The 72,089-nt window shown below is 44.5% G+C and overlaps 3 protein-coding genes across 3 annotated transcripts; 1 reads left to right on the forward strand and 2 right to left on the reverse strand.

Annotated features, from left to right (window-relative positions):
- Positions 1-24,488: 24,488 nt before the first annotated feature.
- Positions 24,489-54,273, reverse strand: LOC306925156 (uncharacterized protein). Its single transcript, XM_079503844.1, has 10 exons — positions 54,195-54,273; positions 52,301-52,357; positions 47,640-47,699; positions 46,501-47,230; positions 45,677-46,416; positions 44,975-45,137; positions 43,923-44,344; positions 42,875-42,966; positions 40,657-41,733; positions 24,489-25,112 (listed from the first exon to the last, which is right to left on the reverse strand). The coding sequence occupies exons 1-10, from the start codon at positions 54,198-54,200 to the stop codon at positions 24,683-24,685; spliced, it is 3,777 nt and encodes a 1,258-aa protein (XP_079359970.1). The 5' UTR covers positions 54,201-54,273; the 3' UTR covers positions 24,489-24,682.
- A 4,714-nt stretch (positions 54,274-58,987) lies between these two features.
- On the reverse strand, positions 58,988-63,179 carry LOC306925420 (uncharacterized protein). The gene is made up of 2 exons (XM_079504228.1): positions 62,906-63,179; positions 58,988-60,027 (listed from the first exon to the last, which is right to left on the reverse strand). The coding sequence occupies exons 1-2, from the start codon at positions 63,066-63,068 to the stop codon at positions 59,129-59,131; spliced, it is 1,062 nt and encodes a 353-aa protein (XP_079360354.1). The 5' UTR covers positions 63,069-63,179; the 3' UTR covers positions 58,988-59,128.
- Positions 63,180-63,985: 806 nt separating this feature from the next.
- On the forward strand, positions 63,986-70,858 carry LOC306924893 (uncharacterized protein). Its single transcript, XM_079503581.1, has 3 exons — positions 63,986-64,227; positions 68,873-68,987; positions 69,786-70,858. The coding sequence occupies exons 1-3, from the start codon at positions 64,129-64,131 to the stop codon at positions 69,974-69,976; spliced, it is 405 nt and encodes a 134-aa protein (XP_079359707.1). The 5' UTR covers positions 63,986-64,128; the 3' UTR covers positions 69,977-70,858.
- Positions 70,859-72,089: the final 1,231 nt, after the last annotated feature.

Genomic DNA, 72,089 nt, shown 5'->3' on the forward strand with positions numbered 1-72,089 from the left:
CGCACGCACGCACGCACGCACACACACACACACACACACACACACACACACACACACACACACACACACACACACACACACACACACACACACACACACACACACACACACACACAAAAAGCATGTTTTTAAAACAAGCTCACAATGTGTTGCAAGCTTGTATTTCGTCTATTTTTTGTGTGACACTAGGACACAAAAAAAAGCATACAAAGTTGAAAAATGAAGATATGAGATTTCTACCCCACAGCAACGATATGTAAACATTTATTTTTAAATATTAATATTCCTGTTGAAGCACATCTCTGTTTGTAGGATATCATGGAACCTGCGACCTGTGGTGGAAAGTAACGAAGTGGCCTACAGTTAATTGAGTGCTGTACAACTTGTCAGTACTTTGACAGCAGGAGTATTTTCTATTTTCACATTAACCCATTTTTGGTGTTAGCATTATGTTATGCTTTAGCTATTGAAAAATAGCAGATCTACAAGCTCATAGCGCGCCACCGAGTGGCGCGCTACGAGCTTGTAGGTCTGCTATTTTTGAAAAATCGAAGAACGACTGACATAGAAACATAGCTTTTTTTTTTACATAGAAACATAGCTACTGTCAGGATGTAGAAGACATTTTTTGCGATAGTGTTGTAGTCGAGTCCACCTGAACCGAGTCCAAGTCAAGACCGAGACCTTATTATTATTTTACAGTACAGAAAGCAGGCGCGTCAGATACAATCCGTTACATAACAAGATAGCTGTCTATAAGCGCCAGACAGCTCTCCCCTCATTATATTATGGGTATAATACATTTATTTCGTTGCATTGTAGCGACTCGTGCCTCAAGTGGACTCGGTGGGTCCTTCATGCCTGAGTGTCCAAGTCGCTCCTTTACACCTGACAGGGGGGAGTTTCCCTGGTTGGACGTATAGCGTGTGGAAGGAACACGTTATTCCAACCAGTTCCTTTCCCCTCCATCAGGCGCCCCGGCTGGCCAGGGGGAGGGCGGGAGGCAGTTTAGAGACCAGGATTACTGCATGTTTTTTGTGAGGGTACCTACCCTAGGGGACACAAATTCTTGAATTTGTACTGTTCAACAAAGTATAGACTGTCAACCACACCACACCACACTACACTGGCTCTGGGGTGTTTTCATATTTCCAGACAGTCTGTAGTGTAGTATAGACTGTCCACCACACCACACCACACTGGCTCTGGGGTGTTTTCATATTTCCAGACAGTCTGTAGTGTAGTATAGACTGTCCACCACACCACACCACACTGGCTCTGGGGTGTTTTCATATTTCCAGACAGTCTGTAGTGTAGTTATTGACTGTCCACCACACCACACCACACCACACTGGCTCTGGGGTGTTTTCATATTTCCAGACAGTCTGTAGTGTAGTATAGACTGTCCACCACACCACACCACACTGGCTCTGAGGTGTTTTCATATTTCCAGACAGTCTGTAGTGTAGTATAGACTGTCCACCACACCACACCACACCACACTGGCTCTGGGGTGTTTTCATATTTCCAGACAGTCTGTAGTGTAGTATAGACTGTCCACCACACCACACTACACTGGCTCTGGGGTGTTTTCATATTTCCAGACAGTCTGTAGTGTAGTATAGACTGTCCACCACACCACACCACACTGGCTCTGGGGTGTTTTCATATTTCCAGACAGTCTATAGTGTAGTATAGTCAAGTTGTTCCAGGGAAGGCTCACATTTCTCACGCATCACGTTACTTCGGTCACAAGACACAAAGACCCACTATGAAAACACACACCTGACTGAATGACTGCAGTGTGTGCCTGCGTGTGTGTGTGTGTGTGTGTGTGCGTGCGTGCGTGCGTGCGCGTGTGTTTTCTGCTTTTCCACTGTTGTACGGACAGCAGTTGAAACGCAGTCACCGATTGGCCCCCGATCATTTTCAGATTTCTCATACTCTCTGCCTATAGGCCGAAGTCCAGACGGATGGACCGTGGAGCAACGTGTGAGTGAATCCACGTTATCAGTCTGGCTAACGCCAGGATAGTGTATATAGTGGGTCAGTGGATTTAACTAACATTCTAGTCTAGTGGTGGAAAAGAAATTACGCACAATTTTTACTTAATAAGTAAAAGTATAAAATTACGCATTATAGAAATACTCCTGTTACTCAGTAAAAGTACGGAAATTCAACATGTACTTGAGGTTGGCGAAAGGGCCTTTCTGTGTGGAGTTTGCATGTTCTGTCCCCTATAGGGTAGGTACCCTCACAAAAAACATGCAGTAATCCTGGTCTCTAAACTGCCTCCCCCTGCCCAGCCGGGGCGCCTGATGGAGGGGAAAGGAACTGGTTGGAATAACGTGCTACGCGCTACGTCCAACCAGGGAAACTCCCCCCTGTCAGGTGTAAAGGAGCAACTGGGACACTCATGCATGAAGGAAGCATGAGTTCAAGTCCGTTGCTCTCCCCAGGTTGGTGGAGGGTGTGTAGAGCCCAGGATCACAATAGATAATTGACACAGGGGTGAACAATGGGTTACAAAATCGTGGGATAAAAATTATAAGGTAGTTGAGTAAAAGTACTGGCATCGAAATGTACTTAGAGTACAACAAGTTAAAAGAACGCAACATGCAGAATGTCCCGCTTCAAGTTTTCAATAATGCTTTGCAAATATACCAGATCTACAAAGTTCTCAATGCAAATATACCAGATCTACAAAGTTCTCAATGCAAATATACCAGATCTACAAAGTTCTCAATGCAAATATACCAGATCTACAAAGTTCTCAATGCAAATATACCAGATCTACAAAGTTCTCAATGCAAATATACCAGATCTACAAAGTTCTCAATGCAAATATACCAGATCTACAAAGTTCTCAGTGCAAATATACCAGATCTACAAAGTTCTCAATGCAAATATACCAGATCTACAAAGTTCTCAATGCAAATATACCAGATCTACAAAGTTCTCAATGCGGCTTGCAGATCGGCTATTTTCAAATTGCCGAAATGAAGTGCTTAATGTAGCCTGTGTTTTGTAATAATAATAATCAAAATCTACAAAGTAATTTGTAACTAAGGTTTTTCAAATAAATGTATAGCTAGTGGAGTAAAAGTACAATATTTGGATCCGAGATGTAGTGGAGTAGAAATAAAAGTATTGGAAATTGGAAATACTCCAGTAAAGTAAAAGTACGTAGAGTAAATGTACTTTCCACAACTGGTGGTATCTCACAGACCCATTTCTTCCACCGGTTGGTTCAGTTCTTTTTGGTTCTTATAGTCCATGAGCCAGCTGAGCTCCAAAATTGGAACGTTAATTATTTATTTGCATATTTAAAATGTAAAAAAATGTAATGCAATAAATCATTGTCTTCGTGTAAGTAATCAACTGGAGAAGTTTCATGGTGTAAACAATCTATTATACGTATGGTTTTTCCCACTTAATTCATAATTGATGTTACAATTTTGGAGCTCTGGCTCATGGACTATAAGAACCAAGTTCTTAGTTCTTCCCATCGGGAACCAACCGGTGCAAAAGGGGACATAGGGGTGTGTAGTGGGTCAGTGGTATAGTCACTATACTCAGTGGGAGTGAGTCAGTCTTATAATAACTCACATAGGGGTGTGTAGTGGGTCAGAGGTATAGTGGGTATAGTGGGAGTGAGTCAGTCTTATAATAACTCACACATAAGGGTGTCAGTGTGTCAGTGGTGTAGACAAGACCGTCGCAGTCCCGCCCCCGACAAGCGGCCCGGAAGAGAATTTCCCATGATTTTTCCCCCATAGACGTTTCACAAAGTATTTATTTAAAGACCTTTAAAGCCTCGGACAAAGCCAACTCTGCTGCTGACACATCATGACAATAAACAAACTAACAAACTAAACAAACTAACTCTAACTAATTAGAAAGAAGACAAAAAAGGGCGCGGGTACAACACCTTTTTCTGTTGTTTTTCTTCTTTGTAATTATTTGTTCGGCCCCAAAAAATTGCGTTTATTGTCGTCAGGAGCCGAGTTGGCATTGTCCGATTTAAAGGTCTTTAAATATATAGGCTACTTTCTGAAACGTCTATGGGAAAAATTAATTGGGAAATTCTCTTCCGGGCCACTCATCGTCATGAAAGGGGGCGGGATGTGACGCTCTATAGTGTAGTTAGTGGGTCAGTAAAGTAACTCACATAACAGTGTCCGGTCGAAGCGGCTGTGCGTGGGGTGTAGTGGTATATTGTAGTGGGTCAGTGGTTTAAAGCGATTGTCCGGTGGGCCCTTCGAAGTGGCTGTGCGTGGTGTGTAGTGGTATAGTGTAGTGGGTCAGTGGCATAGTGTAGTGTGTCAGTGGTATAGTGTAGTGGGTCAGTGGTATAGTGTAGTGGGTCAGTGGCATAGTGTAGTGGGTCAGTGGCATAGTGTAGTGGGTCAGTGGTATAGTGTAGTGGGTCAGTGGTATAGTGTAGTGGGTCAGTGGCATAGTGTAGTGGGTCAGTGGCATAGTGTAGTGGGTCAGTGGCATAGTGTAGTGTGTCAGTGGTATAGTGTAGTGGGTCAGTGGTATAGTGTAGTGGGTCAGTGGCATAGTGTAGTGGGTCAGTGGCATAGTGTAGTGGGTCAGTGGTATAGTGTAGTGGGTCAGTGGTATAGTGTAGTGGGTCAGTGGCATAGTGTAGTGGGTCAGTGGCATAGTGTAGTGGGTCAGTGGTATAGTGTAGTGGGTCAGTGGCATAGTGTAGTGGGTCAGTGGTATAGTGTAGTGGGTCAGTGGCATAGTGTAGTGGGTCAGTGGTATAGTGTAGTGGGTCAGTGGCATAGTGTAGTGGGTCAGTGGTATAGTGTAGTGGGTCAGTGGCATAGTGTAGTGGGTCAGTGGCATAGTGTAGTGGGTCAGTGGTATAGTGTAGTGGGTCAGTGGTATAGTGTAGTGGGTCAGTGGTATAGGGTAGTGGGTCAGTGGTATAGTGTAGTGGGTCAGTGGTATAGTGTAGTGGGTCAGTGGTATAGTGTAGTGGGTCAGTGGTATAGTGTAGTGGGTCAGTGGTATAGTGTAGTGGGTCAGTGGTATAGTGATGTGGGTCAGTGGCATAGTGTAGTGGGTCAGTGGTATAGTGTAGTGGGTCAGTGGTATAGTGTAGTGGGTCAGTGGTATAGTGTAGTGGGTCAGTGGTATAGTGTAGTGGGTCAGTACTCACATAAGGGTGTGCGGTGGGCCCTTTGAAGCGTCTGTGCGTGGTGTACAGTGGTATAGTGTAGTGGGTCAGTGGCATAGTGTAGTGGGTTAGTGGCATAGTGTAGTGGGTCAGTACTCACATAAGGGTGTGCGGTGGGCCCTTGGAAGCGGCTGTGCGTGGTGTACAGTGGTATAGTGTAGTGGGTCAGTACTCACATAAGGGTGTGCGGTGGGCCCTTGGAAGCGGCTGTGCGTGGTGTACAGTGGTATAGTGTAGTGGGTCAGTACTCACATAAGGGTGTGCGGTGGGCCCTTCGAAGCGGCTGTGCGTGGTGTACAGTGGTATAGTGTAGTGGGTCAGTGGTATAGTGTAGTGGGTCAGTACTCACATAAGGGTGTGCGGTGGGCCCTTCGAAGCGGCTGTGCGTGGTGTACAGTGGTATAGTGTAGAGGGTCAGTGGTATAGTGTAGTGGGTCAGTACTCACATAAGGGTGTGCGGTGGGCCCTTGGAAGCGGCTGTGCGTGGTGTACAGTGGTATAGTGTAGTGGGTCAGTACTCACATAAGGGTGTGCGGTGGGCCCTTCGAAGCGGCTGTGCGTGGTGTACAGTGGTATAGTGTAGTGGGTCAGTACTCACATAAGGGTGTGCGGTGGGCCCTTCGAAGCGGCTGTGCGTGGTGTACAGTGGCATAGTGTAGTGGGTCAGTACTCACATAAGGGTGTGCGGTGGGCCCTTCGAAGCGGCTGTGCGTGGTGTACAGTGGCATAGTGTAGTGGGTCAGTACTCACATAAGGGTGTGCGGTGGGCCCTTGGAAGCGGCTGTGCGTGGTGTACAGTGGCATAGTGTAGTGGGTCAGTACTCACATAAGGGTGTGCGGTGGGCCCTTCGAAGCGGCTGTGCGTGGTGTACAGTGGTATAGTGTAGTGGGTCAGTGGTATAGTGTAGTGGGTCAGTACTCACATAAGGGTGTGCGGTGGGCCCTTCGAAGCGGCTGTGTGTGGTGTACAGTGGTATAGTGTAGTGTGTCAGTGGTATAGTGTAGTGGGTCAGTACTCACATAAGGGTGTGCAGTGGGCCCTTGGAAGCGGCTGTGCGTGGTGTACAGTGGTATAGTGTAGTGTGTCAGTGGTATAGTGTAGTGGGTCAGTACTCACATAAGGGTGTGCGGTGGGCCCTTGGAAGCGGCTGTGCGTGGTGTACAGTGGCATAGTGTAGTGGGGGTATAGTGTAGTGGGTCAGTACTCACATAAGGGTGTGCGGTGGGCCCTTGGAAGCGGCTGTGCGTGGTGTCAGTGGTATAGTGTAGTGGGTCAGTACTCACATAAGGGTGTGCGGTGGGCCCTTGGAAGCGGCTGTGCGTGGTGTACAGTGGTATAGTGTAGTGGGTCAGTACTCACATAAGGGTGTGCGGTGGGCCCTTGGAAGCGGCTGTGCGTGGTGTACAGTGGTATAGTGTAGTGGGTCAGTACTCACATAAGGGTGTGCGGTGGGCCCTTCGAAGCGGCTGTGCGTGGTGTACAGTGGTATAGTGTAGTGGGTCAGTACTCACATAAGGGTGTGCGGTGGGCCCTTCGAAGCGGCTGTGCGTGGTGTACAGTGGTATAGTGTAGTGGGTCAGTACTCACATAAGGGTGTGCGGTGGGCCCTTCGAAGCGGCTGTGCGTGGTGTACAGTGGTATAGTGTAGTGGGTCAGTACTCACATAAGGGTGTGCGGTGGGCCCTTCGAAGTGGCTGTGCGTGGTGTACAGTGGTATAGTGTAGTGGGTCAGTACTCACATAAGGGTGTGCGGTGGGCCCTTCGAAGCGGCTGTGCGTGGTGTACAGTGGTATAGTGTAGTGGGTCAGTACTCACATAAGGGTGTGCGGTGGGCCCTTCGAAGCGGCTGTGCGTGGTGTACAGTGGGATGTCGTTCGCTGCCCCGCCGCCCCCAGGGCCCAGCTGGTTGTATGGACTGAAACCCCTACAGCAGCACCACAGCAACTACAAAAAAAATAAACATGTATTAACAAAACATTAATAAATATGCATAGGCACGTGCCAGCGTCGAATGCTGAAAATATAGCTGATCGACAAGCTTCTGTGAGCTTGTCGATCGGCGATGTCAACGATGTAGTCTCTCCACGCATTGAGACACTAAGCCAAAGGGATGTCCCTATGACTCGGGGAAGATATTAGAACACTCTGCAAGTTTGGGAACCATTGCCGTATTGTATTTATGAGTTTGCATACGTGTGTGTGTGTGCGTGCATGCATGCATGCGTGTGCGTGTGTGTGTGTGTGTGTGTGTGTGCATGCATGCATGTATGCATCCATGTGTGTGCGACTGTGCGTGCGTGTGTGCGTGTGTGTGTGTGTGCGTGCGTGCGTGTGTGTGTGTGTGTGTGTGTGCGTGTGTGTGTGTGTGTGTGTGTGTGTGTGCGTGCGTGCGTCCTCCTACCAGTGCTATCAGCAGCAGGAACAGCAGCAGCAGTATGACTGCGGCCAACACCAGCAGGGCTATGCCCCATCCCGGTACGCCCCCACCCCCGGCCACCGGGGGCGCCGCCGTGCTCGACTGGCCACTGACGGCCGTCGCCGCCGCCGTCGTCTTAGCGACGTCCGGGCGGTCGGTGAGTGCGGCTGAAGTGGTAGACGACGCCGATGCCGGGGAGGTCGTCGTTGCGGTGGTGGTGGTGGTCGCGGCGTGCGTTGTGGTCGCGGCATGCGACGGCGTTGCTGCGATAACAACGTTGATGGAACATTTTAGGGTTGTTGTTATTATAGTGAGCAGAATTACTAAAAACTAGAGTTTACTAAAGCAATATAAGCCACACTAGGTGTTGAGGTTACCGTGTATTTTATAATGGCTGAGAGCAGTGTTGATTTCATCGACTAAAACTATGACGAAAAATGTTCCATCGACTACCTTTTTTTCACTGACGATAACTAAACGGAAACTAAATGAAAACTAAGCTATGATGACTAAAACTAAGACTAAATGTTAGGAAGGGACTAGTGGACAAGAGATCCAGCTATGAATGAATGATTTTTTGTATTTAAGTGTCATGCCACCTTGTGGCCCATCATCCCTCATGGGATTATATGACACCTTGTGGCCCACCCCTCATGGGATTATATGACACCTTGTGGCCCATCCCTCATGGGATTATATGACACCTTGTGGCCCACCCCTCATGGGATTATATGACACCTTGTGGCCCATCCCTCATGGGATTATATGACACCTTGTGGCCCACCCCTCATGGGATTATATGACACCTTGTGGCCCACCCCTCATGGGATTATATGACACCTTGTGGCCCATCCCTCATGGGATTATATGACACCTTGTGGCCCACCCCTCATGGGATTATATGACACCTTGTGGCCCACCCCTCATGGGATTATATGACACCTTGTGGCCCATCCCTCATGGGATTATATGACACCTTGTGGCCCACCCCTCATGGGATTATATGACACCTTGTGGCCCACCCCTCATGGGATTATATGACACCTTGTGGCCCACCCCTCATGGGATTATATGACACCTTGTGGCCCATCCCTCATGGGATTATATGACACCTTGTGGCCCACCCCTCATGGGATTATATGACACCTTGTGGCCCACCCCTCATGGGATTATATGACACCTTGTGGCCCATCCCTCATGGGATTATATGACACCTTGTGGCCCACCCCTCATGGGATTATATGACACCTTGTGGCCCACCCCTCATGGGATTATATGACACCTTGTGGCCCACCCCTCATGGGATTATATGACACCTTGTGGCCCACCCCTCATGGGATTATATGACACCTTTTCACACAAATTACAATAAACAGTTATACACTTAGTTCTTTACTTATACTATACTTATACTTTACGTATAAGTCATTTTACAATTAGTTGCACGCTGAAAATAGCCGATCTACAAGCCCACAACGTGTCGCGCTTGTAGATCGGCTATTTTCAGCAAGTGAAAAATTACGATTACGATGACCCGCCAAAACACATTTTGTTCAACTAAATCAACTGTAGATTTAGTCGACTAAAATCTTATGATATTTAGTTGACTAAAACTAGACTAACACTAAAACATTCCAGGTGACTAAAATGTGACTAAAACTAAATTAAAACAATTCAAGAGACTAATGACTAAAACTAAATTAAATCAATTCAAGAGACTAATGACTAAAACTAAAATCTAAATTTGCTGCCAAAAACAACACTGGCTGAGAGGCGTGGTGTATTCACGACGCACAACGTGTTTCCGACAAACTTTGCCAAACTAAATTTGTTTGGCAAAGTTCGTCGTCATTCAACACACAGTTTCTCTATATGTATTTAATACATAGAGAAACAAAACTAATCTCATGGTATTCATAAAAAATATAAACATAATAATACAGATTCATCAGACATGTCTGTGAACATCACGTCAAAACCGCTAGTATAGCTACTTAGCGAACAGCTGTTCTGAGTGACAGGAAACTAGACCCTATAGTATCTCGTCACTCAGAACAGGTATAAATACACAAGTGCCCCCTAGTCACTACGAGGGGTACGCAGCAACAGTGATACAGATCACTGTATCACTGTTAACGCACCTGGGATTGATACAAACTGATTTAATCAGAAACCAGCCAATCAGAATCAAGTATTGAGACTAACCGTTTTAGAAAGCAGATTTTAGTGAACTGAAATGAAATAATGGCTAATAAAAATGTGGCTTTAAAAATGACAATTGGCTGAAAGTGCTGAAATATTTACCATTGAGCTATAAATTGAATCTTGACAAGCAGGTCAAACTTCATGTCAGATCCTGTGTCTAGCTGAGACGTGACCTTTGACACGATCCAAATGTCTCAATAGAAGACATACAACATACAACCACTCAAATTGTATTCGTTATATTGTATTAAAGATGGAGTGCCATGATTTCTTTGCACCCTAAAACATGAGGTCATCAGGTCTTATTGTTATATAAGGAGGAAGACGTTTTTCAGTATTGTGTACAGTATTTGTTAAAATGTTGTTTTTATGTGGGCACCCCCACCAGTTCATTAAATATGCCTGGTTTGCCTGGTGGGTGGTGATGGGTGGTGATCCACCTGAACTGAAGCCACACCCACAGCTGTAGTTGTATGATAAAGGGGGAGGGGTTAGGGCAGGGGTCCTCAACTAGAAATGCTGAAGGTCCACTAATAATTTTTGAAAAAGACTAAGGTCCGGTCCCATGAGCGCGGCGCGGGCCACACAGCGGCCAGCGGAGAGCGGGGCCCTATGCCTGTTTAGTACAGTCACACCAAGGCAAGCTTATACAAATCGGATCCCCTCCCAACCAACCAATACTGGGGTGCAGAGTATGGAAGTAAAATGATTCACAAATATTCCCCTCAAAATTTGCCAGGGTCCAGAGAGGTGGTCCGCGGTCCGGTCGTGGACCGCGGTCCGCCTATTGAGGACCCCTGGTTTAGGGGATGGGATGATAAACTTTTTTTTCATTGGCACGTTTGACTGTCAAGGGTTCAGCCTCCAGGAAGAAACGATAAATACAAAGGGAATACATCATTGCACATACAAACGACTCCAGGGTGTCTAATGAAGTACTGTCACCTCATAGACACATGAAAAACTGGAAAAATACAAAAGTTGTGGCACTCCATCTTTAAGATATTCCTACATAGTTTAACTAACACTAACTAAAGTCTTAAAGATGTGTGGGCTTGTATATCTGCAATCTTCGCTATTTTATTCTGAGCTTTTTGAATCTCCCGACTACAAAATAGAATAAATAAACCTAAAATGTACTAAAGTGAAGTTGAAACCATGAAGTCAAAACGAATAATAATTTCAAATTGAAAATTTGAAAAAATTCAAAACAGCACAAACCTTGGGTGGAACTTGAGGTTACATTCGAAGCAGTCGTCCTATTGGCTGTGGTAGTTGAGGGAGCTGTCGTGCTATTGGCCGTAGGAGTCGAGGGAGCAGCAGTGCTATTGGCTGTAGGAGTCGAGGGAGCAGCAGTGCTATTGGCTGTAGGAGTCGAGGGAGCAGCAGTGCTATTGGCTGTAGGAGTCGAGGGAGCAGCACTGCTATTGGCCGTGGGAGTCGAGGGGGAAGTCGTGCTATTGGCTGTGGGAGTTGAGGGGGAAGTCGTGCTATTGGCTGTGGGAGTTGAGGGAGCAGCAGTGCTATTGGCCGTTGGAGTTGAGGGAGCCGCAGTGCTATTGGCCACGGGAGTTGAGGGAGCAGCAGTGCTATTGGCTGTGGGAGTTGAGGGGTACGTCGTGCTATTGGCCGCGGGAGTTGAGGGAGCAGCAGTGCTATTGGCCGTGGGAGTTGAGGGCGACGTTGTGCTATTGGCTGTGGGAGTTGAGGGAGCAGCAGTGCTATTGGCCATGGGAGTTGAGGGGGACGTCGTGCTATTGGCTGTGGGAGTTGAGGGGGACGTCGTGCTATTGGCCGTGGGAGTTGAGGGCGACGTTGTGCTATTGGCTGTGGGAGTTGAGGGGGACGTCGTGCTATTGGCCATGGGAGTTGAGGGCGACGTCGTTCTATTGGCTGTGGGAGTAGAGGGCGACGTTGTGCTATTGGCTGTGGGAGTTGAGGGGGACGTCGTGCTATTGGCCGTGGGAGTTGAGGGCGACGTCGTGCTATTGGCTGCGAGAGTTGAGGGCGACGTCGTGCTATTGGCCATTGGAGTTGAGGGGGACGTCGTGCTATTGGCCGTGGGAGTTGAAGGAGACGTCGTGCTATTGGCCGTGGGAGTTGAGGGGGACGTCGTGCTATTGGCCGTGGGAGTTGAAGGAGACGTCGTGCTATTGGCCGTGGGAGTTGAAGGAGACGTCGTGCTATTGGCCGTGGGAGTTGAAGGAGACGTCGTGCTATTGGCCGTGGGAGTTGAGGGGGACGTCGTGCTATTGGCCGTGGGAGTTGAGGTGGTTGTCGCCGTGGTTTTATTGGAAGATGTGGCGTTTGCGGAAGGCGTTGCCGTGGTTACCGCGGAGGATGCCGTCGTCAGGGTTACGTTGGACGATGTCGTGAGGCCGTTGGAGCTCGTGGATGTGGTCGTTGCTTTGCTGTGGGGTTCAGAGCAAGGCTTGTGTTTGTTACATAACCAAATATACTATAACAAAACCACAACGTTTTAGGCTTTACAAAAAAAGATAATCAACTTGTAACTGTAAGTGTGATGACAAAAACCTTTTTTTATGTCACAAATTAATCCCTTTAATAATGAAAATAATGGATCTACAAGGTTGCGATGCGACACGCTGTGAGCTTGTAGATCGGCTATTTCATTTAAAACTCAACTAAAACTAAGCCTTTTCACAAAATAAATACTAAACTAAAGTAGCAAACCCGCTTTAAAAAAAAACGGACAAAAAACTAAACTGAAACTATAAGCAAATAAAAGTAAAAACGAAGTAAAGATTGAAAAAACTACGGCATAATAACCTTGAAGCAGTCAGAGAGGAGTTTGCGGTGGTGTTATCATGCAGCCGGAGGAGGCCAGATCTTCCAGAGTTGACACCAGGGAGAGTTGGAGTCAGTGCTGGATGGGCTACAACAAAGGAATACGGCACAAATTAAAGCAAAGCAGTTAAAAAGCTTTTTTTTAAAGTGACTAGTTCATAATAGAAGTTTAAAGCCTTTATTGAAGTGACTATAGTTCATAATAGGAGTTTAAAAAGTTCTTTATTGAAGTGACTAGTTCATAATAGTATAGTTAAAAAGCCTTTATTGATTATTGAAGAGGCATGGTGGCACAGCCGGTAGTGCTGTCGACCAACACAGCTAGAAGGTCCTGGGGTCGATTCCCGCTGGGGACGCTGTGGGCACTGGCGGCGTGTTCTCTCCTCCGTGTCATCAGTGCCCATACCCGAGGTGGGGTTTGGCGAAAGGGCCTTTCTGTGTGGAGTTTGCATGTTCTCCCTGTGTCCCTATAGGGTATCGGTACCCTTACAAAAACCATGTACCCTTACAGTAATCCTGGTCTCTAAACTGCCTCCCCCTGGACAGCCGAGCCGGGGTGCCTGATGGAGGGGAAAGGAACTAGTTGGAATAACGTGTTCCTTCCACGTGCTATGTCCAACCGGGGAAACTCCCCCCCGTCAGGTGAAAAGAAGCGGCTTGAACTCCTCATGCATAGAAGGCAGCATGAGGTCAGTCCGTTGCTCTCCCCGGGTTGGCAGAGGGAGTGTAGAGCCCAGGATTACATTAGATAATTGACACTGGGTGAAAAAATGGGTTACAAAATCGTGGGATAAAAAAAGAAAAGCCTGTATTGAAGTGGCTGCAGTTCATAATCAGTGTTGGGAATATGGGTGTAACGCCGTTATGAATAAAGGAATGGGTGTAACGGCGTTATGAATAGAGGCATTACTGTAACGGAATACTTTTTTGAGTAACCGAGTAACCTATAGACGAGTTAGTTTGCAATTAGAATAATCTGTTATCTAGTTACCTTTTCCCAAAACAATGGCGTTACTAGTTACTTGTATGACCTATATTTCCCTGTATTGTCTGTTGCCACAGAGGAAAAAATAATCCATCTGACGCATCTGCGCCGTTTACTGAATGAATGAGCTCTGTCAACGGAGAAGTGAAAGGCTGCAAGCAACACCGTCGCGCTGCTGTGTTACACGGACATCAGTGGCTACGGGATTCAAATCGGTCACCACTTTTGGTGTGACACACACGGGTTCTTCTTGTTTACATTCCGACTCACACGATCCTTTAGTAAGGCTGTGGAAGTATTCACACTATTTTTGGATTTATTGGGGAAAGGAGGAGATCAGTGTCAGTGTGAAGCAGCAAGCCCAGAACATCTCCACAAGCTCAGTTGATACTGAGTTTACATTATGTTGTGTTACTTATACCATAAGTAATCTAAGCTCAGGTCTGAGTTTACATTATGTTGTGTTACTTATACCATAAGTAATCTAAGCTCAGGTCTGAGTTTACATTATGTTGTGTTACTTATACCGTAAATAATCTAAGCTCAGGTCTGAGTTTACATTCTGTTGTGTTACTTATACCATAAGTAATCTAAGCTCAGGTCTGAGTTTACATTCTGTTGTGTTACTTATACCATAAGTAATCTAATCTCAGGTCTGAGTTTACATTATGTTGTGTTACTTATACCATAAGTAATCTAAGCTCAGGTCTGAGTTTACATTATGTTGTGTTACTTATACCGTAAGTAATCTAAGCTCAGGTCTGAGTTTACATTATGTTGTGTTACTTATACCATAAGTAATCTAAGCTCAGGTCTGAGTTTACATTATGTTGTGTTACTTATACCGTAAGTAATCTAAGCTCAGGTCTGAGTTTACATTATGTTGTGTTACTTATACCATAAGTAATCTAAGCTCAGGTCTGAGTTTACATTATGTTGTGTTACTTATACCATAAGTAATCTAAGCTCAGGTCTGAGTTTACATTCTGTTGTGTTACTTATACCATAAGTAATCTAAGATCAGGTCTGAGTTTACATTATGTTGTGTTACTTATACCGTAAGTAATCTAAGCTCAGGTCTGAGTTTACATTCTGTTGTGTTACTTATACCATAAGTAATCTAAGCTCAGGTCTGAGTTTACATTCTGTTGTGTTAATACTCACCATGTAAATAATCTAAACTCAGCTCTGAGTTGTGTTACTCACCATGTAAATAATCTAAGCTCAGGTCTAGCTTTCCAGACGAGTTGACATTTTGAGTCAACATGTTGTGAACGTCTTCCTCTGTAATGTTGGGGAGACCAAACCGCAACGTTGAATGTGCAATGACCGAGCCGTTACTGTAAAACATAGAATACAATGACTGAGTTGTTACTGTAAAACACAGAATACAGTACAATGACCGAGCAGTTACTGTAAAACACAGAATACAATTGACTGAGTTGTTACTATAAAACAGATAATACAATGTTAAAGTTGTGGTAAGTGACATTGTTTTGTTATAAAAAAAGAAATGTTAAATAGCTCTATATTTTGATAATAACCTTTGCTATAGAGTTCAGTAACAGTGTCAACACATTCCCCGCCAATGACGTCATTTAAAATCCAACACTTAACTGCCAATGACGTCCACAGACGTGTTTTTTTTTATTGAACTAAGTTTGATCTCGCTCTTCACCATGATATGAATAGCACACGGTTGCCTCCGTGTAAACAGATTTTTTTAAATGACAGCTAGCCAGCCAGCCAGCCAGCCAGCCAGACAACCAGCCAGACAGACAGACAGACAGACAGACAGACAGACAGACAGACAGACAGACAGACAGACAGACAGACAGACAGACAGACAGACAGACAGAATTATGTAGTATCTCTCACCTGAATGTCATGTCAGCCACACCTCTATATTGGACGGCACTTCCATAGATGTCATAGAACTGCACATAAAATGATAGTCACTTAACTGACACAGTGCAGGGGACATTATTAATACAACGATAAAACATTGAACCACATGAACCCTATAGAGCGTCGCAGTCCCGCCCCCTACCAGGGCCCAGGAAATGATTCCCCTTTCATTTTCCTCATAGACATTTCAAAAAGTATTTATTTAAAGACCTTTTAAGCCTCGCACAAAGCCAACTCGAGTTGTGACAAACACTACAACACTTTTTTTGTTTATTTGTTCGGTCCAAAATGTTGTGTTTGTTGTCATGATTTGTCACAACTTTGTCATAAACGTCTTTAAATAAATACTTTTTGAAAAGCCTATGGAGAAAATGAACGGGGAATTTACTTCTGGGTCTCACGTCGTCATGAAAGGGGGCGGGACTGCGACGCTCTATAGTGGGACTGTTCTGGGACGAACATTCAGTGATGATAACCCCCTGGTCTAGAAGCTTAAAGCTTCTAAGCTTTAAGCTTCTGTTCAGAAGGCGCCTGTTTGCGCAATTCTCGTCTTTGCATTGACTTTGTATGTAATCGCGCCGCTCTCTAACCAACCAAGTCTGAACGCACCTTAACAAACAAAAACAAATCCATGAATTCAAGGCGTCATGGGGTGTTTAATTGATAGAAAATATATATTTTATTTGATGGTGAACTACTCCTTTCACATTTAACCCATTTTGGACTGATGTCGATTAAAAAAAGGCTTCTAAATTCCTAATAGTTTTCTGAAAAACCCATGTTTCTATGTCAGTTGAGCTCAACCTTTTTCATGTCAAGGACCGCCAGAATTATCTATATTGGGCCACGGACCCCCATCTCAAAATATGTTGTTTCAGGGACCCCCCAGAAGCAAAGATTCAAGTTAAAAATGTTCGCTCTGAAAGAATATATATTCCAAATTTGCGCCACATTTTCACGATTAAAAAAAAATCACACCCGTGTGAACTGAGTGGTGCAGCTCCCCCCCCCCCTCTCTCTCTCTCATTAGCAGGCAACAGTGCAGCACTATCTCTCTCTCTCTGTTTCTGGCACAACAGCGCCCCTACTGGTACTCATAGTAACATAGTCACACACAAACATAGTAACATAGTCACACACAAACATAGGTTAACACGGACATTGCTGTTCCTTGGAGTGGTTGCACTACTCAAAAATAGCAGACCTACAAGCTCGTAGCGTGGCGCTATGAGCTTGTAGGTCTGCTATTTTTCAATAGCTAAAGTATAGCATAATGCTTAAAAGACCAACATAGGGTTCCCGTTCAGAATGGATTAAGCATATTTTTGATTGTTGCGATACTATCATTAATCACAACACCTGTGACGCATGGAATGTTATAGGCGTGTGATGGCTTTATCATCCACGTCCGGATGCTTGGGTGTGATTAGGTCAATAATTGGAGGCTGCGGTGTATTGTGTAATGATGCAAAGTTTGTTTTTGTTAGTCATCATCAGGGTCAGTACGAAAGCACAGTGGTTCATTCTACCAGTCTATAGTCTTTGTGAAACAAACGTGAAAATGATTGTACGAAAGAAATACTATTTGACACGTGTTGAATTAAAGGGGCATTCCACTCATTTTCAACATTTTACTATGTCATTAATGTACCTTAGAGCTGTTGTGTGGAAATAATAAAAAAGTTCCCCCATTATGTGTTTCCTAGAACTAGAGGTCTGAAAAAAATCATTAACATGGTGAAACACATCTTGATGATGTCATCAAGATGTGTTTCACCATGTGAATGATTTTTTTCATAATTACAGTTCTAGGAAACACAAAATGGGGGGACATTTTTATTATTTCCACACAACAGCTCTAAGGTATATTAATGACATAGTAAAATGTTGAAAATGGGTGGTTTTCCCCTTTAAGCACTATTATTGCAACGGGTTTGTGGTATTTAGGCTATTGGGGTCTTTAAGTTAAACAAGCCCCCCGACCGCCGACACCCTAGGTCAGGGGTTGTCAACGTTTTTGGCCGGGGACCCCCGGAAAATGCTTTGGCCATGTCTCGTGTGTGTGAAGGGGTGAATGTAATACAGTGCACTATATACATCTATGTAAAGCGCCTTGGATAAAAGGCGCTATATAAAATGCACCATTTTATACTTTGAGTTGAGTCGATGCTTTGTATACAGTACGTACCATGAGGTCCACTTGCTTCCTCAGCTGGCTGTAGCGGGTGGAGGTGTGGTCTGCCAGGGAGCGGCTGTACAGGACGTTGGTGATCCTGATGCTCAGGACAAACCTCACCTCTGGACCCACGTCACCCGCTGCGTCACCCGCTGTGTCACCCGCTGCGTCACCCCCGCCGCCGTCACCGAGCGATGCTGGTGGTGACCGGGCCACTGGAACGACCGTGGTGACATAAACCAGCACTGTGGCACACACACACACACACACACACACACACACACACACACACACACACACACACACACACACACACACACACACACACACACACACACACACACACACACACACACACACACACACACACACACACACACACACACACACACACACACACACACACACACACACACACACACATTTATTCATGTCCACACTATCAGCAGAGCATCCAACGCTAGGGTAGCAGGGTGGCTCACACAACCTCAGCCTGATGGCCCAAAAAGTCCAATATCTCAGGGGTTCTCAACCCGTGGGTCGCGACCCCTCGGGGGGTCGCCAAATTATTTTGGGGGGTCCCCAAAATATTTTCAAAAAAAAAAAAAAGGGTTTTTTTTTAATTTTATTTTCACGATTTTTCAAAAATAGCAGACCTACAAGTTCATAGCGCGCCACTCGGTGGCGCGCTATGAGCTTGTAGATCTGCTATTTTTCAATAGCTAAATTATAACAATGCTTAAAACACCAAAAGGGGTTCCCGCCCAAAATGGTTTAAGGTTATTGTAGCAGTCAATTTATATTGGGGGTCGGGAGGGGGCGGGGCGGGGGTCCCGAGACATTGCCAAAGCATTTCCGGGGGTCCCCGGCCAAAAACGTTGAGAACCCCTGCAATATCTCACCGAGCTATATGGGGAATTGGTTTGGCTTTATAGTGATTAAGATGTTGGCTTTTTCCACTCGGGCATTAAGACAAACATTAAAAGACATCTCAGCATTGCAGGTGAGTTTTGATTCACATTATGGAATGAATGAATGAATAACTGAATGAATGAATGAATTAATGAATGAACAAACAAACTATTTGTTTTACATTAATTTTATATATCAATGTTTATTTGGGAGGGAGCGCAGATTAGGCTTAATGAACACAGCACAATCTGCTGTGTAAATACACCAGCTTTAGCAAGCATGCTAGTTTCCATCCCTATAGCCTACTACTAGTCCCCAATACAGAAAACAAGCAACAACACCAAAAAGAGCACATATAAACATTACTAAAAGGGTACAAACAGGAGAGGAAAAACAACAGTAAAGAAAAAAGGCAAAGCAATGACCTACTGTAAAATACACCTACTGTAGAATACACCTACTGTAAAATACACCTACTGTAGAATACACCTACTGTAAAATACACCTACTGTAAAATACACCTACTGTAGAATACACCTACTGTAAAATACACCTACTGTAAAATACACCTACTGTAAAATACACCTACTGTAGAATACACCTACTGTAAAATACACCTACTGTAGAATACACCTACTGTAGAATACACCTACTGTAAAATACACCTACTGTAAAATACACTTACTGTAGAATACTACGGACGGATGGAATAAAAGTCACATGATGCCGATTCTACAAATGCTTTCTGAATCAGTTGTCCTCACACCTTTGAGATAAAAAAAGCTATTGAAAAATAGCTATTGAAAAATAGCAGATCTACAAGCTCGTAGCACGGCACTCGGTGCCGTGCTACGAGCTTGTAGATCTGCTATTTTTGAAAAATCGTGAAAATGTGGCACACATTTTGAATATATATTCTTTCAGAGCGAAGATTTTTAATTCAAATCTTTGCTTCTGGGGGGGTCCCTGGAACAACATATTTTCAGATGGGGGTCTGAAAAAATAAATATAATTCTGGGGGTCCTTGACATGAAATATTGAGAACCACTGACATAGAAACATAGGGTTTTCAGAAAACTGTCATGATTTAGAAGACATTTGTAGATTTGGATGTCAGTCCTAAATGGGTTAACACTATTTTAAAAATGTGTTAAAAATAATTCAAACTGAAACGGTTTGGGGGCACATAAGGTTTCCACCCGACAGAAATGATATAAATGATAACAATCACGTTTAAAGCTCTGGGTTTTGAATGTCGTGAGCAGACGAGATCAGGTTTATGTTCAAGGACACAGAGGCTGTCACAGCAGCAAGACATACATGTACTACACAGTTCAGACTAGACGCCTCGTCCACAATTCAGTGTTCATTTTGTTGACTATAAGACTAAGGTTTTGATATTTAGTCGACTAAAAGACTAACATTTCAGATGACTAAATAGGACTAAAACTAAAGGGTGTGCTATTCAAAAGACTAAATCAGGATTTGCTGTCAAAATCAGCACTGGTCCACATCATACCAAGTGACAAATCAACGATAGAAAGAATAGACAGACACACAGAGAGAGAGATCAACAGGAGAAAAACATAGAAAACTAATGATAGGAAGCATACATTAACCAGCATATTGACAGACAGAGGCAGACAGACAGACAGACAGACAGACAGACAGACAGACAGACAGACAGACAGACCGAGGCAGACAGACAGACAGACAGAAACACAGACCAGAAGTTTAGTATTCAATAGGATATATTATTTTACCTGCGGTGAAAGCAAGCACAATCCCAGCTCGGACGAACCTCCGCACCATGGTGTGTGTGTGTGTGCCCGTGTGCGTGCGTGCGTGCACGCGCGTGTGTGTCTCAGAAGAATAGAAATCCCAACAATGGCGCGTCTGTGTCTAACGGGAACTGACAACTGACTCCATTTGAGAGAAAGACTCCTTTATCCCCCCCCCCCTCAGACAGGTGAAGGGATGGAGGGGAGGAGTCCAGGTTCTTGGGCAGGGCCGGCCAGAGGTAGTGGACGGCAGCACACGTTACTATGTCCAAGAAAGTAACTCAAAGTACACATACTGTATTGCTTCTTAAGTACAATTTCACGGTACTTACATGTAGCTTTACTTGAGTTTGTCTCTTTTTTTCAGCACATTGTACTTCTACTCCACTACATCTCAGAGACAAATACTGCACTTTTTTGACTCAAAGTCAAAGTCGTACGATTTGTCACACGTTACCGCAGTGAAATTTGTTCTCCACATTTGACCCATCTCTTGGAGCGGTGAGCCGCTGCCAAGGAGCGGTGAGCTGCAGCCGTGCCGCGCTCGGGAATCATTTGATTAGTTTGTCTATTCAAAGGGAACAAAATGAATACAGTTATTGTAATTGTCACAGATCATTTATTTTCTACATTGTGCTATTGCTTAGCCAATTTAGGCCTGACGTCGAAATCTAAAAAATGACAAGTATAACATAATGCTTAAAACACCAGAAGGGGTTCCAGCCCAGAATGGTTTTAAGCTCTGGTCCAAACATCAGTGTTGTCCAGTGAACAGGGATAAGAGTCATATTGTAGGCTGGTTGCCAGATCCTGCCCTGTTTGTTATCAACATTACGTCATGTTTAGACTATAATATCTTGGCAACTGCATACAAGTACAGGATTAATGCGAATTCAAAATTCAAAGATTTAGAAAGTTGCGTGTGTCTCTCTCTCTCTCACGCAAACATGCGCACGCATGCACGCACGCACGCACGCACCCACGCACACACGCACACACACACACACACACACACACACACATGCGCACACATGCGCACACACACGCACGCATGCAGGCAGGCACACACACACACTTCTTCAGTTGGACTTTCCATTTAGTGTTTTCAGTTGTCCCCACCAAGTGGGGGACACTTGCATTTACAAGAAAAAGCATTAATTGAGTGCCAAATCGAGTGGCAAAGTGAGTTTAACGTTGCAATCAGATATTACTTTTCTGTTTGGTTGTACAGTATAGGGCTGTCAAGGCCAGAAAGTAGGTTTTTTTTGGTTACTAGGCGTTCCTGTGTAACTTCCGGGTATGATGATGATGCCACGCGTTTACCCTCTATTTTCCTATTTTGATATTGAGTTGAAGCATTGATTGGTAAGTTTAGTCATGGCAAGGAAGTACAGGGTAGTGGGTACTGATTTAGTTTTAGATTTTTTGGTTGTAGCAAAGGTTTGGTGTGTGTGTGTGTCTTGTGTATGTATGTGTGTGTGTGTGTGTGTGTGTCTTGTGTTTGTCATTGGGATTGGGATTGTAATCACTGCACTAGCAGGGGTGCTTACAGGCGTCAGCATGGATGGGTGTGACCTCGACTGTTTGCGGAGGGAGATAACCGCTGTGAGTGTGTGTGTGTGAGAGAGAGAGAGAGTAGGTGTGTGTGACTGTGTGTGTGTGTGTGTGTGTGTGTGTGGCCAATTATTATTTGGCATCTCATTGTGTTCTCCCTCCTAATTCCGGTTGGCTCTTTTATAAGCTGCAAACGCAACGCCTGCATTATGCAGCAGGTGGGGGCGTGGCCACGGCCCGCTCACCAGTGGGCCGATCACCTGCCGGATTTAACCCATTAAAGGAGCATTCAGTGATTTGGAAAAAAAAAATAACGGTCCGCCACGGTAACAAGATATGCACATGCTCTAAAGTGTGTGTGGGGGGGGGGGGGGGGGGGGGGGGGGACACGCAACAGGCCAACAGCACTCGCAGTCGCGCACCAAGGCCTGCCCCGCTCGATCCTGATTGGAGGAAGGCCCCCTCTATCCTGATTGGATGAAGGCTTTCTCACCCACCACCAAAGCCACCCACCCCTGTGGGTCACTGGGGATAGGGAGGAACTCCTTATATGGTCAGCACACTCTATAGCAGGGAGGATTATCACAAAAAAGAAGGGAAAAATGGATATTTGAATTAAGTGAAATCACTGAATATACCTTTAAGCCCTGAGGCAGATTCTACAAAAACATGTCTTCTAAATCAGTTTTCTGAAATAACTGCTCAAATTTTGTCACACCAAGGACCACCCAAAATGGTATGTATTTGAACGCGGACCCCCGTCTCAAAATATTTTGTTCCAGGGACCTGATCAGTAAGCAAAGATTTGAGTTAAAAATGCTCCCTTTAAAATGCAGATATATTCAGATTTGCACACATTTTCAAGATAAAAAAAATAGATAAAATGGCATATTTAAAAACTATAGTAAATTGTTAGGGATAAGAAATTCAGTAGAACTAAAAGACGCTTGCTTGAGCTCCGGCCATGGGCTCTGAACATATATACACAGATATACAAGCTCACAGCTGCGACGCGTCATGAGCTTGTAGATCAGCTATTTTCAGCATGCAACCAAGTGTCAAATTATGTCACTATGACGCCGTCAAGGCTTGCCAAAATATACTTTTGTCAACAAAATCAACTATACTATTTCGACTAAAATCGTATATTATTTAGTCGACTAAAACTAGACTAAAACAACATCTTTTCAGATGAGGGTCGGCGGCCAATTACATATATTTTTGGGGGTCCTTGAGATAATAAATGTTTGAGAACGAAACATAGGTTTTTCAGAAAACCGTCATGATTTAGAAGACATTTGTCAAATCGACCTCAGGCCTAAATGAGTATATAAAGTCTTACTACTGTCCATATCTGTGATCTGTAATGAATGGTTACGTGAAAACAAATATACTGTATATGAAGCGACACAGAGGCCCTTTTTCTGTTACTTATTTATTGGCGTCAAACAACTCTCGTAGGAATACCGTTATGTTAACAGCACACCAAGCGAACCCTGGAACAGGGGAGAGGGTGGGATCTGTATCCCATATAACACACCAAGCGAACCCTGGAACAGGGGAGAGGGTGGGATCTGTATCCCATATAACACACCAAGCGAACCCTGGAACAGGGGAGAGGGTGGGATCTGTATCCCATATAACACACCAAGCGAACCCTGGAACAGGGGAGAGGGTGGGATCTGTATCCCAACACAATACACATCAATGAAATGAACAAACGGTCAACATCAATCACAAATGACATTTAATTCCCCCCATAATAAAACAATAACACCACGACAGAACAATAGAATGTGTGTGTGTGTGTGTGTGTGTGTGTGTGTGTGTGTGTGTGTGTGTGTGCGTGCGTGCGTGCGTGCGTGTGTATGTTTGTGTGTGTGTGTATGTTTGTGTGTGTGCGTGTGTTTGTGTCGCGAACATATTCGATGCAGATTGAAATCAAAATGAACGTACCAAGTACAGAACCAAGAAGGTTTAGAAGTGGCTATGGCTGTTTACCCAATAACATGGCTTAGCACCTCTACCCCGCCACCCATAGACAAAGCTTCTTATCCAAACAATCGTTTGGATAAGAAGCTACCTTCTTACCCCAACAAAATAAATAAAATGGTTCTTATCTGAACTCTATAGCCTGCCCCCTGCCCCCCCCCCCATTAGCTAAGGATAATAAAATAATAAAAATATAATACAAATAATATAGAATTATATTATATGCGACCTTTCCCCGGTACGTCACGCCGTCTGTGAAGGCAGTCTCTGACACATGAGCTTAACGGCAGTAAATTGATTATTATAATGTTTTGGTTAAAGCTCTATATATGGTAGTCATTGCTACAGTATGTACTGTAGACTGTTTGTTCAGTAACACAGGGGTCTCCCCAGGGGTCTCCCCAGGGGTCTCCCCAGGGGTCACCCCAGGGGTCTCCCCATCTCTTTACTAGACAACAGAAAATTAATCAGCTTCAATTTGATATTTCTTTCTTTTTTGTTTAACTCTAACCCTAATACAATTTAACTTTTCCTGTATCCTGTGTGACTTCTCCCTCCTGATTTTTTCTGTTCGTTAAAGAGCTGGAGAGACATAGATACCCCCGTTACTGAACAAACACTCTATCAATGATTACCATCACCAAATAGAGCTTTTAACAACAATAACAACAAAAACATGTATACAGTATATATAAAATATATATATATATTATTAACACAATCTCTTGCATCCCAGACTTAAAATGGTGCTTACTCCAGCATATAGTAGTCCTGGAAGTGTGCAGGGGGACACCGCGATCTCTTCCTGGCCCTCTGGGGTTCCAGGGTCCCGGTGGGAGTGGAGGGTCCCCTCTTCCTGGCCCTCTGGGGTTCCAGGGTCCCGGTGGGAGTGGAGGGTCTCCCCATGATCTCCACCAGGTCTTCCTCCTCTTCTCGGCTGCTCAGGGGGGTCCCGGTGGGAGTGGAGGGTCTCCCCATGATCTCCACCAGGTCTTCCTCCTCTTCTCGGCTGCTCAGGGGGGTCCCGGTGGGAGTGGAGGGTCCCCTCTTCCTGGCCCTCTGGGGTTCCAGGGTCCCGGTGGGAGTGGAGGGTCTCCCCATGATCTCCACCAGGTCCTCCTCCTCTTCTCGGCTGCTCAGGGGGGTCCCGTACGGTACCCGCCGCTCCGCGTGTCCCTTACTGGGATCACAATTGGAAAAGGAAAACATACAACAGAACATATATAATGGTACATCAGTGAGGATGAACATACAACAGAACGTATATTATGGTACATCAGTGAGGATGTATAACGTAACGTATATTATGGTACATCAGTGAGGATGTATAACGTAACGTATATTATGGTACATCAGTGAGGATGTATAACGTAACGTATATTATGGTACATCAGTGAGGATGTATAACGTAACGTATATTATGGTACATCAGTGAGGATGCTCACAGAACGTATATTATGGTACATCAGTGAGTTGTATATTATGGTACATCAGTGAGGATGCTCAACAGAACGTATATTATGGTACATCAGTGAGTTGTATATTATGGTACATCAGTGAGGATGCTCAACAGAACGTATATTATGGTACATCAGTGAGGATGTATAACGTAACGTATATTATGGTACATCAGTGAGGATGCTCAACAGAACGTATATTATGGTACATCAGTGAGTTGTATATTATGGTACATCAGTGAGTTGTATATTATGGTACATCAGTGAGGATGCTCAACAGAACGTATATTATGGTACATCAGTGAGGATGGGGTTAGGGTTAGGGTATATTATGGTACATCAGTGAGGATGCTCAACAGAACGTATATTATGGTACATCAGTGAGGATGCTCAACAGAACGTATATTATGGTACATCAGTGAGGATGCTCAACAGAACGTATATTATGGTACATCAGTGAGGATGCTCAACAGAACGTATATTATGGTACATCAGTGAGGATGCTCAACAGAACGTATATTATGGTACATCAGTGAGTTGTATATTATGGTACATCAGTGAGGATGCTCAAATAATTATCCTTATAGTCATATCAGTGGTTCTCAACCAAGAGGTCCGGGGACCACCGGTGGTCCAAGCTTCGGCTTTTTTGTGCATAGTCCACGTTGGCAATTTCTAAATTTGATGACACTTCGGAAATTGTTTTAATCTGCCAATAAAGTAGTCTGTCTGTCTGTCTGTCTGTCTGTCTGTCTGTCTGTCTGTCTGTCTGTCTGTCTGCCTGCCTGCCTGCCTGCCTGCCTGCCTGCCTGCCTGCCTGCCTGCCTGCCTGCCTGCCTGCCTGCCTGCCTGCCTGCCTGCCTGCCTGCCTGCCTGCCTGCCTGCCTGCCTGCCTGCCTGCCTGCCTGCCTGCCTGCCTGCCTGCCTGCCTGCCTGCCTGCCTGCCTGCCTGCCTGCCTGCCTGCCTGCCTGCCTGCCTGCCTGCCTGCCTGCCTGCCTGCCTGCCTGCCTGCCTGCCTGCCTGCCTGCCTGCCTGCCTGCCTGCCTGCCTGCCTGCCTGCCTGCCTGCCTGCCTGCCTGCCTGCCTGCCTGCCTGCCTGCCTGCCTGCCTGCCTGCCTGCCTGCCTGCCTGCCTGCCTGCCTGCCTGCCTGCCTGCCTGCCTGCCTGCCTGCCTGCCTGCCTGCCTGCCTGCCTGCCTGCCTGCCTGCCTGCCTGCCTGCCTGCCTGCCTGCCTGCCTGCCTGCCTGCCTGCCTGCCTGCCTGCCTGCCTGCCTGCCTGCCTGCCTGCCTGCCTGCCTGCCTGCCTGCCTGCCTGCCTGCCTGCCTGCCTGCCTGCCTGCCTGCCTGCCTGCCTGCCTGCCTGCCTGCCTGCCTGCCTGCCTGCCTGCCTGCCTGCCTGCCTGCCTGCCTGCCTGCCTGCCTGCCTGCCTGCCTGCCTGCCTGCCTGCCTGCCTGCCTGCCTGCCTGCCTGCCTGCCTGCCTGCCTGCCTGCCTGCCTGCCTGCCTGCCTGCCTGCCTGCCTGCCTGCCTGCCTGCCTGCCTGCCTGCCTGCCTGCCTGCCTGCCTGCCTGCCTGCCTGCCTGCCTGCCTGCCTGCCTGCCTGCCTGCCTGCCTGCCTGCCTGCCTGCCTGCCTGCCTGCCTGCCTGCCTGCCTGCCTGCCTGCCTGCCTGCCTGCCTGCCTGCCTGCCTGCCTGCCTGCCTGCCTGCCTGCCTGCCTGCCTGCCTGCCTGCCTGCCTGCCTGCCTGCCTGCCTGCCTGCCTGCCTGCCTGCCTGCCTGCCTGCCTGCCTGCCTGCCTGCCTGCCTGCCTGCCTGCCTGCCTGCCTGCCTGCCTGCCTGCCTGCCTGCCTGCCTGCCTGCCTGCCTGCCTGCCTGCCTGCCTGCCTGCCTGCCTGCCTGCCTGCCTGCCTGCCTGCCTGCCTGCCTGCCTGCCTGCCTGCCTGCCTGCCTGCCTGCCTGCCTGCCTGCCTGCCTGCCTGCCTGCCTGCCTGCCTGCCTGCCTGCCTGCCTGCCTGCCTGCCTGCCTGCCTGCCTGCCTGCCTGCCTGCCTGCCTGCCTGCCTGCCTGCCTGCCTGCCTGCCTGCCTGCCTGCCTGCCTGCCTGCCTGCCTGCCTGCCTGCCTGCCTGCCTGCCTGCCTGCCTGCCTGCCTGCCTGCCTGCCTGCCTGCCTGCCTGCCTGCCTGCCTGCCTGCCTGCCTGCCTGCCTGCCTGCCTGCCTGCCTGCCTGCCTGCCTGCCTGCCTGCCTGCCTGCCTGCCTGCCTGCCTGCCTGCCTGCCTGCCTGCCTGCCTGCCTGCCTGCCTGCCTGCCTGCCTGCCTGCCTGCCTGCCTGCCTGCCTGCCTGCCTGCCTGCCTGCCTGCCTGCCTGCCTGCCTGCCTGCCTGCCTGCCTGCCTGCCTGCCTGCCTGCCTGCCTGCCTGCCTGCCTGCCTGCCTGCCTGCCTGCCTGCCTGCCTGCCTGCCTGCCTGCCTGCCTGCCTGCCTGCCTCCATTTCAAACTGAAGCCACGTCCCACGCACTGCCAGGCAAAAGGGACATGGCTTTAGGTGAAATGGGACCAAAGAATATTAGTATTATAAGAAAACCTCACGTTTTCCCGTCAAACCAACCACCCCCCACTCACCCCCTCACCCCTCAACCCCCTCAGCAGGTGGACCTGCGAGGCTGTGCATGTTCTTAAAATAGAAAAGATAAGTTGCACACTGTGGGAATCTACTGATAAGTTTGCTGCAGCTTGGCAGCCTTTTTCTCTCCTATGTAGAATTACTGACTGACTATGCATCTGAACTGCTAATAATTGTTACATATATTTTTACATTGTAAACATATATTGTTAGCATTGTAAATAGGGGTGGGCAAATATCGCGATGATTAATGCCACGATTTTAACATTGAATCGTGAAGTTTGAATTTAATGCCACGATTTTAACATTGAATCGTGAAGTTTGAATCTTGATTTTTTATTCTTTCCCATAACAATAAGACTGACTGAAGTGTACGACAGTGGTTCCCAGACTTTTTCATGTCAAGGACCCCCAAATTGACACTAATTAGCCCGCGGACCCCCATTAGAAAATACATGCCAGGGGCCTGCACCGTGGCTCAGTGGTCCAGGCACCTTGGCTGGTAATCCAGTCTGGCAGTGTGCCGCGGGTTCGACTCCCGATCCTGACGGCCTTCACTGCATGTCTTCCCCCCCATCTCTCTCCCCATTTCCTGTCAGCCTACTGTCTGTCCCTCCATAAAATATATAAAATAAAGGCGAAAGCCACAAAAAAAAAACATTGAAAAAAATAAAATAAAAATAAAATAATGCCAGGGACCCCACATATGAGAAGATTTGCACGGCTCTAAGCAATGATTCTCAACCCGTTTAATTTCAAGGACCCCCCAGTTTGACATGCATTAGTCTATACGGCCTCCCGTTTAATGGCATTTCTATCTCTGGGACCCCAATTTATATTGTAAAATCAATGCTAATTTAACTGAGAGTGTACAAATGGAACCATTTGTACACTCTCAGAGTTACAGACCCACAAGGGTTAATTTGGTTCCAAACTATCATTTAGCTGGGTACCCCCTGGAACTCCCTCAAGGACCCCTGGGGGTCCCCGGACCCCACTTTGGGAACCACTGGTGTATGATTCAACTTTTCATGGTCTATATTGTTTTTAATTGCTTTAAAATGTTATAGTATAAAAAAACAAAGTAACTTGGGGACAAAAACGCAATAGCGAATCACAATACAATTAAGAATAGTTAAGAATATTCTTACATTGTAAACACATGAAAGGTGAACTCGTGCTACCCTCTGACTCAAATGACTGGATATAGAATTAAACTTTCCACTTCACCTCCTGCTTCAACCCTCAATCATTGGGATTCTAGGGCCCGATCTTTCATGCAGCCCAATTACTCCTCCTTATATGCAGTGTTGTTTTTGGCAGCAAATTTTGATTTTAGTTTTAGTCATAGTCTCTTGAATAGTTTTCATTTAGTTTTAGTCACATTTTAGTCACCTGGAATGTCTTAGTGTTAGTCTAGTTTTAGTCGACTAAATCTACAGTTGATTTTAGTAGACTAAAATGTGTTTTGGCGGGCCTCAATGCCCGCCAAAACAAAATGTTTTTACACTTGCTGAAAATAGCCGATCTACAAGCTCATAAGTTGTGAGCTTGTAGATCTGCTGTTTTCAGTATGCAACCAAGTGTAAAATGACATATACTGGATCTCTTGTCCACTAGTCCCTTCCTAACATTTAGGAAGGGACTAGTTTTTATTTGTTTTTATAAGTCTAGTTTTTATTTGTTGACGAAATTGTCAGTATATTTAGTCTCAGTTTTAGTCACCATAGCATAGTTTTCATTTAGTTTTCGTCAGTGGAAAAAGGTAGTCGACGAACATTTTTCGTCTTAGTTTTAGTCGACGAAAACAACACTGCTTATACGTCTAGGCTTTTTAGGCATTTTCTTTTACTATTCTTGAAAAAACCTTTATTAGAGGAGACTTGATGGACAGATATAGAAGTTGCACAGGATAGCGACTGACTTTCTGTACATTTGCACGACCCTTTATACCATTCTTGTCGCGCAACCTGTCCAGCGTCACCTTTGATCATCCTTTAGGACGACCTCTGCACGCTTTGCACCTTGCATCATTTCTTAGGCCGCCATTATGTTCTGACAGTTAATGCTTCTTAAGTGTCATACAACTTGTTTCATGTTGGCCCGATTCACCTTGTCTGTCCTCAAATGCACTCTGGTACTACTCGCTAACCTGGAGGGAGCTCCCCTTTCTGACCCAGAGTGCCCTCCTGACACACTCGTCCTCTGTCCTCAAATGCACTCCTAAACTCTGCAATGCACAGGTGTTAGTGGTGGAGGGGAGGAGGGACAGGGCTGGAGGGGAGGCTGCGGGAGGGAGGGAGGGAGTAAGTGAGTGAGTGAGAGGACATATTCAATATTAATTTCTGCCACTACACCTTTTAACATTTTATTTTTTAAATAAACAATCCACATCGACATGTTGTGAGCTTGTAGACCGGCTATTTGAAGTATTTTACAAATAGTAAAAATAGTGAAAAAGCCTATAGGCATAAGGGTTAAAAGGCAATATATGGCCCTGCTTCTCTCATTCTGGACTGCCTGAAGCATTCCAAGTATTAGTGTATTTTACACTAATATAACAGGCTGAAACCATATAATCTATTTTGCTTTTTATTAGACAGACTACAATATCCATACGGCGAATAAATCCTTGACCTGCAGATCTTTTGAAGACATAACTTGTGAAGGGATACAACAAGACTAGAGTTTGAAATGATCTTTGAATGATGCAACACTGCCTGACAGATACTCTGCAGTAGCATGACGTTACAAATAAGAAATAAATAAATGTAACTTTTACATTGTCTGACATTATTTGTCAGTGGAGAAAATAAAAGCAGAACTTTAGACAGAGACAAGAGCATGGACAACAGAAAACATTTGTGGTTATATTATGTGTATTGAATACATATCTATTTTTGATATTTAACTGAACATCTGAAGGCATTCCCATGCAGAAAAAAACAGAAAAAACAACCCTACTACATGTATTTGAATAACGACAGCTGATTACATGAAACATGTTCTCAGCCACTCTTCTCAGAGCCAGTATCATTACAACACGACTGTGTCCAGTTGCACATTCACTTTCCACTGGGTACAGTTTTTGGGGCATAAAAAGGGATGCCACGAGTCACCCAACAGTCACTCTGTTCAGTCAGAATGAAGGGTTACGGTGCTGCTGCTGCTGCGCTGCTGCTTCTACTGCTGGGCCTGTCCGAGGCCGACGGGGCGGCTCGGTTTGAACCAGCGACCCTCGTACAACAACCCGACCACTGCGATGAGCTGAAGGAGGTCAGGGACATGGTCCACAGCCTGGGGGCCACCGTGGTCGAACAGAGAGAGAGGCTGCGGAAGGTGGAGGAAGAGGCTAAAGAGCAGAGAGAAATGGCGCACAGACTAGGAGCCACCGTGGTAGAACTGAGGGAGAAGCTGCGGAACACCGAGGCCGGGGTGGCAGCGGGCGAGGAAGAAGCCAAGGAGCTCAGGGACATGGTGGTGGAGCAACGGGTTCATCTCAGGAACATGGACGCCAGGGTGGCAGCCAGCGAGGGAGAAGTCCAGGTGCAGAGGTCCTTGATGAGAGGTAAAGGAATGGTGATGGTCCAAACGAAGCTGTAAGAAGCTGTCATATTATTGTTGTTTTAATATACGTTTTTTCTGTGATGTTTTCCCAGTAATGGCTGCCAAATTGAGTGCGAGTGAGTCCCACGTCGCAGACCTCCAGAGCAGGTTGAATATCAGCGAGAGCTACGTTGCAGACCACCATGCCAGGCTGAATGCCACAGAGGGCTACGTTGCAGACCACCATGCCAGGCTCGGTGCCACAGAGGGCTACGTTGCAGACCACGAGACCAGGCTCGGTGCCACAGAGGGCTACGTTGCAGACCACCATGCCAGGCTGAATGCCACAGAGGGCTACGTTGCAGACCACGAGACCAGGCTCGGTGCCACAGAGGGCTACGTTGCAGACCACCATGCCAGGCTGAATGCCACAGAGGGCTACGTTGCAGACCACGAGACCAGGCTCGGTGCCACAGAGGGCTACGTTGCAGACCACGAGACCAGGCTCGGTGCCACAGAGGGCTACGTTGCAGACCACGAGACCAGGCTCGGTGCCACAGAGGGCTACGTTGCAGACCACCATGCCAGGCTGAATGCCACAGAGGGCTACGTTGCAGACCACGAGACCAGGCTCGGTGCCACAGAGGGCTACGTTGCAGACCACCATGCCAGGCTGAATGCCACAGAGGGCTACGTTGCAGACCACGAGACCAGGCTCGGTGCCACAGAGGTTCAGCTTGCAGACCACCAGACCAGGCTCGGTGCCACAGAGGTTCAGCTTGCAGACCACCAGACCAGGCTCGGTGCCACAGAGGTTCAGCTTGCAGACCACCAGAGCAGACTGGGTGCCACAGAGGTTCAGGTTGAAGACTTGGAGAAAGCAAGTGAAGGTAATTTGAACTTGATGATGTTCAGTGGATGGCAGGCAGGAAAGAGAAGTGTTGAGAAATAACTTAGTCCATTAAAAATGCATGTGTCTGCACAGTGATGCAATTAGCCTGAATCCTACATCCTGAGACTGGCTAAATTGAGAATGGACACAATCATGTCACCCTCCGGGGGATGCAATACTGTACTCAGTACTGTACTCTAACCTTGTTGAAGTCGGGCTCATAAAATGTCCCAGGAACCCATCTAAAAGACCACCCCTGGGTCCCGGGACCCATGACATTGAAAACCAATTTACAACTGTCATTTTAGTAGTTAAGCACGGAATGTGACGTATGATGATGTTTGATGATGTAAGAGCTCACTTCACACAGGTGTGTTTTTTGAGCTAGCTAGCCCCTCCTATACACAGGTTTAATGTTTGTCTTTAAGATCAGCTATTTTTGAAATAATGTATGTATTTTTAAAGGGAACATTCTTACACGTGTTTGCTTCTGGGGGTGTCCCTGGAACAAGATATTTTGAGATGGGGGTCCACGGCCAATTACATATAATTTTGGGGGTCCTCCACATGCAAATGTTTGAGAACCACTGATATAGAAACATACATTTTTCTGAAAACTGTTGATTTGTAGAATCGGCCTCAGGTCTTAAAGGACCACTTCCCCATTTTCAATTTATCTTCATATAATTGGTCCTCACTAACACAGAAACACGCCTACCAATGACATCATCATTAGTTGTTTTGTTTTTTTTTCAAACAACATTTCAACATTTTATTTGTATTAGTATAAACACGCAAACAATGGCTTCCATACACATTTTCCCAGCAATAAAAAGGCTTAATTTTCTATTGCCTTGGATTCCCCATTGATGATGTCACTGGTAGGGAGGTTTCTGAACTGTCTACAGCCCACCAATGAGACACAGATATATATATTATATATTATAATTAACATTAGTGAGGACCAATTATATGAATACAGGTTGAAAATGGGTGAAGTGGTCCTTTAAGTGTTAAATACTTCAGATGAGCTCAGAGAATAGATTATGGGCTCCATCTTGCGCCACCCATATCCCTTATCCCTAAACTTATATGCCATTTTATACTGTTTTGAAAATCATTTTAATATAGTTCAACTAGCCGATCTACATCTACATGTTGTGAGCTTGTAGATCAGCTATTTGAACTATTTTAAAAGGTTTAAGGGGTGGCGCAAGATGTAGCCCAGTGTGTTAATAATGTAACTTAGGCTACTGTATTGATCATATCATTCACATTAGGGATGTGTATCAATTGATTCATTAATTGATAACTTTATCGATCAATTCAAATTAAACGGTTAGTTGATAAGCAACGTTTATTTTTTCATCAGATAATCTAAATTTAGCTGATTTACAGAAAAAATACAAAAGAATATTATATTCTTAAATCAAATATTTGCTTGACCATTTGAGATACAGGGTCAGGCAATGCCATCTTTGTATTATCTCATACAGAGGGATGGTCTTCCTGTTTTCTTTGTCGCACCTCCTCCGACGGTGCCCATGAGGAATACAATGAAATGAAAAGTGCCCTGTCTTGTCTGTGACATCACATGCAAAAGCTGATACGTTTCTGTGGCTACTGGCTACCAAGGTGGGGGGGACTTTGTTTTAACCGGACCACATGTTCGTTGCTCGGCCACAAGGTGGGGGGACTTTGTTTTAACCGGACCACATGTCCGTTCCTCGGCCACAAGGTGGGGGGACTTTGTTTTAACCGGACCACATGTTTGTTGCTCGGCCACAAGCGCGCGCAGACAGCATTACATTCACAGAAAAACGGCCCAATGATAGAACCGCAGTATTTTCCATTAATTGTTAACTCTTAAAGGACCACTTCACCACTTGTCAACCTATCTTCATATAATGAAGAAAATGGCGCATTTTTTTCTACTCCGTCTGTGTCTTATAGGAGGGCTGTGGGCAGTTCAGAAACCGTCTTCCATTGACATCATCGATGGGGAATACAAGCTAATAGAAACTGCAGGCTTTCTAGTCCTGAAAAGTTGCAATGTGAAAATGGAAGCCATCGTTCTCACGTTAATGAAAATCTAAACATTTTTGTAAAAAAATATTGTTTAAAAAATAAATCTGCCTAATGATGATGTCACTGGAAGACGGTTTCTAAACTGCCCACAGCCCTCCTATGAGACACAGACTGAGTAGAAAGAAATCATGCCATTTTATCATGATTATTAGTGAGGACCTATTATATGAAGATAGGTTGAAAAGTGGTGAAGTGGTCCTTTAAGTTTAATTGAAGAATTTCTTAACAATCAATTAATCACTTAACGATTAACTATTAACATTCCTAATCCACATGGGAGAGCAAATTAAACTACTATTTAATGAATATGATTATTGAATGACTACAACGAATGATTGACTTAATGCTAATATTGTGTTGATTTCAGCCCATGCTGCTCAGCTGTCCACCGTAGAAACAAGGCTGTCTGCTACTGACAACCAACTGCAGGAACTGAGGAGTAAGTATATTTATTATTAATAAACATTAGGTTCTAAAATGACAACTTAATACTGAACTTTTGATACCCAAAAATGCATTAAAATAATAATAATAATAAATATAATAAATTATATAATAATATTCTATAATAATATAGTATAATATTCCCTATATTATATGTAGGCATGGAGCAAGCACTGGAGAAATATTGGTTCACCAATTCATTGCTATTATAAACAATGTGATGATGTTGCTGTGTACACAGACAAACCAAAGGTGGCCTTCTCTGCTGCTTTGGTTACTGGAACAGTTGGACCATTTAGTTCCGAAACCACTCTGGTCTACAATAGAGTCTTCACTAACATCGGCAACGCATACGATCCAACCACAGGTAGGTTATGATTAATTCATGTTAATTGCATTCATAGAATCAATTTGTTTCTTCAAATTACATCTATCAGTCTATCAAACATTAAATCAATATTACATTAATGCACACAGATCTTCCTATTTAAACCAATTGACAGGATGAGATGAGAGAAGTTTAATGTCATTGGTTATAATTAACAATGATAATAATGATGTTTATATACCGGTAAGTAACAATGATATCAATCTGTGGTTCTCATTTTCATGCCACCTCTAAATTGACCATGGACCCCCATCTGAAGACTATTCCAAACGTGTCACAATGTTTAGAAAATACCAGCTCTACAAGCTCACGTGTCCCATCATCACAATGTGTTGAGAGCTTGTAGATCTGCTATTTCTAATAGTTTAATTATAAAACAAGGTAAAGGTAGTTAAACTGATTAACCCTGGGAGAACCACTGTTTTGTAGAGAAAAGTCCTCATGCACACCTACAGGCACAGGTGCGTCGGAGCAGGCAACCAGTGAATAATGAGAGAAAAGAGGTCCTGCACACTGTCTTCACTTATATGTGACTCTTTTTGAAACAGACAGTAATGGCGGCAAGACTAATTGTTCAGGACAGGAGAAAAACATGTCTGAAATAAGTGTCAGAGCTGAAATGTAAATATGAAATACATGCTTAAACATGTAGCTAGGTGTAATGTTAGAGACCACAGAAGTGAACCTTTCAAGCCTGTTTTCTGCAAGACATAATACTCTATAAGCCATATCTCCAAAACCGGTGGGTCAAACTAAACAACCAATATGTCAATTTGAAGCTATGATACCCTGCTTTCATATGACATGAAAAAACGAAAATGAAAAAAATGTAAACATATAGCAGCAGTTTATTAAGCTACTGAGTTCAGTAGATTAATACACTACTGTAATATAAGTGAAGACCGTCTGCGGGACCTCTTTTCTCTCAAAACCACTGTTTGAAAAGTGAAAAGCAGCATCTTGTTTTCCACAATATGGTGGGATGGTTTATTCACACGTGTGTGTGTGTGTGTGTGTGTGTGTGTGTGTGTGTGTGTACGTGTGTGTGTGTGTGTGTGTGTGTGTGTGTGTGTGTGTGTGTGTGTGTGTACGTGTGTGTGTGTGTGTGTGTGTGTGCCTGCGACCCCTGCGTGCCTGAATATTTATTCTCCCTCAGGTATTTTTACATCGGCTGTCAAGGGGGTTTATCAGTTCAGATTCACTGCAGGTCACTTTTTTAATTCACCAGCATCGTGGGTGGATATCAAGATGTATAGAAATGATCAGCTACTCATTTATAACCAAGGATACAATAATAAAGCGGGTTATGAATATGTATCTAATGGGTTGATCATAGAGCTGGAGGAGGGAGACACAGTTACCATGCGTCTACCTCCAGGGTCCTACAAGCTCAATGATGCCTCAAGCCAGAACAACAACATTTTCAGTGGGTTTCTGCTCTATCCCATGTAACACTGCTACTGGTACCGTTACATTAGGTTTCTGCTCTATCCCATGTAACACTGCTACTGGTACCGTTACATTAGGTTTCTGCTCTATCCCATGTAACACTGCTACTGGTACCGTTACATTAAAGAGATGAGTGTTTGTTGACCCGCATAATGTATGTATACATTCTGTCAATAAATACATATTCCAAAACGTACTGTTGTTCATATTCTGTTCTAGAAGTCATGAAGTATATGAAAAAGGAACCAAAAAAAACACTGATATAGCAAAATAGTTTTTTCATATACAATGTCTTAATTAAATAATTAGTTACTGTAGTTAGTCAGTTTACTGTTTCAGCCAGTAAATGACATTAGTTCAGTTTCTTTGTCTTCTAGAGACCGGGGACAGACAACAAAAGGGATTTACTTGGCTTTAAAATGCAGTTCTTAAAGTGCCATGAAGTTACACACTTTGTGCAGTAGGTGGCAGCATGCATGCACCATTATTAACGGTGGTACAGCCCGCAGCACAAGCAAAGGAGGAGTACCTCTCATTACAATGGAATGATCTACAGTCCAGACTAAAATTGGCTTTGAAAGTTCCCTTGAGAAGTTTCAAAAAGGATCATCTTTGATGTACAGTCCAACACCTGCACATGTTTGGATATGTACTAGCCTATGTTCATGCCTATTTATTTATTTATTTATTGGTTCAGATCGTGTAGATTGTGTATATGGTGTATTTTGCCCTGCTACTAAATAGTAGGATTGGGGACTTTTTGTATTTATTCATAGGTACTGTAAGATGTATTCTGGATGTTGTATTTGCTGGTCCAAAATGTAACATTGACGATGTGGTATTGAAGTGTAATTTTATTTCTGCCTCTTGGCCAGTTCCCACTTGTAAAAGAGACGCAGTCTCAATGTGTTTTACTGGTTAAATAAAGGTTAAATAAAATAAATAAAAAACAATAGACAGCACAGATGCACACAGTGAAATGATGTGTTCTGAGTCCGATAGGCCAGTGGTTCCCAAACCTTTTCGTGTCAAGGACCCCCAAATCAACATCTATTAGGCCACGGACCCCCCACTTGAAAACATATGCCATGTGACCCCGATAAGGGAGGATTTTTACGGCTCTAGCAGTGATTCCGAAACATATTAATTTCATGGACCCCGAAATTCACACGCATTAGGCGACGAACCCCCGATTTAATGGTATTTCTATCTCTGGTACCCCAATTTATATTGTAAAACCACCACTGTTAATTTAACTCAGAGAGTGTACAAATGGACCCTAACGGGTCCATTTGGTTCCATTTGTACACTCTCTGAGTTACAGACCCATAAGGGTCCATTTGGTTCCTTATATCTCAAATTGACCTAGGTACCCCCTGGAACTCCCTCAAGTACCCCTAGGGGTCCCCGGACCCCACTTTGGGAACCCGTGTGATGGAGAAGGTTGAGTCTTTTACTGAGTCATTGGAGGTCTCTGGTTGTATTAGAATGCCATATTAATGTAATTATATTTGGATAGCATTTGGCTTTACACACAGAGTGCATTTATGGACATTGAATTGAAGCGTTGAAACTAGCCATTAGAAATGACAGTTCCCATACACGATTGATTGTATGCATTTATTTGTAATACAATGGCCAGGTTCAGGTGAGGTGATGAGTGCATCGCCCACGGCAACCCAATATTCAATTAAATAACGTTACGAATTGATATGGATCAATGTATGCCTCATTTGATTATATAAATTATATAAAGAGAGGGAGAGAGAGAGAGAGAGATCAATTAAAATAGCCGATCTACATGCTCACGACCACCATCCATTTTTAATTGCTGATCTGTTTCATTCATTATCCCAAATCTAATAGTCCGACGGATGTGAAAACACACACAAACACAAAATATAGCCAGCAGCCTTATTTTATCTAGTTTTGATTACAAGCTGTATAATAAGTAAGGGATAATATCTGGCTAGGTGGTCATTGTCCTTCAGGGAGTGTAACCACCTCGGCTTCGCCTCGGTGGTTAAACTCCCTGTCTGTGAATTATCTCCCGACAATGACCACCTAGCCAGATATTATCCCGCTTATTACATGGCTAACTAACATAAATTAATACATTGACCCAAAACACAACAAAAAAAGTATTCCATAAGTTCGCGCTGGCTGCGTCTGCAGCAGCTGTCGGAAAACAAGGAAGTGAGTTGATCAAATAGAATCCATTTTCGGGTCCTGCTTCGTCTATTTCTCACTCAAATGTTTTCAAAAACATTTTTAAGAGCAATGTTTAGCTGTAAATGACATTGTGTGTCACTAGTGTGTGTGTGTTTACATGGCTGTCATGTTGGAAACAGCAGTAAATCAAGCGGGGCGCAGCCGTGCAGCTGGTGCTCAGAGGGTTTGATTAGGCAGCGGTCTGTTATACAGCGGAGCGGTCATTATCGACACATAATTCACCGCTGAATTAAGCGATTGACCAATCAGAATCAAGCATTCAACCAAGCCATGTAATAACCTACAATAAATCGTATTCATAGCCTGCTAAGATTGTGCACCTCTTCTTAACTCTATAATGTATTTTAGGACCACGGGGCTATGCCACAGAATCGTGTGTCAAAAGAATGTGCATTATGTAGATCATTTCGATGCGCGTTGAGCGCATAATAGGCGATGGAGACCCATTTACATCGATGGAGCTTTAGGCTCTGTCGAACGAGAACGACCAAGTAAATAAGTCAATTAGCAGCTTATAAAACATATTTATCATATTTATAAAGAAAACTGGTGTAGGAACGTATGGTATAAATCTAAGTTGCGAAACTACTGCCTCATAAAAGGACAGATACAAGGTTCAAGGTTTCTTTATTATGTCTCCCGAGGGAGAAATTTGTCTTGGACCCCAAGGACCCGCCTGCAAAAGTTGCTGCGGAGCCCTTGTGCCCATGTCGCCACAGAGCAGCGCCACATAGAATACACCGTACACCGTAGAACCTTATGTGAAGTTTAACTTAAACAAAAGACAACGATCTCTCTGTGCACAAATACGGTCAGGAACATTACCATTAGCACTGGAGCCCGGCAGGTTCTCCTGAAGAAGAGAGATATTGCTTGTTCTGTGAAACTTGGTGAAATTGAAAACGAGATTCACGTCCTGTTTTATTGTCCTAAATACGATGACATAAGAGAAACTCTGGTGAACAGGATGTCTTCTATCTGTGGGGATTTCCTTGAGTTAAATGATTATGGGGAAAAAAATCACACCTGTGTGAAGTGAGCGGTGCAACTGTACCGTGTGGGGTTCCGCGGGGCGTCCCGGCAACACCGAGACCGGAGGAAACAGTCGAGAAATGACAGAGTTACCGCGTGGTGGTCTCTCGATTTGTATCTCTATAACTCACGCTTCTTGACCAGCGGCAGATTTACACAAGTTGTCTGTCTGTCTGTCTGTCTGTCTGTCTGTCTGTCTGTCTGTCCAGCGATACCCTTTTTTTAAAATGAGTCAACATTGTGCTCCCCCCGTCCCCAAATAGATAAATACTTAAATAGATAGATATAGCAATGTTAATAATAATAATGCAGTTAGAGAGTTGTTGCAATTTGGAGGAGCAGACACAACGTGGTGGAGTGGTCTTAATGGATTGCATTTTTATAGCGCTTTTCCAAGTGCTCAAAGCGCTTTACAATCATTCATACATCGGGAGGTGAACAGTCGAACAGTCGACTGCACGACCCAGTGGTTTGCTGCAAGTTTCAAATGTGTCGTGTTTAAACGTGCAAAACAAACAAATAAATAAAACAAACAAACAAATAAATGTGAATGGCTTTCACGGAGTTTCTTACCCCAGCACAAAGTCGTGGAGGTGTGGCGGTGGACGTCTCTTTCTCTTCGCCGGTCTCGCAGCTTCTGGCGTCTCGGCGAGAGGGACGTCCTGCGTCCCCAATGTCACCTCCTCGTCCTGCTCCTCCTCGTTAGGCTCGTTAGGTGTGGAGGGGCCCTCTGTGCTGCTGGTGAGGGGCCTGAGGGCTGTGTAGGGTCCCTGTAGGGGCCCGTAGGCTGTGGAGGTTCCATCTAGAGGCCTGTAACATGCAGAGGGTCCCTCTAGAGGCCTGTAACATGCGGAGGGTCCCTCTAGGGGCCTGTAAGATGTGGAGGGTCCCTGTAGGGGCCTGTAGGCTGTGGAGGGTCCCTCTAGGGGCCTGTAACATGCGGAGGGTCCCTCTAGGGGCCTGTAGGCTGTGGAGGGTCCCTCTAGGGGCCTGTACGCTGTGGAGGGTCCCTGTAGGGGCCTGTAGGCTGTGGAGGGTCCCTGTAGGGGCCTGTACGCTGTGGAGGGTCCCTCTATGGGCCTGTAGGCTGTGGAGGGTCCCTGTAGGGGCCTGTACGCTGTGGAGGGTCCCTCTATGGGCCTGTAGGCTGTGGAGGGTCCCTCTAGGGGCCTGTAAGCTGTGGAGGGTCCCTGTAGGGGCCTGTATGCTGTGGAGGGTCCCTGTAGGGGCCTGTATGCTGTGGAGGGTCCCTGTAGGGGCCTGTAGGCTGTGGAGGGTCCCTGTAGGGGCCTGTAGGCTGTGTACGGTCCCTCTAGGGACCTGTAAGCTGTGGATGGTCCCTGTAGGGGCTTGTAGGCTGGGGAGGGTCCCTCGAGGGGCCTGTTCGCTGTGGTGGGTCCGTGTAGGAGCCTGTAGACTGTGGGTGGGCCCTGTAGGGGCCTGTAGGCTGTGGAGGGTCCCTCTAGTGGCCTGTACGCTGTGGGGGGTCCCTCTAGGGACCTGTAAACTGTGGAGGGTCCACATAGGGGCCTGTAAGCTGTGGTGGGTCCCTCTAGGGACCTGTAAACTGTGGAGGGTCCACATAGGGGCCTGTAAGCTGTGGAGGGGCCCTCTGTGCTGGTCAGGGGGGCCACACGTCTGTTACCTGCACTGTGATCACAATTAGAAAACAATTGGAACTTGTCTTTTTTTTAAATATATATATATATTGATTTTTTTTCCACATTTCTAAAGAGACTATGGCTGGGTTTCCCAAAAGACATTATGCGTAGGCAGTATGGTTCTTCTCAAAAACACCCCCTTTCACTGTGAATATAGATATTCCGTGCATAGATGTGCAACGCAATGGTAGGCCTGACCAATCAATAAAAGAATGCTGAATTAACTAGCTTGTGGGTTAATATTAGGCCTATACAAGGAGGTTAAATGGGAGGCTATTGTGCAGTCAAAGTTACCAATACAAGCTAGTTAATTCAGCATTATTGTATTGATCGGTCAGGTATGGTAGGCCTGAGGCCTACCATACCAGGCCTCAGGCCAACCATTGCATGGCACATCTCTGCACGGAATATAATAGACAAACTTTTCAGGCCAATCAAAATTAATATATTTTTTCACACTTTTAGACCACATCCGTGGTCATCATATGAGCATATCTAACAATGGATGCCAAAACAATGGGTACATTTTCATTTTTGTGTATTTTTATATCAAAAGTCCATAGAAATCGAATTTTAATTACTTCCTGAAAACTAAAACGTACTGCGTGATGACGTGTCGAGGCCCACATCGATAAAAGCCAATAAAAATGAAGCTCAGCACCCGTTTGATTCCCCATATCTGCGCGTCCGTCCAATACTGTCCAGCACAGCTGCTACTGATTACAGAAATCCTCCATTGTTATTCCCATTCAAGATAACATCCAGACAGTGTATTACTCGAATTCACGCTAAAATATGTATCTGAAAACATTATAGGGTAGAAATAAGCCACATAACAATGTAAAATGGTACAGCTGGCCGACTATCTGACTTGTAAACAAACACACTCCATGCGTCCTCAGTATAGCATAGCTACCGCCCCTAGCTACCGTCCCATCGCCTGAAGGGATGCAACGCTCTGATTGGTTCAGAAACTTCAGAGCCGGTGTTTCAAGCTGAGACCGTCTGAAACTTCAAAATAAAATGTACACCATTTCCGTTTCCCTACACCTTTAAACAAAAGAAGCCTGTTGAATGCCGGACTACATGGTGGTCAGTCTGAATCACACTTTTGCGCCGCCATTTCTTACCCCAACAGCACAAAGTCGTGGAGGTGTGGAGGTGGACGTCTCTTTCTCTTCGCCCGTCTCACATATTCTGCCGCCTCAGTGAGAGGGACGTCCTGTGTGGAGGAGGGGCCTGATGTCAATTCAATTCAATTCAATTCAATTCAATTCAATTCAATTCAATTCAATTCAATTCAATTCAATTCAATTCAATTCAATTCAATTCAATTCAATAAGAACTAGGGATGTCCCGATACACTTTTTTCGTTCCCGATCCGATCCCCGAGACCACAATTTCTGTGTTAGCTGATAATGATACTGAATACCGATTCCAGAGAATAATAATTAATGATGAAAAAATATTGTTTATAGCAGACTCCTCACTCAAATGTGCACTTGCAGTTTTGCCAACTCGAAAGCAAACTCCACATTATTTTTACCTGCCATAGAATCAACCCCTTACCCCTGTGTCGGATCGGTGGTTAGACTGGCATATCCGCCGATCCCCGATATGACCAAAAAGGGCCGATACCGATACAGTATTGGGACATCTCTAAAAAATCACACCCGTGTGAACTGAGTGGTGTAAGGTTTTATATAGCCTGATCAGCTCTGATCTGACGTAATGAAATCACACCCGGATGTGATTTCACAACTGGCTTTTTTTGTGCAGAAAAAATGAGCATGGTTGCTACGGTCATCCAGTTCACCCGGGTGTGATTTAATTACGTCAGAAATTATTTTGAACATAGCAACCATGCTCAATTTTTCTGTTGTAGGAGTGGTTTACACCACTCAACACAAAAAAGCCAGTTGTAGGAGTGGTTTACACCACTCAAAAAAACAGTTGAAAATAAGGAAAGTATGTACAGTTGGAACTTGGAGGGGGTACAGCATAGTGTAAACAGAGATGTGCCACATTGTGTCGTTAAATACATGTTATACAGTACAGGGTATAAAGCTTTTTGAGACAAATAGCAGCAATCCTTTTATAGTTACTTTGGGACAAATGGCAGCATTTGTTTTGCAAAACCATTTTAACTACGGTATTATACAAACAAGAAAATGTCACCTGCTGCTCTTCTTCTGTCCTCGCGAGGGGCTCCTCAGGTGTTGAGGGGTCCTCTGTGTTGGTGAGGGGTCCATTAGGAGGTGTTGAGGGGTCAGCTGTGCTGGTGAGGGGTCCTTCAGGAGATGTTGAGGGATCCTCTGTGCTGGTGAGGGGTCCTTTAGATGTTGAGGGGTCCTCTGTGCTGGTGAGGGGTCCATTAGATGTTGAGGGGTCCTCTGTGCTGGTGAGGGGTCCTTCAGGTGTTGAGTGGTCCTCTGTGCTGGTGAGGGGTCCTTCAGGAGGTGTTGAGGGGTCCTCTGTGCTGGTGAGGGGTCCTTCAGGAGGTGTTGAGGGGTCCTCTGTGCTGGTGAGGGGTCCGTCAGGAGGTGTTGAGTGGTCCTCTGTGCTGGTGAGGGGTCCTTCAGGAGGTGTTGTGTGGTCCTCTGTGCTGGTGAGGGGTCCATTAGATGTTGAGGGGTCCTCTGTGCTGGTGAGGGGTCCATTAGATGTTATGGGGTCCTCTGTGTTAGTGAGGGGTCCATTCGATGTTATGGGGTCCTCTGTGTTGGTGAGGGGTCCATTAGATGTTGAGGGGTCCTCTGTGTTAGTGAGGGGTCCATTCGATGTTATGGGGTCCTCTGTGCTGGTGAGGGGTCCATTATATGTTGAGGGGTCCTCTGTGCTGGTGAGGGGTCCATTAGATGTTGAGGGGTCCTCTGTGCTGGTGAGGGGTCCATTAGATGTTGAGGGGTCCTCTGTGCTGGTGAGGGGTCCATTAGATGTTATGGGGTCCTCTGTGTTGGTGAGGGGTCCATTAGGTGTTGAGGGGTCCTCTGTGCTGGTGAGGGGTCCATTAGATGTTGAGGGGTCCTCTGTGCTGGTGAGGGGTCCATTCGATGTTGAGGGGTCCTCTGTGCTGGTGAGGGGTCCATTAGATGTTATGGGGTCCTCTGTGTTGGTGAGGGGTCCATTAGGTGTTGAGGGGTCCTCTGTGCTGGTGAGGGGTCCATTAGATGTTGAGGGGTCCTCTGTGTTGGTGAGGGGTCCATTCGATGTTGAGGGGTCCTCTGTGCTGGTGAAGGGTCCATTAGATGTTGAGGGGTCCTCTGTGTTGGTGAGGGGTCCATTAGATGTTGAGGGGTCCTCTGTGCTGGTGAGGGGTCCTTCAGGAGGTGTTGAGGGGTCCTCTGTGCTGGTGAGGGGTCCATTGGATGTTGAGGGGTCCTCTGTGTAGGGCTGTCACAATTGCAAATTGAAGTCGACGATTATTGTCACACAAATAATTTGCGATTAACGATTTAATTGCGTTTTTGGCGTTGAATGTTGGAACGTTGAACGTTTAAACGTTGGAACGTTGAACGTTGGAATGCTGAAACATAGAACGTTGGAACGTTTTCTTTTCTAAAAATTGCTAAATACCACGCACAAAAATGTAGTATTGATACAATCGATAAATGACATAGCAAAACGATTCGATACCGATTATTTCCATTGCAAAACGATACGATACGATACATAGTCAATGTTGCTGTTTTCATTTCGATATACTTCGATTCTTGAAATTAAAATAGATTTTTCGATGCAGTTACTATATCGTTACACCCCTAGTAAACAGAGCTGTGCCACATTGTGTCGTTATTTACATGTTATACAGGATATAAAGCTTTTTGAGAAAAATAGCAGCAATCCTTTTATAGTTACTTTGGGACAAATGGCAGCATTTGTTTTGCAAAACCATTTTAACTACGGTATTATACAAAAAAAGAAAATGTCACCTGCTGCTCTTCTTCTGTCCTCACGAGGGGCTCCTCAGATGTTGAGGGGTCCTCTGTGCTGTTGAGGGGTCCATTAGGTGTTGAGGGGTCCTCTGTGCTGTTGAGTGGTCCTTCAGGAGGTGTTGAGGGGTCCTCTGTGCTGTTGAGTGGTCCTTCAGGAGGTGTTGAGGGGTCCTCTGTGCTGTTGAGTGGTCCGTCATGAGGTGTTGAGGAGTCCTCTTTGCTGTTGAGTGGTCCGTCAGGAGGTGTTGAGGGGTCCTCTGTGCTGTTGAGTGGTCCTTCAGGAGGTGTTGAGGGGTCCTCTGTGCTGTTGAGTGGTCCTTCAGGAGGTGTTGAGGGGTCCTCTGTGCTTTTGAGTGGTCCTTCAGGAGGTGTTGAGGGGTCCTCTGTGCTGTTGAGGGGTCCGTCAGGAGGTGTTGAGGGGTCTTCTGTGCTGGTGAGTGGTCCATCAAGTGTTGAGGGGTCCTCTGTGTTGGTGAGGGGTCCATTAGATGTTGAGGGGTCCTCTGTGCTGTTGAGGGGTCCATTAGATGTTGAGGGGTCCTCTGTGCTGGTGAGGGGTCCATTATAGGTTGAGGGGTCCTCAGTGATGTTGAGGGTTCCATTAGATGTTGAGGGGTCCTCAGTGATGGTGAGGGATCCATTAGGTGTTGAGGGGTCCTCAGTGATGGTGAGGGGTCCATTAGGTGTTGAGGGGTCCTCAGTGATGGTGAGGGATCCATTAGATGTTGAGGGGTCCTCTGTGATGGTGAGGGATCCATTAGGTGTTGAGGGGTCCTCTGTGCTGGTGAGGGGTCCATTAGATGTTGAGGGGTCCTCTGTGCTGGTGAGGGGTCCATTAGATGTTGAGGGGTCCTCTGTGCTGTAGAGGGGTCCATTAGATGTTGAGGGGTCCTCTGTGCTGGTGAGGGGTCCATTAGATGTTGAGGGGTCCTCAGTGACGGTGAGGGGTCCATTAGATGTTGAGGGGTCCTCTGTGCTGGTGAGGGGTCCATTAGATGTTGCGGGGTCCTCAGTGATGGTGAGGGGTCCATTAGATGTTGAGGGGTCCTCTGTGCTGTTGAGGGGTCCATTAGATGTTGAGGGGTTCTCTGTGTTGGTGAGGGGTCCATTAGATGTTGAGGGGTCCTCTGTGCTGTTGAGGGGTCCATTAGATGTTGAGGGGTCCTCTGTGCTGTTGAGGGGTCCATTAGATGTTGAGGGGTCCTCAGTGATGGTGAGGGATCCATTAGATGTTGAGGGGTCCTCTGTGCTGTTGAGGGGTCCATTAGATGTTGAGGGGTCCTCAGTGATGGTGAGGGATCCATTAGATGTTGAGGGGTCCTCTGTGCTGTTGAGGGGTCCATTAGATGTTGAGGGGTCCTCTGTGATGTTGAGGGGTCCATTAGATGTTGAGGGGTCCTCAGTGATGGTGAGGGGTCCATTAGGTGTTGAGGGGTCCTCAGTGATGGTGAGGGATCCATTAGGTGTTGAGGGGTCCTCAGTGATGGTGAGGGATCCATTAGATGTTGAGGGGTCCTCTGTGCTGTTGAGGGGTCCATTAGGTGCGAGACTCTGAAAGAGCAGCACAGCATGTGATCTCCAGCTTGTCTCTACATTATAGTGGGGTCCCTACCCTAGACACACCGTCATTTACAACTCATGTAAAGGTTTACCTTTCACTTCTAATTTGTAGATAATGGCCTATAGAACAATTTTAGTTTGAGTGGCAAGACTACAGATTAAAATAAAAATATAGATACATTCCAAGACTCAAACATTTCTGCCCCAAAGTTATGAGTTAACCACAGAGGGATATTTCACTTTCAAACATGTTTCGGGGGGGTCAAATTATCATCTACTTACAGTAGGTTTTAACACTTATTTTGCCGGGGAATATTTCATAATAAAGGCTCAACTTCTAGGGACCCCACCTCCAAAATCACTTGGGGACCCCCATTATGTACCCAATGTAGTAACTCACCAGAGCCTTCATGTTGCCGACCAGACTCGACGTTTGTTCAGTCACGTTCCGTTCTCTGAGCTGATCAAAGGAGAATTCATTGCATAAATTAACAGAAATAAACCAGCTGTATTTGTTGAAATGCTCTCTAAAGGGCCTTGCAAACGGGGAGCGATAAAACGCGCCTATAGTTCATTTTCAATGAGACCTGAGCTTTTGCTCGGAGAAGTCGCGGTGCGACAACGCAAGCGTATTTACGTGAGCGCGGCCCCGTGAATTTGTTTGCGTGCGTGCTCGTTACGTGCACACGCCCGCGACTCACCAGACCTGGATTCGGTTTAGCTTTTTTTTTACACTTGTGTTGTAGTACAAAACAGTGTTGTTTTCGTCGACTAAAACTAAGATGAAAAATGTCCGTCGACTACCCCTTTTCACTGACTAAAACAAAATAAAAACAAAATAAAAACGAATCTATGATGAAACTATGACAAATATATTGACAATTTCGTCAACAAATAAAAACAAAAAGAATATTAGGGAGGGACTAGTGGACAAGAGATCCAGTTTTATGCTAGGTTGCATGCTGAAAATAGCAGATCCACAATTGTGAAAAACGATATCAAGGCCTGTCAAAACACATTTTAGTCGACTAAATCAACTGTAGATTTAGTCAAAAGACTTTCTAATTATTTGTTCGGCCCAAAAAAATATTATTGTCATGAGGCTTTAAATGTCTTTAAATAACACAAATGTAAAAACAACCTAACAAGACTATACAACTCAAAATTATTATTTATCAGATTTTTGGTGCCGCTGCTTTTGATCTTTCGTTTCTGCTTGAGAGCAGAATCTAAAATCTAGTCGACTAAAACTAGACAAACACTAACACATTCCATGTGACTAAAATGGGATTAAAACTAAATGAAAACTATTCAAAAGACTATGACTAAAACTAAAATCTAAATTTGCTGTCAAAAACACTCACAGGCTGGCCATTCATTGTCAAGGGCATTCAATGTGTTTACACAAACCCCCAAAGCTGCCTATAGCGCCCCTCAAAAAGTGAGCACAGACAAGTGAGGATGCCACACAACAAGTGGATTAGCCTTGAGGACTTGAGGATAAAAGAATGCCAATTGTGATTGGACCTGATGATGTGTGATGATGTATGATGACAAGAGGGCCCCTCACTTCATTTTCCTTGAATAAATTGACAATGTTCTAATCATTTAGACGTTTGTCAACACTAAAGCATCACTTCTGGAGGTCCCTGCATTGGCGCAACACCTTTCCAAAAGCGGCTCGCCGCTGCCGAATCCGCTTGGGTTTTGGGGGTCCTTGACATGAAAAAGGTTAAGGCGAATTTTAGACTAGAAGGCTTTCTTACCTTTATTTGTAGTTGTTACATCCCTACCAAAGAGGTCCAGGTGTTAGTTTGTGCAAAAGCGCATTATTGGCTATTCCCCTACCATAAGCCCTCAATGAATTCAATTGAATTCAATTGAATGGGGCATTGGGTTTTAGTGCTATTTCGCTTATTTCCATCGCTGTATATATCCTCTCTTCAAAATGTAAATATTATCCCAAGCGGCACACTTTACTACTTATTTCGATGGAAATAAGCAAATTAGCACTAAAACACAACCCCCTTATGGTAGGGGAAATTTTGTTATTTGCACAAAATAACACCTGGACCTCTTTGGTGGGGACGTAACAACTACTAGTGCTGCCGGAATTGTCCAACAATTACATTCGGATATTCGTTTTAAAAACCCAAATGGATTCGAGCAATTCGACCCATTCGGATTTCGATTCCGATTCGGGGCCATTCGGATTTTTTAATAATTATATTTACACCAATACAACCTGAGACATAACATTTAAGATCGCATTGCTGGCGCAACTCTCTCTCTCCGCGCATTGGCGCTGCTGAAAACAGAGTTGGAACACAACGCATGCATTCTCCCTTCTCCCATAAAACTTCACGGCACGGAGGCAGTATTAATTCACAGAACAGAACACGGCATTGCTGCTGCTGCCGGACCGGCGCCGCAGTTCATCCTTACGCATTTTATTTATCTTTTTATAATTTCCTGAAGGATAAAGTCGCTTCATGATTGAAGATTGATGAGTGATAGATCTGTGTGTTGTTGTCTAAAAATATACTCTCCCGTCCGTCCGAAACAACACAACACAACACAACACAACACAGCAAAATAAGTTTCGGTGTAGGCCAGGCCTGTCTCTGATTCTGATCACTAGGTACGCTGTTGACGGAAGATTTCACCCTTCTGAGCAGCGTACACTCACTGCGCAAATAACGTAAAAGGCCCCGCCCGCCCTGTGCTCACCGTTATTTGCGCACCGTCCGTACGCAAATAACGTAGTGCGCTCTTTGCCGACTTTGCGCAGAGCGGGCGGGGGCCTTTTGTGAATCGGAACTACGCAGCCTGCGTAGTCTGCGTTTAGGAAGAGTGCGAGGCAGCTGATTTATTCTTCAATGTATGCCGGTGTCGGCGTGTCGCGTGGCAAATATAACTAATCTACAAGCTCACAACGCTTACCCACGGAACCGTCTCGCGAAAACTTGCACAGCATTTTTTTTTTTTTTATTCGAATCTTAATTTTATATATTCAGTTATTCATTTATTTTTTTGATTCGAAAATTCGTTCGAATATGGAATATTCGTTGGCAGCTCTAACAACTACTGTACAAATAAAGGTAAGAAAGCCTTCTAGTCGGAAATTCTCCTTTAAGAGAACGGAAGCTGTCTCACCTGCTTGGCTGCAGGAACCCAGTGGAACGGTAGCACGCGACGACAGCATCCACTGCTCTTTAAATGCAATGAGAGAGAAGCAATATTATTCACCATATCAGTGTTGTTTTTGACAGCAAATTTAGATTTTAGTTTTAGTCATATAGTCTCTCGAATAGTTTTCATTTAGTTTTAGTCACATTTTAGTCACCCGGAATGTTTTAGTGTTTAGTCTAGTTTTAGTCGACTAAATATCATAAGATTTTAGTCGAATATTTTCTACAGTTGATTTAGTCGACTAAAATTTATTTTGGTCGCGCTGCGACGTGTTGTGAACTTGTAGATCGGCTATTTTCGGCAAGTGTAAAATCTGTCATTAAGACGGCATCAAGGCATACAAGCTCACAATGCGTCGCAGCGCAACACGTTGTGACGCGGTGGGCGTCACAACGTGTTGCGCTGCGACGCATTGTGAGCTTGTAGATCTGCTATTTTCAGCATGCAACCAAGTGTAAAATGACTTATACTGGATCTCTTGTCCACTAGTCCCTTCCTAACATTTTAGTCTAGTTTTTATTTGTTGACGAAATTGTCAATATATTTTGTCTTAGTTTTAGTTATCATAGCTTAGTTTTCATTTAGTTTCCGTCAGTGAAAAAAGGTTGTCGACGGACATTTTTCGTCTTAGTTTTAGTCGACGAAATCAACACTGCACCATATAGGACATATAGGTCATACTGGCGGCCCGGGGGCCACATGCGGCAGTTGCAGCCCCCCACCTTCACTTAATGTTATTAAGTTCAGCTGTAACCATTCCAAACATGCAAACATGACTAGCTGTAATTGCTTTAGTCTACAAATTAGTAGCTTTTATGACTAGTATTAAAATTGTATTGTCCATTTTTATGTCCAATGTATTTGAATTTAGTTCATAAACTTAGCATAACTGTAATTAAAGGCATTTGAAATTAAATAAAAATGTTACTTTTCAGGATTCCAATTCAAAAATAGCAAAAAAAAGAATCAGGATTTCAATTCAAATATAGCAAAAATAGCTGATCTACAAGCTCAAAATGCATCGCAGTGTGACGCGTTTTGAGCTTGTAGATCAGCTAATTTGACTACGACAGTAATATGCATATGTGGCCCTCTGGAGTGAGGGTGGAAATATAGTGGCCCTCTCCATCGTCAAAGTTGCCCACCCCTGATAGGTCACAGTACAACCACTGCTCTTTAAATGTGATGAGAGAATCAATATGATTCACCATATAGGTCAGAGTACAACAGTAAATGGTAAATGGTGCATTTATATAGCGCCTTTATCCAAGGCGCTTTACATAGATTGTGCATTACATTCACCCATTCACACACACATTCATACACCGATTGTGGCGGAAGCCATGCAAGGTACCAACCAGCACATCGGGAGCAATTTGGGGTTCAGTGTCTTGCCCAAGGACACTTCGACATGTAGCCAGGAGGAGCCGGGATTCTAACCGCCGACCCATGGATCATTGGACGACCTGCTCTACCTCTTGAGCCACAGTCGCAGTACAGGACTAGACAATTAAAAAATATATGTATAGGCCTATAACATTTTTAAATGTGTTTAAAAGGATCACTGGGTAACCCATTGAAACCTGAGTCCAAATCTAAACATATTTAAATACATAAAAAAAAGAAAATGTCAAGGACCCCCAAAATTAAATGAATTTGGCCGCTGATGTCCGCTATCTCATTTTGATATGCACACATTGTTACCATAAAAAATAAAAAAGGGCTGATCTACAAGCTCAAAGTGTGGCAGGAAGTGACGTGCTGAATGAGAATAATGTATAGACATTTGAACACAAATTGTCTCTCCTGGGCTCTGCGGCCAATTGCACAACACATGTATTCATTCACAAATAACGGAAGGCGTCTCACCTGCATCTTCGCAGTAAGTAGCGGGTGAAATGGTAGCACGCGACGGCAGCTGCTGGCCTGCAATTAAACACGAACAAAACAATAATAATATTAATAATCTTTATTGTCCCGAAGGATATTCGTCTTCACAGTTCTGATCAAACAACACCCACATCAAAGCAACAGATAACGCATCCCACCAAGACCATACAAAAAACATGAGGTCCCCACAGTACACAGAACCATCCTATCGGCGGTTTGTTTAATGCTGCGATGGCTGAGGAAACAAAACTCCAAATAAAACGGACCTTTTTCCATGGCAAGGTTCTGTTAACTTCTGTATCTTTGTCCAGGTGGCATGAGGTTGAAAAGGCGATACAGAGGATGATCAGTGTCATGTGATATTGAAAGTGCTAGCCGTGTGATGGCCTTATGGTTCATATTAGTGTGTGGGTGTGGGAAGTCCGATGATCTTGGAACTGGAAACAATACGGGTAATACCGAAAAGTTTGTTTCTGTTAGGCATGGGCAGTACAGTAGGCTAAGTTGTAGAAACATGCGGAACAGTACAACAGAACAGGTTGAATAATGCTTTTGTACATTAATAACAGAAGATGACTTACGGATTACATGTCTTTGTTGAAGACGTGAATGGATAGATGTAATCCAATAGACGTAGATCAAACCTACGTCTATTGTCCAGAGCACATGCAGGTATATGTCCAAATAGCACAGGTACATGTACAAACTGATGAGGTCGGCACATTTGGGCAACTGGGCCATGGCTGTTTTTAGCCCAAGGAGTGTATTTTGTGCAAAACTAATGCTTGGAAAACCCTCTAGTTTGACATGCCACGTGCTACTTAAAGCATAAGGGAAGTTTGACATTGTTGACATTCTGGCCTGCCATAGGATGTTTTAATGGTAGGGTCACAAGAAGAAACACCTATAAAAGAAATTGCCCAATACCGACAGCCGGTCAGCAAGTGGATTCATGAATGTATGTATAGGCTATAGACAATATTTTAGGCCAATAAAAAAAGACTAGTATTAGTATATACCAAACCCACTTTAAACAAAAGAAGCCTATCGGCTGCCGGACTACTAGTCTCAGTTGAGTAGTTCAACGTAATAATGTGCACGGTTCAGATAGAGACAGTACCTAGAACATATTTACTCTTTCTAGCCACAGTGGCTTGTTATGAGCAGAGGTGTAATAATGTGCACGGTTCAGATAGAGACAGTACCTAGAACATATTTACTCCTTCTAGCCACAGTGGCTTGTTATGAGCAGAGGTGGAGAGACACTGCAGTACCCACCAAGTGCATTAATTGTGCTCAAGTATATGTTTTTTATGATCTGTACTTTACTTAGTATTTGTATTTTTTGGATACATTTAAAAAATACAACATACTGTGCAGGCCTACTGTTGACTCCACTACAATATAGGTAGGAAGTGGAAACGTGCATTATAAATTAACCATGTTGCCTGTTTCAACTACAGTAAAAAAAAAGCAGATCCACAAGCTCACGTGTTGCATGGCAACGCGTTGTTGTGGGGCTTGTAGATCTGCTATTTTCACCATTATGTTTTGAGAATATCTGGAACATAAATGTGTTCTTTTGAATTCTTAACTAGGCTATTTATTATTATGTTTGAACCCATGCACGAATATTTAAGTATTTTCTTTTAAAACCAAGTAGTCCAGTACTTTAACCCAAGACTGAGCGACTTTGACTTGTAGTTCAGTCAACTTCAGTGATATTTTGACCAAGATTATACTCATTTGTGTCCACCAGCCAATCTCTTACATCAGTCACAGTGATGATAAAAGATCTTTCCTACTTTGCTGATTGTTAGAAAGAATAACTTCACTACTAGTAGTTGCAACAAACGCAGAAACATTAATTTACCTCCATAGAGTGTGTTGTGCTGTAGTAGTGTAGTCTCCCTCCACTGGCACTTCAGTGTTTAGTTGCTGCAGAAAGTCCCTTCTTGTGTTGTGTTTACTTCCTGCACACATGCTCTCTCTGACAAGAGGTCCAACCTATGGGTCCAACCCCTTTCTCCCCCAGTAGCCAATAGCATCGAGGCGTGCAGGCCCTTCGGCCAATGACGTGCTGTGTTTCCACGCCACTCTACCTTTCAGTTTGAGCGCAATGAGTTTCAACCATAGAGAAAATGATGCCTTTGGTTTAGTCTAAAAAATATATAGCAGATCTACAGCAGGCTCCTCAACGTGACACGTTGTGATCTGCTATGTGTTTTGCACCTTGTTGAATGTTGCCTCTGATTTACCCAAATAACATAAACAAAAACACTAATAACTAAAACAAAACTATAAGCCTCATATTGTGGCAGCGGTGGCCGAACGGATTGCGGAGCGGTCTTGATACCGGAAGGTCGCCAGTTCGAATCATCGGTCCGACACGTTAAAATTACCACCGCTGAAGTGACCTTGAGCAAGGCATTGATTTGAACCACTAGTCCACTACCATGAAATGTTCTATGAGCAGGGCCTGGCTGGAAACAAGTTATTGAGCTTAGCCCAGATACCCTGGGTAAATATAGTAACTTTGCTTTGCTTTGTTTTTAAAACATCCTGAACTAGCAAACCCACTTTCAAAACTGAACTGAAATTGAAAACAACAAATGAACAAGTAATACAATTAAAAACTTTTTAAAACTATGATAACCTTATTTTCAACACAGTAGCCTATATACCTACCTCCCGCTTTAGTTTATAGTTCCTGAAAAAACGCAGACACCTCGGGCACGTGTGTTTTCAATTAATCTAGATCATGGTTAATATGAATCAGATATTGAAATGCTGCATTGAGCAACTTCAATAAAAACTGTCTGGGGTCACGTGTCACATACAGGTAAACCTGAATGGATGATAAAATGACCAAAAGTGTTTTTGAAAGTCCCTTTAAAAGAATACCATCTGAGTAGTATAATGTATAAGTATAAGTAGTCGACAACACAGCAGTTGAACGCAAAATGAGTGTATCGTTCACCACCACTCTACTGAATTCAATGCTGTTTTTTATCACTGGCTGCTATTAAAACTCTTTAAAACCTGGAAATAATCTGTGTCATTTTACATTTTATACAGCACATTGGTTCTCAAAGTGCTGTCCTCTGGGGGTGTTGAGAACGGCTTGAAGTCCTGTAACAAAACCTTCTCATATTTGCAAATTTACCTCATGAATTGACACATCTCTGCTGTCTGGAAGAAACCACCTAACTCCAAAATGTTCATGTTTGAGGAAAAAACATCCAACTCAAGTGCAGTTAAGAGGTTTTTGTTAAAGCGCTTTTAATACTTAATTTTCATTAATTGGTTAATTTCTTTTTTTAACCAACACACAGACGTAAGGTTATGTCTAAACGGGTGGAGTTAGATGGTTTGGCAGATTGTTTGAAGATCCAATGGAGTTAGGTTTTTTTTTGCCGAAGCATTAACCAACGCACAGCCGTAAATTATATTAAATAGCATTGATTTATGACAAAGAAATATCTAAAACTTCAAAAATGGAGCTGCATTATGTACACAGTATGGACATTTCGAGCACCTCATGGTATAATGCATATAATAGGATGTATTTAAATCAAATGGTGTTTGTATCAAAAAAACGTGTTGTTGACAAACACATCAGTACCGATCAGGCTACTTTTCTTTGAAATGACAAATTAAAACCATTTTGAAATTATACAACCACATCAATCATTTGATATAATGTATCTATGAGAAATAAAATCAAATGTTAGTATGTAGGCTACCACAAAACTTCAATATCAATATGATATTGAAATTTTGGTGGTTGTGTTTCAGGGACGCTCGCTCTAAAAGAATATATATTCCAAGATTTGTGCCACATTTTCACTATTTCGCTATTTTTCAATAGCTAACTGCTTAAAACACCAAAAGGGGTTCTTCTAAATCCTGACAGTTTTCTGAAAAACCCATGTTTCTGTCAGTCGTTCTCAAACATTTTCATGTCAAGGGAGCCCCACGATTATATGTAATTGGCTGCCGACCCCCATCTGAAAATATGTTGTTCCAGGGACCTTCCCAGAAGCAAAGATTTGAGTTAAAAACGTTTTCACGATTTTTCAAAAATAGCAGACCTACAAGCTTTATAGCGCGGCACTCGGTGCCGCGCTATGAGCTTGTAGATCTGTTTTTTTTTTCAATAGCTAAAGTAAAACACTAAAAGGGGTTCCCGACCAGAATGGGTTAACACTTTACAGCTACTTTCATCAAAATATCAACACCGCCTTTAAGTAAGTAACCCTGGTTACTTTTGGACGGGAACCCCTTTTGGTGTTAGCATTATGTTATGCTTTAGCCATTGAAAAATAGCAGATCTACAAGCTCATAGCGCGCCACCGAGTGGCGCGCTACGAGCTTGTAGATCTGCTATTTTTGAAAAATCGAAGAACGACTGACAGAAACCAGAAATCAGAAAACTGTCAGGATGTAGAAGACATTTATTAGAATCTGATCTCAGGTCAAAATGGGTTAAAAGACTCCAGTTTTAGATGATAACCTTATCACCTAAAGTCCTAAACGGTGATAACAAGTCGAGACCATCATACTCACGGTGACGTCCTTGAGCATTGACCGCGCCTCCCTCTGGTTCAGGTGCGCGACCCCTGTCAGCCTGGGCACACTTGAACTTCCATGCGCGGCCAAAGGAAGCTGCCTTTTGCGTCATTTCCGTTTTTTTAGACAGTTGGTGGATGGAAATGAAGCTCCACCCACGAGGCAGAATGGCGCTGGCTGGGGCAAGCTTTTCCGGGAATCTGGCCGACGCGGCGATCTGCCGCGTGGGTGGAGCTTCTTTTCCATCCACCAGCTGTCTAAAAAAACGGAAATTACGCAAAAAGCAGCTTCTTCTGTCCGCGCATGGAACCTAAAGTGTGCTCAGACCCAGAGACTGCAAAAAACCAAGGGGACCGCCCACCCACTACTTCTAGACCAATCAGTGAACGGGGTGATAGATAGCCCCAAAGTGAAAGGGGAGATGTCGGTCAGTAAAAACAGGGCAGTGAGTGACGTAATGTTGTAGTTTTCTAACTTTAGAAAACTACACCAGCAGTGAGGTACTTATCACCTAAAACTGGAGTATATGAATGAGCTTTTACGCTCCCCGTCTATCCAGCTATGGGAGAAAACTTAACAAAAAAAACATTATTTCGTTCTACTAAAGAGCTGGAAGTGTAAAGTGTAAGTGTGAATATATTCAGACAGTAGTCCATATCACATAAGATCAACGTACAAAAAACAAAAATTGTGCTTTCGTTTGAAATACACCCATTCTACATACTGTGAAATAACATGTTCAATCAATCAATCAGCAGTGGTTCTCTTTGTGTGACAAAAACGTTAAAAATCCATGAATTTGAGTCTCCGTGGGGTGAGTAATCGATAGGAAAATAAAAGTCATTTTGGGGGGTGAACCATCCCTGTAACGTTTAGAATGACATCATCAGCCTGTGGTCCGCTATACGTTTCAATACATTATCCCCATCATAGTCAGCTGTCATGAACTCAAACCTCATCATTACTCAATGTTTATTGTAAAGGGAGCTTTGGTTGCTACAAGCAATCATGGAGCTTGGAATTAAAAATGGAATACATTAATAGATTAAAATGTCCAGGCTCACATACATTTAATTAAGGAGAGAAAAAAAAGAACAATGAAAGAAAAAAAAAGATGAGGATGAGTGAGGAAATTCAATATAGGCCTATTAATCTTTTGTTCTCCCTAATTACTCTACTTTTTTTGTGTGTGTGACGAAAAGAAAGCTGAGCCAGAAGGCAAAGCTCTCTCTACACCGAGCTATCTTCGTTCCTACTCTCACCTATGGTCATGAAGTGTGGGTCATGACCGAAGGAAGATGAGAAAATAAGATTGCGCCGGATACAAGCGGGCCAAAATGGGTATCCTCAGACGGGTGACCGGCCTCTCTCTTAGAGCAGGGGTTCTCAACCTTTTTGGCTGTGGACCCCTGGAAATGCTTTTGCCACCGCCTGAACTGGTTGAGAACCCCTGCCTTAGAGATACGGTGAGAAGTTCAGTCAAAACGTGAGAGACTCGGAGTAGAGCCGCTGCATCTTCACTTGGAAAGGAGCCAGCTTTGGGAGGTTCGGGCATCTGGTTAGGAAACTTCTGATGCCTCCCGAGCCCTGAGCTCCCCAGGGAGGTCCTCGCTGCACGCCCCACTGGGAGGAGACATAATATCTCCACACTGGTCTGGGAACGCCTCCCGAGCAAGGACTATTGAAAGAGGACGGGAAGCGAAGACCGTACGGTGGACTCCATGTTGCTCCCTGGAAGGAAAGAAACATGTGCAGGAAGCTGAACGCGGAAGTGTTGGCTGCATATAGCCCATTGCGCATGTTTCTTTCCTTCCAAGGAGCAACATGGAGTCCACCGTACGGTCTTCGCTTCCCGTCCTCTTTCAATAGTCCTTGCTCGGGAGGAGGAAGTTGCTCATGTTGCTCTGGAAAGGGAAGGCTGGAATGTCTTAGTGTTAGTCTAGTTTTAGTCAACTAAATATCATAAGATTACAATGTACAATGTATTTTGGGTGGGCGTTGATGCCATCGTAATGACTGGTTTTACACTTGCTGAAAATAGCCGATCTACAAGCTCAGCGCGCTGCGACGCGCTGTGAGCTTGTAGATCGGCTATTTTCAGCATGCAACCAAGTGTAAAATGACTTATACTGGATCTCTTGTCCACTAGTCCCTTCCTAACATTTTAGTCTAGTTTTTATTTGTTGACGAAATTGTCAGTATATTAATCATGGCTTAGTTTTTATGTCGTTTTTGTCAGTGAAAAAGGGTAGTCGACAAACATTTTTCGTCACTGTTTAGCTGGGCTATGTGAATCCCCATGTGGCTCTTCAGTACGCCACGCTGACTAAAAGATTTCCCACAAATTGAACAAGCATATGGTTTCTCCCCTGTATGCACTCTCATGTGCATCTTGACAGTTCCATGCTGGTTAAAACTTTTGCCACAGACTGTACAACTAAAGGGTTTTTCCCCCGTGTGAACCCTAAAGTGCGTCTTCAGGTTGACCTTTTGGTTGAAACCTTTGCCACAGACTGAACACCAAAAGGGCTTCTCCCCGGTATGCGTCATCGTGTGTTTCTTAAGATTGCTCATTTGGCTAAAGCCCCGGCCACAGAACGTACAACTAAAACAGTTCTCACCTGTATCTATTCCTATGGGACTCTGCAGCTGCAAACTGTCATTAAACCCTTTGCCACTAAAAGTAAAATTAAAGGATTGCTCCCCCGTGTGACCGGCCGGCGAAATCTCTTTAGACGATTCCGGGTCGTGGGACGGCTCGTTTCTCAACGACAAACTCTGTCCGGCTTCCGCATCTAGTGTCTTGCGTGATTTCGGAGTTTTTAAAGCCGACCGATCTTCCCCCCCGGTCTCCCCCCACTCGTCGCTGTCTTCTGTGAGTTCTGCGTCGGATTCGGAACTGAGCACCTGGACGTCGTCGTCGTCGGCTGGCTGTGACGACGTCCCGCGGTCAGCTTGTGTCGCTGTGTGTTGAGTGGAGGTGCCGGCTGCGGGTTCCTCCGCCTCGATGCTTTCGTCGCCATCTTCACGTTTCACCACCAGCAACGCCAGCGTTGACCCGTACGGCGGCTCCTCTCTGTCGCGCCTCTCCTGATGTTCGGGTGAAACCGCCTCTTCACACGCGGGGAAAAAGTCTGGTGGAACCGAAAATTAAGACAAACACGATCAATTAGATACTTAATAATATTTCCATAATATGCACACAGATATGTGAATGGAAATACACAACATGACACAAATAGAGATACAGATAGAAGCCGTATTGCCCAAACACAGTGTTTTGCCCGGAGGCGATCCACAAAGCCACCGTGACTCTGCGAAACCTGACTTCGTATTTTGAGAAACAAAATAATAACCCACTACAACTTCATCCTATGAGAAACATTGGGTTCGTAATTAATCCCTGCCAGAGTTTGTAGATCTGCAATCCCCCCCCCCCCCCCCAGTGGGGTGAGAATCACTGCTAGAGCCATAACAATATTCTCTAAAGGAGGTCCCTGGCATTAGCCGGCTACCCTGGCATATCTTTCCAAATGGGGGTTAGTCCGTGGGATAATTAATTAGTGTCAATTTGGGGGTCCTTGACATGAAAAAGTTTGGGAACCACTGCTCTACACTAGGGATATGTATGTATATGCAGTTATATCATTTGATTATCGTGATTTCATGATCGCATTATATTTCATTATGGACAACGTTGCATAAATATACGTGTCAAAACTAAGGATAGAACACAAACTAGCATGAGAGCTCATTTCCATGGTGCTCCTTTAAATTGAGTTCACAGAAGCAGAATGTGCATTTATTTCGATTGGAGAGACAAGGCCATTGTGTCATGGTCATATAACAGACAGGGGCAAATAGCAGATCTACAAGCTCACAACACGTTGCATTGTGCCAGGGACCCCCGGTCATCACAGGGGCAAATAGCAGATCTACAAGTTCACAACACGTTGCATTGTACCAGGGACCCCCGGTCATAACAGGGGCAAATAGCAGATCTACAAGTTCACAACACGTTGCATTGTACCAGGGACCCCCGGTCATCACAGGGGCAAATAGCAGATCTACAAGTTCACAACACGTTGCATTGTGCCAGGGACCCCCGGTCATCACAGGGGCAAATAGCAGATCTACAAGCTCACAACACGTTGCATTGTGCCAGGGACCCCCGGTCATCACAGGGGCAAATAGCAGATCTACAATCTCACAGCACATTGCATTGTGACATGGTTAAAGGAGCATTCAGTGATTTGGGTGATTTGGAAAACCACCCAGTCCGACCCGGTAACAAAATGTGCACATGCACGCTCTACAGTGGGGGGAAGTGCAACAGGCCAACAGCATGTGCACCAAGGCCCGCCCCCACTCGATCATGATTGGAGGAAGGCCCCTCTCATCCTGATTGGATGAAGGCTTTGCCACCCGCCACCAAAACTGAAACTAGGGTTTTTTGACCCCAGGGGCTCACTGGGGGCAGGGAGGAACTCCTTATATGGTCAGCACACTCTATAGTAGGGAGGATTATCCAGAAAAAAATAAAAAATAAGTGATATTTGAATTAAGTCAAATCACTGAATATACCTTTAAACTGCTTTTGCTGGGGACCCCCTAACTGGAACCCTTTTCAAGGACCCCCTCGGGTCCCCGGACCCCCACTTTGAGAACCACTTACTGGCATATAATGGCTATGATCAACAAACCTGATGACTTTTATTTCGGCCATGATTTATTAGACATGCATTCATTTATTGATTTAATGAATATTGCTTGTTGTATATTCAACCTTTGGTCCGGGGACCACGGGTGGTCCTTGAGGGTGGTTCCAGACAGGTGGTCCCCATCAGCTAAATGGAGTTGGTAACCAAATGGACTCTTATATATCTTTAAATCTTGAGAGCGTTACATGAAACCACATGTTAAATGTATTGTTAAACATCTGCATTACTTAATTTAGAAGACTACGCACAGAAAGAGTTGAGACGAAAAAAACATTTAAGTCCATAATGTATTCTGACCCCTGCCCCAAATGTTCCATCTGTCCTGAGACTCCTGACCCCTTATCCATAATTTAAATTATGGATTATTATCATAATTTATGTACTTAAATGGTTCTTCGTCTCAACTCTTTTGACCAACGTTTGCCCGTTATCTCTCCTAATGGTAAAGCAAAGTAAAGCAAAGCAAAGTTCTTTGTTTACCCAGGGAAGTGGACTAAGCTCGAGATGCTTGTTTACAGCCACACCCTGCTCATAGAACATTTCATGGTAGGGGTTCAATGCCTTGCTCAAGGGCACTTCAGCGGTGGTAATTTTAACGTGCCGGTCCGGGGATTTGACCGGGCGACCTTCCGGTATCAAGACCGCTCCGCAAACCGTTCGGCCACCGCTGCTCCTCTACCAACATCAGTACAGCATGGAATTGTGGACAAAACCTAATCCAACGACAACAAAATATTCTTTAGTTTTGGGTCTGAGTCGAGAGGCTAAATCTCATCAAATGGTGGTCCGTGCTCCATGCGTGGCTCAAATGCAGAATTTAAATAAAAAATAATGGACCAACCTTGATATGAAGTGTGTTCATTGTTATTGTTGTAGACAGTGGTTCCAAAAATGGGGCCCGGGGACCCCCAGGGGTCCTTGAGGGAGTTCCAGGGGGTCCCCAGCTAAATGATAGTTAGGAATCAAATGGACCCTTGTGGGTCTGTAACTCAGAGAGAGTACAAATGGAACCAAATGTACACTCTCAGAGTTAAATTAACATTGATTTTACAATAATTATAAATTGGGGTCCCCCAGAGATAGAAATGCCATTAAATGGGGGGTCCGTAGACTAATGCATGTCAAACTGGGGGGGTCTGAAATTAATAATAATATTAATAACAATCTTCTCTTAAGGGGGTCCCTGACATTATCTCTTCAAATGGGGGTCCGCGGGGCTAATCAGTGCCACTTTGGGGGTCCCTGACATGACAAAGTTTGGGAACCAGTGATTTTTAGTAACTGTACCAACCTGCGGGTTGAGTTTTGACAGCAGCAGCAGCAGGAGGAGGGTTGTGGACATCCAGCTGTCTCTGGTAGTCCACCAGAGTCCTCACAAACACGGACAGAATGTCCTCCGCCACGGCGGACAGACGCTGATTGATGAACAGTCTCAGTGTCTCTATGTCGCACATTTTAAACTCGTTTGTTTTTGTTTCATCTAAAAAGTAAAATAACGCAGCTTGTTTGTTTGTTTGTTTGTTTCCCACGGTGGATTCTTCTGGCGAGCCAACAATGAATGTAAACAAAACAATGTGTAAGCACTTCCTGGTCGACGATGGTTCGCGCATGTCAAGTAAGGAGTTGATGTGTGGGCACGGTGCTGTGTTAACAACGCCACCTGCTGGTGAGAGTGTGTAACACAGCTCTGTTTACACCTTTTGTTTTTTATTCCTCAATTCTATTCCTTATTTTGTACACATATTGTTTTATATTGATTGCTTTGTTCCACTGTTGCTTTGGAAATGTAAATGTATGTTTTCTCATGTCAATAAAGATCATTTGAATTGTGTTGTGTGTGTGTGTGTGTGTGTGTGTGTGTGTGTGTGTGTGTGTGTGTGTGTGTGTGTGTGTGTGTGTGTGTGTGTGTGTGTGTGTGTGTGTGTTTGTGTGTGTGTGTAGCTCTTATTATTATTATTATTATTATTATTATTATTATTATTATTATTATTTAAGAGTAGGCCTAACACTACATTTATTTGAAAAACTTGAGTTACTTTATTATGATAAGTATTACAAAACACATTTGAAAATAACCGATAAACAAGCTCACAATGGGATTGGGAAAAATAAAATAAAAGTGTTTGAGGTAGGCCTAAGTCTTATTGTACATTTTTTAGTACTTAAATGTCTGTAGGCCTACTTAACTTGAAATGTGGTTAGATATTTGCAAACTGAGGTTGCAGGTTTCCATTTAGTTGTTCACTGCTCACATCCGGTCTAGAGCCCGCCCCCCTGTATCCGGTCTATTCCACGCACACATACATGGCATGCACGCAGACCGTTTCCGTATCCATTCCAAACCGGATATGCGCGTCCAACAGGCTACTTAACACGCACAGAACGCAGCGCCCACCGACCACCAGAAACTTGTTGCTATACGTGCGTTGTTTGGCTGCAGGTTTGGCATCGTTTTTTAACGTCGTTTTTAACTTGTATTTTATTTATTTATCACAGACAGACAACGGAACGAACATGTCTTACTCTTCTTCTTCCTCATCTTCGTCCCTCATGACGCTGGATGCTTTCATCAGTGAGCGGCTGGGAGCGGCAGCTTCAAACATCCGTGTGGAGGTAATACTAAAACATTTGATGATTACATTAATTCATTCATTCGTTCACTGCAGGCAAAGTAATATGTAGGCTATTTAGATCGTGGACCCCATTCCACTCCCAGCTGTATAGCCTACAGTTTGTATCAGGGACAAGATTGGCTTGTATATTGTTGTTTTTGTTTGTTTGTTTTTGCATAGTACTGTATAGCCCGCCCCTTACATGTCATTAAATGTTCTGATGAATTGAAAACGGAATACCTCAATGGAAACGAGCCATATGCTTCCATGTTCCATCCATCTTCAACCGCTTATCCGTAGTCTGGTCACGGGGGCAACAGCTCCACCAGACAGCCTGGGCACACTTGAACTCCCATGAGTGGCGAAAGGAAGCTGTGTTTTGCATCATTTCCAATAGTTATCTGCCGCGTGAGTGGAGCTTCATTTCCATCCACCAGCTGTCTAAAAACTCGGAAATGATGCAAAACACAGCTTCTTCTGTCCGCGCATGGAATCTAAAGTGTGCTCAGACCCAGAGTGTTCCAGACTTCCCTCTCCAGAGCATTAGTGACTTCCTCCTGGGGATCCCAGGACGTTACAAGGTTTTTGTTTTAATCCCTTTTAATAGAGCACCGAAGTCTGACGTCACTTTCAGTAGAGGGCACCAACACGCAGGTTCATGTATTTTTTTATTTGCATTGAAATCTCCATAGGGCGATTTTAGGTCGCTTCATATAAGAACTGTTTGAAAAATAAACCGACCACCCCAGCCTTTCTGTCACGGGAGTGGCTGTGCGTCGTTAATGATGTCCATTCATATTTCATACAGCCAGTTTCTGGAGAAAATGGAATTAATGTGGCCGCAAAAGCCTTGAAACTACATATGAAGGCAATGTCGCTGCTAATATACGTCATGCCCAGCTGTCAACACATTGCGTTCCTGAGATTCCTCGTTGACGTAAGCTCAGCTGGTGGTGACTCGACTCGTACTAACCACGAAACATTAAATATCAATAAAATAAAAATAAACGTAATTGACATTCAGTTTCTGTTGTGTGACGGGCAGATGCAGCCACCCCCCCTACCCGGAAATGTACATTTCCACCTTCAGTCGATGCTTCATATCCATATGAGTGAAAAGGCCGGGGTGATTGGTTTATTTTTCAAACACAGTTCTTATATGAGGCGATCTAAAATCCCCCTATGGAGATTACAATGCAAATAAAAAGTGCATGAACCTGTGGACTGACGCCCTCTACTGACAGTGACGTCAGGACTTCGGTGCTCTATAACACCTTGTATTGAACTACCTGTTCAAGTTTTCTATCAATAAATCAATGTGATTGGTAAAGGATCATTTGGGGTTACTGATTGATTGATTGATTGAAGAATTTATTAACAGTTTGCAGAATTACAGTACATTTCAAGCACAAACTCAATACAAAGGTTGTTAACTGTGAGTGGACGACCCAATTAAGCATTACACTTGTTTCCAATAGGGTCCACCATGTTCAAATCATCAAAACATTTAGAGACGTACAAATAGACACTTCTATAGACGGAACAGGAATTCATCATAAAGGAGGTAAAAAGGGAAAAGAAACATATACAGTGAGGGGAAAAAGGGGTGGGCGGTGGGGGGGATTCACGTTCAGCTCCGTTAATTTGTTTGTTTTCCTTGGAGGAGCTGCGTTGGGTCCCCAAGTCGGCTTCGTGGCCGTACCTTGAGTTGGCTGTGTGGCCGTGACCGTCTCTTGTGTTGTCCTTGCGTTGGGTCCCCAAGTCGGCTCAGTGGCCATACCTTGAGTTGGCTGTGTGGCCGCGACCGTCTCTTGTGTTGTCCTTGCGTTCGTGTTTGAGGGATTCCGATTTTACAGGGGCCAGTTTCGAATTGCAGCCGTCCGTAGGTGCCCTTTGAGAGCGGTTTTGAAAGAGTCAAGGGATTCGCATGTCTTAATGACAGTTGGTAGGGCGTTCCACATTTTGGTGGCATAGGAGCGAAAATAATTTAGTCCCTTGTTTGTGCCGAATCTGGGTTGAACATGGTTCGTTGCACTCCCTCTGGTGTTGTGGGTGTGGACTTCGTTAACATTAAGGAAGTATCTAGACAGGTACAAGGGTATCTTGGTGGTGTATCGAATCTTGTGGACCAGACCCATTGCAAGATGCTGTATTCTGTCGTCGACCCTAAGCCATTCCAGCCTGTCGAAGTGGGCAGGGGTGAGGTGGGTTCGGGGGGCTAGGTCAAGTAGGAGCCTGACCAGTTTGTTCTGGGAAGTCTGGAGCCTGGTTTTAAGGGCCTTTGAGGTGCTGTGGTACCAGGAGGTGCATGCATAGTCAAAGAAACCCTGTACAAGGGCTCCTGTTAAGGTCTTCAAGGTGTTTTTGTTGACCAGTGAGGAGATCCTGTAAAGGAATCTTGTTCTATGGTTGACCTTTTTGATTACGTTGGTGGCCATTTTATCACCGGAAAGATTAGCCTCCAGGATGGAACCTAGGTAGGTAATTTCATCTTTACGTGTGATAACATTGTCACCCACTCTAACCAAGAAGCCATTTGCCTTGCTGAGATTACTATTAGAGCCAAAGAGAATGGATTCAGTTTTTCCCAGGTGTAAAGATAGTTTGTTATCAGCGAGCCAGGTGCAGATTCTACCGAGTTCAGAGCTGAGGGCCTTTTCAACCTGCAGTTTGTTCCTGTCCGAGACTAGCAGTGCCGAGTCATCTGCGAACAGGAACAAGTTGCAGTCACAAGCTGAAGTCATGTCGTTAACATATATTAGGAACCGTAAAGGTCCTAGTATGCTCCCTTGTGGAACGCCACAGCTCACTGGGAGGGGGGGGGACAGTGTTCCATTCACCTCCACCATCTGTTCTCTCCCCTCCAGGTAGGATTGCATCCAGCTCACTGATGTGCTATCGAAACCAATTGCCTTTAGCTTGTTAACCAGTATAGAGTGGTTCACGGTGTCAAAAGCCTTTTGGAGGTCCAGCATGACCATGCCGCAGTATTTGCCAGCATCCACCTCATGTTTGATGTGGTCGCTCGAATAGAGAAGGCATGTGTCAGTGGAGTGGGACGTTCTGAAGCCAGATTGGAACTCGTACATTAATTTATTAGTGGCAAGATACTTTTCAACCTGTTCATAGACTATTTTTTCCATCACTTTCGAGATGGAGCTAAGAATAGAAATAGGGCGGTAGTTGCCGGGGTCTAATTTACTCCCTTTCTTGTGCAAGGGGGTTACTTTGGCCAGTTTGAAATCTTGGGGGACCTGTCCCTGTTTGATGGAGAGGTTTACTATGTGGGTGATGATTGGAGCTATAGAGATGGCTGAGTCTCTGAGAAATTTGGAGGGAATATTGTCATGGCCTGTGGCCTTGTGGGGTTGGAGGGCACTCAGTTTCTTAATTACCTCATCAGTTGTTACCATAACTAGTTTAAAATCGTCTTTACAAACACCTAGGTTTCTGTAGAAGGTTGTAATGTGCTCTACACCAAAGAGCCCAGAGTGGGAGGGCAGTTTGTTAACCAGAGTTGTTGCTATGTTTGTAAAGAAGATATTCAAGTAGTTGGCCACATCAAGGTTGTCAGTGATGAGAGTGTTGTCCGATTTGATGTTTATGTTTGAAAACCTGGTTTTTAGTTTCTGACCGTATCCTAGTTGATTGTTTAGTAGCTTCCAGAGCTCATGAGGATTGTTTTTGTTTTCCTGTGCTTTATCATTGATGAAGTTACTTTTAGCTGATTTGGTCATGGCAGTTACACTGTTTCTTAGCTTGATTCGTTGGGTATTTAGGTTGTTCAAACGAGCTTGGCGAACACTGTCGAAGCGCTTGGCTAGCTTTGACTTGCATTTTAGAAATTCAGAGCATTTTTTGTCTCTGGCTTTCATTGCAGCCAGTATGTCCGAATACTTTAATACTTTATTACCAGTTAGCAATAAAATAATTAAAAGTACAGTTCAATACAAAGTCTGCTAAGAGGATTTAAACCCAAGAAAGCCTATGGCTTGTTTCCATTGGGGTCCTTTAGTTTGTATTCAATTCTTATATATATTTTTTAAATAAAATAAATCCCAGTAGGAACATATCCTGGATTAAAGTAATTCCCATTTTAAAGCAGTTTTAAGGTAGACTTAAGTCATGGCTACTTTGTGGTAGGGATGGGAATTATCGATTACTTCATTCATTCAATTGATACATTTTGATAAGCTTATCGATCGGTTAGTTGATAAGCAGCGTTTATTTTTTTAAATCTGAGAATGTTATTTCCCTCAATGTCTAACATAAAAATCTACACTTGTATACAGATTATATGATGTACAGAAATGTTATATTCCTTAATCAAATATTTATTTGACCATTTGCTTTTCCACAATCTGCTTCACCCATTAGGGCACAGAATAATAAATAATCCTAATTACCAGTTAGAAGCCCTTTAGGGCGAGGTCGCGTGCACGCATGCATACCACTTAAACAGTGTAAAAGATTGGTTTCTCCAGATGGGGTAAATCATTGATCGGCGTGAATATGGGCCGATCGGTGGCCAATTATCGGAGCATCTCTAACTAAAATGAATTGGACAGCCAACTAGTGCTGCCTTTTTCCATTAATTGTGCAGCACTATTGGTCTCAAAACTCCTTCTTATTTCTGTTGTTTTGAGGTGACGGAGCTGTTGGCGCCATTAGCGGAACAGAATCACCAGTACCGCAAAGAACTGGAGAGACTCAACAGACTGCTGGCCTCCGTGCAACCAAACCTTAAACTGGACGGAACGGGTTGGTATTCATACATGCTGTTGTACGGCCCCACCGGTACAGATGATTAGCTTAATGAGCAACATTGTTTTCTCACTCGAGTGTATAATACATGATAACTGGCCTGCTCAGATCAGTGAACCAATAGGCTCCACTGCCTGTTTTGTCCGGCACCCGCCCCTCTCTAGACCAGAATTCACACAGGCTGGGCTCATAGATATTAAAATAATACAAATTATGCCTAATTATTATTATTATGCCTGCAGTTCATTGGAGCGTGTGTCGACGCGAGGGCGGAGGTTTGGAAGGCACGCTACCGCCACGCTGCCACTCAAGTGACTACTGGCCAATCAGACCTCACTTTTGCACATGCGCCCGAGAGCCGACGGAGGCGTCTATACCTTCCTATAGCCAAATTCACTCGCTCACTCACACTCGGTCACTCCAGCGTGGTGGTGTTGCGGTGAAATTGGTGAAATGTGTAGACATTGGCTGACATAACATAATGTCAGTGTCCGAGTGTAAATCGTTGCAGTTTGTTTAAGAGGAGTTCAACCTAGCGGTATTTAGGCCACTTATTTTAAAGCCCTCCATGTAAGTTGCGTGAAGTCCACAAGATGGTCACATATTTATAGTGTGAGTGGGCGAGTGGCAGAGATTTTCGTTATTGGAATTTGGCTCAAGGCTGGGCTAGGCTAATGGTTCTCTCTCTCTCTCTCTCTCTCTCTCTCTCTCTCTCTCTCTCTCTCTCTCTCTCTCTCTCTCTCTCTCTCTCTCTCTCTCTCTCTCTCTCTCTCGTCCTCGTCCTGTTTGGTCCAGACATGATGCACCACCACCACCACCCCATGTTTGACATGGCGGCTATGTCCAGGAGCCCCAGGCTGACGGAGGAGGGGAGGAGTCCCAGCCTAATGAAGGAGGAGCCACAGCATCGCCAGCTGACAGAAGAGCCTCATCATCATCATTATCCTCATCACACGCCTATGGAGGCGGAGAGCTCTGCCCAGTAGGAGTGAAATCCCCGGCTCAGCGGTTCCACGTCAGGAACAACGAGAGTGGGTGTTCTGGACATCTCCAGGATCCCAAGATGTCCGAACCTGCATAATCCCCCGTTATGAGTGGAGTATTTTAATTATCCGGTAGTTCAATCAGAACCATAAAACCAGGACCTGGGAACACTTCGATACCCCCATTCAGGGTCATAAAATTGTCTCTGCAAATGTGGCATGGCAAAAATGGCAATGCGCAAAATCCCAAGTCGCATCACTATTCGAGTGGATGCGATTTTTATTATTAACTTATTTTTAACTCTAAAAGTTTGTTGGTAGACCAATGTTGGGACAGAAATGTGTGGATCTAATGTGACTCCATTGGGCACTGTTCGTTCATGATAGACATTTCGTGTGCGCGACTACCTCTAGTTATGTCACTGTTCACTCGCTCTTCAGTTGCCTTGTTTGTTCTTTATACTGACGTTGGACAGAAATGCTTGACCTATCTAATGTTGCGGCCGCTGTTGAGTTGCCCTGTCTGTGACTGTTGTAAATGTTATGTCACCGTTCTGTGACAAAACGGTTTTACGTTTACTTTTACAAATGTTTTTAGGACAGTTTCTCAACGTTGGGGCCGGGGACCACCAGGGGTGAACTGAACAAATGGCAGCGGGTCCATTTTGTTTAATTAACGGAGGATTTTGGTGTTTGCTCTAGGACCCCAATCTATCTACGCCGAAACTTGTACATTCCTCAAATAGAGGCCTGTGGCCCTCATCTGATAGTCACTGAATGTGGCTGTCCGCACATGCTGTTTTTATTTTTATATAATGGGACTGGCTTAATGAGAGCCGTGCACTTTGATTTTATAAATGTTTATAATAAAATGTTCAAATCTAACCTTGCGTGGCTATTTTCAATCTGAAGGCTCAGACATGGCTCAGCTATTTTTCTATTGCTGTTAACTTTTGGGCATTTTAGGTAGGGGGGGGGGACACTAATATAATAGCCTACATTTTAGATACATTTAAACATAACCTTGGTAAGCTAGCCCTATTGAAGTAATTTATGAAAACCGAAAAGCATTTATAAAATAACTTTTATGCTTATATGAAAACTCAATTTGTAAATGCACAATACCATATTCAGCACTTTTCACTAGTCCTCTGTGCAACCTGTGAGATGACATGCAGGATCAGGGTTCCACTCAGAGTTAAGGAGGTCCTTGCAAATTAAACATTTGGACTCCTAATATATGCCATAGTGTTCGTGGTAAATCAGTGTTATTATTCTGAAGAAAACCTGGAGACTTCACATTCAGTAATTGGGTCTATGATGAAAATGAGAACATTATAATTGTGTTTTGATAGCACATCAGTGAGCTGGATGCAATCCTACCTGGAGGCGAGAGAAAACAGTTGGTGGAGGTGAACGGAACACTGTCCCCTTTCCTCCCCTAGATGGCAGTAGTGGTCCATATTAATCCCAGCAGAAAGCCTCTTTTCTGATTTTGCAGGTGGTCAGAGTGGACTATTGAGTTGATTAAAAACAACTATTGTTTGGTGTGCATTATACAACTTCTCTCCCCCCTAGTCTTAGTCTATTCCTATTACAGTATGGACTTATTATACACTTTCATTGTTCTAATTAGCAGCCTATAGAGGTAAAAGCTTAAGTCAAAGACCCCCACCATGACAAGCACTTGTAGGAGGAGTTGAGGCATTACATTTTGTTTGACTCAAGTCGGTACCACAGATACAAATTGTGAAAATAGCTGATCTACAAGCTCACAACGCCTCGCAGCGTGAGACATTGTGATCTTGTGGATCAGCTATTTTTGTTGCCTCTTATTTGACCAATGTTTGACTAGTTAAACTAAAACAAAATATATATATATATAGTAGGCCCTATAGTTTGTTGATTACGTTTGATGCAGTGATGGTCTTTTTTCATTTCATGTCTTTATTTTTGATTAAAAATAGACTTAAATTGTCAATTTACTCAGTTTACTGTCAGACTGTATTATACTAAAATTAATTGTATGTTTATATATAGCACTACTAGTATATATAAACTTATCAACATACAATTCATTTAAGGTTAACTCTACAATGGATTGGATAGGCGGGGT

Source organism: Electrona antarctica, assembly GCF_951216825.1.
Source record: "Electrona antarctica genome assembly, chromosome: 6".
NCBI classification, from domain to species: Eukaryota; Metazoa; Chordata; class Actinopteri; order Myctophiformes; family Myctophidae; genus Electrona; species Electrona antarctica.

What these genes read in the sequence shown, in the direction of transcription:
- LOC306925156 (XM_079503844.1), bottom strand. An exon ending in GGACAGAAGAAGAGCAGCAG is followed by an intron (nt 45,138 to 45,676) that starts GTGACATTTTCT and finishes CAATTGTGACAG; the next exon opens with CCCTACACAGAGGACCCCTC. An exon ending in GGACAGAAGAAGAGCAGCAG is followed by an intron (nt 42,967 to 43,922) that starts GTGACATTTTCT and finishes TCCTCCACACAG; the next exon opens with GACGTCCCTCTCACTGAGGC.
- LOC306925420 (XM_079504228.1), bottom strand. Translation starts at nt 63,068, where the DNA reads ATGTGCGACATAGAGACACTGAGACTGTTCATCAATCAGCGTCTGTCC. An exon ending in TGTCAAAACTCAACCCGCAG is followed by an intron (nt 60,028 to 62,905) that starts GTTGGTACAGTT and finishes CGGTTCCACCAG; the next exon opens with ACTTTTTCCCCGCGTGTGAA.
- LOC306924893 (XM_079503581.1), top strand. Translation starts at nt 64,129, where the DNA reads ATGTCTTACTCTTCTTCTTCCTCATCTTCGTCCCTCATGACGCTGGAT. An exon ending in CTTCAAACATCCGTGTGGAG is followed by an intron (nt 64,228 to 68,872) that starts GTAATACTAAAA and finishes TGTTGTTTTGAG; the next exon opens with GTGACGGAGCTGTTGGCGCC. An exon ending in CCTTAAACTGGACGGAACGG is followed by an intron (nt 68,988 to 69,785) that starts GTTGGTATTCAT and finishes TGTTTGGTCCAG; the next exon opens with ACATGATGCACCACCACCAC.